The 72,089-nt window shown below is 37.4% G+C and overlaps 8 protein-coding genes across 16 annotated transcripts; 5 read left to right on the top strand and 3 right to left on the bottom strand.

The window, feature by feature from the left end:
* Positions 1-12,592: 12,592 nt before the first annotated feature.
* On the top strand, positions 12,593-13,660 carry LOC121757157 (DELLA protein RGL2-like). Its single transcript, XM_042152671.1, has one exon. The coding sequence runs from the start codon at positions 12,593-12,595 to the stop codon at positions 13,658-13,660; it is 1,068 nt and encodes a 355-aa protein (XP_042008605.1).
* A 390-nt stretch (positions 13,661-14,050) lies between these two features.
* LOC121764335 (DELLA protein RGL2-like) lies at positions 14,051-15,240 on the top strand. Its single transcript, XM_042160396.1, has 2 exons — positions 14,051-14,141; positions 14,225-15,240. The coding sequence occupies exons 1-2, from the start codon at positions 14,051-14,053 to the stop codon at positions 15,238-15,240; spliced, it is 1,107 nt and encodes a 368-aa protein (XP_042016330.1).
* A 4,752-nt stretch (positions 15,241-19,992) lies between these two features.
* LOC121746470 (pentatricopeptide repeat-containing protein At1g06140, mitochondrial-like) lies at positions 19,993-23,674 on the top strand. The gene is made up of 2 exons (XM_042140312.1): positions 19,993-22,011; positions 22,173-23,674. The coding sequence occupies exon 1, from the start codon at positions 20,064-20,066 to the stop codon at positions 21,960-21,962; it is 1,899 nt and encodes a 632-aa protein (XP_041996246.1). The 5' UTR covers positions 19,993-20,063; the 3' UTR covers positions 21,963-22,011; positions 22,173-23,674.
* On the bottom strand, positions 22,149-22,745 carry LOC121764267 (scarecrow-like protein 18). The gene has a single exon (XM_042160336.1). It carries the CDS (start codon positions 22,743-22,745, stop codon positions 22,149-22,151), a length of 597 nt encoding a protein of 198 aa, XP_042016270.1.
* On the bottom strand, positions 22,861-23,765 carry LOC121764213. The gene is made up of 3 exons (XM_042160287.1): positions 23,738-23,765; positions 23,561-23,628; positions 22,861-23,475 (listed from the first exon to the last, which is right to left on the bottom strand). The coding sequence occupies exons 1-3, from the start codon at positions 23,763-23,765 to the stop codon at positions 22,861-22,863; spliced, it is 711 nt and encodes a 236-aa protein (XP_042016221.1).
* On the top strand, positions 23,449-25,989 carry LOC121746477 (GRAS family protein RAM1-like). Its single transcript, XM_042140326.1, has 3 exons — positions 23,449-23,585; positions 24,068-24,184; positions 24,271-25,989. Exons 2-3 carry the CDS (start codon positions 24,152-24,154, stop codon positions 25,768-25,770), a joined length of 1,533 nt encoding a protein of 510 aa, XP_041996260.1. The 5' UTR covers positions 23,449-23,585; positions 24,068-24,151; the 3' UTR covers positions 25,771-25,989.
* A 1,678-nt stretch (positions 25,990-27,667) lies between these two features.
* Positions 27,668-32,466, top strand: LOC121746429 (transcription factor SRM1-like). 7 transcript variants are annotated; one of them, XM_042140302.1, is made up of 4 exons: positions 27,668-27,997; positions 29,567-29,604; positions 31,301-31,699; positions 32,053-32,466. In XM_042140302.1, the coding sequence occupies exons 3-4, from the start codon at positions 31,347-31,349 to the stop codon at positions 32,168-32,170; spliced, it is 471 nt and encodes a 156-aa protein (XP_041996236.1). In that variant the 5' UTR covers positions 27,668-27,997; positions 29,567-29,604; positions 31,301-31,346; the 3' UTR covers positions 32,171-32,466. The 7 variants fall into 7 exon arrangements, with proteins under 7 accessions (XP_041996236.1, XP_041996210.1, XP_041996202.1 ...); XM_042140276.1 differs by lacking the exon at positions 29,567-29,604; XM_042140268.1 differs by having other exon boundaries at positions 29,567-31,699.
* A 4,480-nt stretch (positions 32,467-36,946) lies between these two features.
* LOC121746415 lies at positions 36,947-48,094 on the bottom strand. 3 transcript variants are annotated; one of them, XM_042140241.1, is made up of 5 exons: positions 47,996-48,094; positions 47,852-47,914; positions 46,998-47,077; positions 46,814-46,890; positions 39,536-41,542 (listed from the first exon to the last, which is right to left on the bottom strand). In XM_042140241.1, exon 5 carries the CDS (start codon positions 41,416-41,418, stop codon positions 39,694-39,696), a length of 1,725 nt encoding a protein of 574 aa, XP_041996175.1. In that variant the 5' UTR covers positions 41,419-41,542; positions 46,814-46,890; positions 46,998-47,077; positions 47,852-47,914; positions 47,996-48,094; the 3' UTR covers positions 39,536-39,693. The 3 variants fall into 3 exon arrangements, 1 of the variants encoding a protein (XP_041996175.1); XR_006039027.1 differs by lacking the exons at positions 39,536-41,542; positions 47,852-47,914; positions 47,996-48,094 and adding exons at positions 36,947-37,184; positions 39,014-39,092 and having other exon boundaries at positions 46,998-47,139; XR_006039026.1 differs by lacking the exons at positions 39,536-41,542; positions 47,852-47,914; positions 47,996-48,094 and adding exons at positions 43,824-44,168; positions 44,301-44,471 and having other exon boundaries at positions 46,998-47,139.
* Between the last annotated feature and the right edge of the window lie 23,995 nt (positions 48,095-72,089).

Here is a 72,089-nt window from a genome sequence, read left to right as displayed (position 1 = left end):
CTCTCTTACTTTACCAATCATACTTTAAACTCGTATCGAACCAAATGTTCATACTTTTCTTTTCAGGGGAGTACAATTTACTGGTCACAAAAACAAATTTTCGAAAATTTTAACATTTTGTAACAACACTAGCAACTCTATCTTAAAAACCCATTTGCACAAGTGATGAATTCATTCATTCTAACTCAACTTCATTCTAACCAAAAAGGTGTTTGCTAACTTAAAGTAAAAAGAAACTAATGTTAAACTAAAACAAAAATTACCCAAAAACAAAACAACGATAAAATACTCAAAAACATAAAAAAAAAGAACAAATGGAGTAATAAAAAAGGAGAACAAAGGAGTCCGAATCCACAAGACACCCCAAACTTAAGAGTGTCCATTTCCTACATCAATTATCTATCTATGTCTTAGGGCATCCACAGTGGGGCGGACGATAGTCCGTCCGATGCATCGGGTGAACTATCGTCCGCCACTGTAGCCATGCGGACGATGGCACATCCATTGTCCGCGCCCTATGCTTCGTCCGCGAAATTTTCTCATATTTTGAATAATGATTCTGTCTCTTTTATTCTCCTATTTATATTAAGTTCATATTGGGCCCAGTCAGGGATCTATGGAAGGTTTTGGATATGGCTCTCCCAATTAGCTTTTTACTAATTAAATTGAACCCACAATTTAATACAAGCTTATATTGGAATATTACGAGCAGCCACTACAGACGTAATATTGACCTCCCCATCCAAATCTGAAATTACAAGTAATCCGGGTTTCCATTTTGTTTATTATTATTTATTTCTCGCGCTTAAGATAGAAATGTCCATTAATTAATTAAAGTCTGCTATGGACTTAATTAATTAACATCTTATTAATTCCAAGAGTGGACTTAGCAAGAAACACTTATTTATTATTCATAGAGTAATAAAACTCCAACTGGCCAGTTTTTTCGAATAATAAAACCTTGTTCAAGTTCCTCTTGAGGACATTATCAAACGAGACTCTCCTCGCGCACGATTCAACATAACAGCAATCATAGCACCGTTAGATAATGATCACCACTACCCAATATACCTGGATCGTTGGCTGACGAAAAACTCGCACCTTTGGTAAGTCAAAGTAGTAGATACTCAATGTCGTATGCTCAATGCTAACGTATGTAGATTAAGAAATAGATATTTATCAAGACCTCGTCTTTCAGTAGATAGCATAAAGACTCGTCTTGCAGTTAGATCCTTTCAGTGCTATACCACACCAACGTCATTTTATTTCAATAAGGCTTAGAAATAATCGGTCTGACATTGCAACCTTTCACGATAGGTAGCCATAGCCTATCTAGGTTGTGAAATTCTTCTTCTCTTTTGCAAAGCATTGCTTAGAACCGACTGTAGTACCTTAAAGTGAGCGCAGCCCACGACCAGTCTACTAAGCAAAAGATGTAGGCTTTGTTTACTTCTTATGCATTTAAATGTTTATAAACATCTTATAAACGCACAAGCAAACACAATGTAATAATATATTGATTTTATTCATGCAAACTGCTCGAATGATACTGAATCGGGTCAAAAGTGGATTGTAGAGTTTTTCCGTACACAAGCAAGATTCTATTCGTGCGAAGTCGCTCGAAACATGCTTTTCAGTATACTAACCCTAACATCATCTTGTCATTATACACTTACAAGTAGATAATGTACTTATGTTGTATATCTCTCACTCAAGTATATAAAGCAAAGGGTATACATTCAAATCAAAGTCATATGCAATATTTATTATAGACTTTCTCAAAATGTATATTTCTTCCTCTAAAGTATAAATATAATCCTAAAATCAGAAGATCATTATAAAAAATTAGTATAATGTAGGCACTTTAGAAGATAGGGAAATATAGGTTATAGTAGCTAAATTTATAAAAAAGTATAAGTGCTCGACTTTCATTTAAACATCCAAAAATAAACCATATCAAAACAAATTTCAGAGAAATATTAGATTTTGTTTAATTTCTTCCTTTTTCTTCCAATACCTTTTCATTATTTTTCTTTTCCATTCCTTTCTTTTTCTTTTTAACATTTTTCAACACCCTCAAATTTTTTTTTATAATTTCCTTTTCACTTTAAGCTCATCACTTAAAGGTGGGTAGTGTATATACTTGGCTTAACAATAAAAATAGGGTTTTAGGCTATTTAGGGAACTTATGTGTGAGGGACATGTATGGAATACGATGGGTTATTAAAAGATGACACCACTTCATCCTATAGATTCATATTCACTATGTAGAGTACTAAGAAAGCAAGTTTTATAGGTTGGGTTATCAAAAGATGACATAACTTCATCTCCTAGACTCACGTTCAATATGTAGATTTAATAAAAAAAAGTAAGTTCTAGAAACAAAGACACATGCTTATTCAATCACACATGAATCAATAAAGGCTCAAAATATCACTAGGAAATACGCATGTGACAACGCAAAAGGGAAATTCACTCATCGAATAAGTTATAATCCAATATACTTTATCCATGGACAGTATTTTCTAATTAGTCCGTCTATATGAACTTTCTAACTTTGTAATAGTTAAATACTCTCTCCGTCCGCGAATATGAGTATCGTTTTTCAATTTTAGTCTGTCCGCAAATAGGAGTCCCGATTCACTTTTACTATAAATGCTAATAGGGTCCCACATTCCACTAACTCATTTCACTCACATTTCATTTAAAACTAATATATACAAGTGAGACTATATTCCACTAACTTTTTTCCACCCACTTTTCTTAACATTTCTTGAAACTTGTACCGCCAAGAAGTGGGACTCCTAATGGCCGGACGGAGGGAGTAACACATTACCCCCACACTTCATTTTATATACTAGTACAACTTATATATGCTACACTACTAATGACGTGGAGTCCACTCTGCACTAACACTACTTACACTACCATTTTTTCTCTCTCTCTCTTACTTTACCAATCATACTTTAAACTCGTATCGAACCAAATGTTCATACTTTTCTTTTCAGGGGAGTACAATTTACTGGTCACAAAAACAAATTTTCGAAAATTTTAACATTTTGTAACAACACTAGCAACTCTATCTTAAAAACCCATTTGCACAAGTGATGAATTCATTCATTCTAACTCAACTTCATTCTAACCAAAAAGGTGTTTGCTAACTTAAAGTAAAAAGAAACTAATGTTAAACTAAAACAAAAATTATCCAAAAACAAAACAACGATAAAATACTAAAAAACATAAAAAAAAGAACAAATGGAGTAATAAAAAAGGAGAACAAAGGAGTCCGAATCCACAAGACACCCCAAACTTAAGAGTGTCCATTTCCTACATCAATTATCTATCTATGTCTTAGGGCATCCACAGTGGGGCGGACGATAGTCCGTCCGATGCATCGGGTGAACTATCGTCCGCCACTGTAGCCATGCGGACGATGGCACATCCATTGTCCGCGCCCTATGCTTCGTCCGCGAAATTTTCTCATATTTTGAATAATGATTCTGTCTCTTTTATTCTCCTATTTATATTAAGTTCATATTGGGCCCAGTCAGGGATCTATGGAAGGTTTTGGATATGGCTCTCCCAATTAGCTTTTTACTAATTAAATTGAACCCACAATTTAATACAAGCTTATATTGGAATATTACGAGCAGCCACTACAGACGTAATATTGACCTCCCCATCCAAATCTGAAATTACAAGTAATCCGGGTTTCCATTTTGTTTATTATTATTTATTTCTCGCGCTTAAGATAGAAATGTCCATTAATTAATTAAAGTCTGCTATGGACTTAATTAATTAACATCTTATTAATTCCAAGAGTGGACTTAGCAGGAAACATTTATTTATTATTCATGGAATAATTAAATTCCAACTGACCAGTTTCCGAATAATAAAACCTTGTTCAAGCTCCTCTTGAGGACATTATCAAACGAGACTCACCTCGCGCACGATTCAACATAATAGCAATCCTAGCACCGCTAGATAATGATCACCACTACCCAATATACCTGGATTGTTGGGTGACGAAAAACCCACACCTTTGGTAAGTCAAAGTAGTAGATACTCAATATCGTATGCTCAATGCTAACGTACATTGATTAAGAAATAGATATTTATCAAGACCTCGTCTTTCAGTAGATAGCATAAAGACACGTCTTGCTGTTAGATCCATTCAGTGCTATATCACACCAACGTCATCTTATTTCAATAAGGCTTAGAAATAATCGGACTGACATTGCAACCTTTCACAATAGGTAGCCAAAGCCTATCTAGGTTGTGAAATTCTTCTTTTCCTTTTGCAAAGCATTGCTTCGAACCGACTGTAGTACCTTAAAGTGAGCGCAGCCCACGACCAGTCTACTAAGCAAAAGACTTAGGCTTTGTTTACTTCTTATGCATTTAAATGTTTATAAAACATCTTATAAACGCACAAGTAAACACAATGTAATAATATACTGATTCTATTCGTGCAAACTGCTCGAATAATACTGAATCGGGTTAAAAGTGGATTGTAGAGTTTTTCCGTATACAATCAAGATTCCTATTCGTGCAAATTTGCTCGAAACATGCTTTTCAGTATACTAAACCTAACATACCCAAGTCCGAATAGTTCGATGTTTAGTGGTGGTGCACAGTGGCTGGGTACAGACCCTGATGAATACCGACCCTTTGACTCCAACACCCAGTACGGTCCCGATTTCAGTACGGATTCGTAAGGGCTGTCAGACATGGAGCTGTCTCCCACCCGTGCCCACGCCCACGCCCCACCCCGCCGCGATCCCCCCACCGCCACCAAGAAGAAGCGGAACAGGCAAAGGGCCCAGAAGTTGCCGCCTCCGGAGAAGAATGAAGAGTTCTCCCCAGGGAGGACGAACTACAACCCGGATGAAACTATCATAATGGAGGGATTTGGAGAAGAGAAGATATTAGGAGGAAGGTTTCATTCTTTATTTCTGTGTGTATTTTGTACAGAACGTTCATCCTCTTAAAAGTAGAGAGAGTATGTAAATATGGTAGAGAATTAATCTATTCCTAGTAGAATCAATCACATATCAATTACATGCTAATTGTGCTACTTTCCCGGAGTAGATGATTCTCTGTAATCTTTCCTTGTTGACACTCTCCCTCAAGTTGAGCAACGGCATCTCCGATGTTCAACTTGCCTAGAACTTTCTTGAAGAATTTGGTGTTGACTGCCTTGGTCAAGATGTCTGCTAGCTGATGTTCTGACTTTACAAACGGGAGCTCAATAACTCCCTCATCGAGCTTCTCCTTGATGAAGTGACGATCGATCACTATATGTTTGGTTCGATCGTGTTGAACTGGATTTTCGGAGATACTGATTGCCGCCTTGTTGTCGCAGTATAGTCGGCTGCTTTGTACAGGTGGAAAATTCATTTCTGACAGTAGTCTTCACAGCCATAGGATTTCCGTTATGCCGCTCTTTACTCCACAAAATTCGGCCTCCGCACCTGACAAAGCTACCACTTTCTGCTTTTTACTTCTCCATGTCACCAAGTTTTCTCCAAGGAAGGTGAAGTACCAGGCTTTGGACCTTCTATCATTTGGGTTGCTTGCCCAATTGGCATCTGTGTATCCGTCGATCTCCAAATGTTCTTTTTTTTCAAGTAGGATCCCATATCCCGTCGTACCCTTCAAATAGCGCATAACCCTCAATGCTGCCTCCATGTGACTTTCTTGGGGTTGATGCATGAACTGACTTACTACCCCAACAGCATAGGCTATGTCTGGCCTAGTATGCGCAAGATAGATCAATTTTCCGACCAGGCGCTGATATCTCCCCCTGTCAGCCAATTTGCCTCCTTCCCCAACTTCAATCCATGATTTAGTATGATTGGGGTTTCTGCCGGTTTACACTCAAGTAGGCCAGTCTCTGCCAACAGGTCTAGAATGTACTTCTTCTGACGAAGGAAAATGCCATACTTTGATCTCAAAACTTCGATCCCTAGGAAGTATTTCATTGCTCCTAGATCCTTCATCTCAAATTCTTGAAACAGGCTTCTCTTCAGGTTCTCGATTTCTTCCTTATCATCTCCGGTGATAATCATATCATCAACATAGATTAAGCACGTGATCTTATCCCCCCTCTTCTTTAAGAACAATGTGTGGTCAGAGTTGCTCTGTTTGAATCCAGCGGAAGTCATAGTCTGACAGAACCTCCCAAACCATAATCTAGGAGATTGCTTGAGACCGTTGAGAGTTTTCTTCAATTTGCAGACTTCTCCATTCTTGAACTCTCCAGAGTAGCCCGGAGGAGCTTCCATGTATACTTCTTCATTTTTTTTTCAGTTCTCCATGTAGGAAAGCGTTGGTCACATCAAATTGATGCAGTGGCCAGTCCTTGCATGCGGCTACGGAAAGCAGCACCCTTACAGTACTCATCTTGGCGACCAGAGAGAAGGTCTCATCATAGTCTATCTCATACGTTTGAGTGTATCCCTTAGCCACTAATCTGGCTTTGTATCTTTCGATCGATCCGTCTGCCATCCGCTTGATGGTGAACACACATCGACATCCTACCGGTTTCTTCCCTTCAGACAAGACGTGTTTCTCCCATGTCTGATTCTTTATCAAGGCTTCCATTTCCTTCTCCATTGCTGCTCTCCAGTGTTTGTGTCTCATAGCTTCTTCAACCGAACGCGGTATGTCCTCATCTTCATACATGGCTGCCTCAAAGGCCTTGGCCATCTCAGTCAGCGGCCCAATCACAGTATAGGCTGCAGGATATCTGGGCTTTCGATGACCCTGCCATTCTGGAGAGTACCGTTTGGGTGGGACTCCCCTCGTCTGTCTGTAGGGCAGCTTGTATAATCCTGTGTCTGCATCCACCGCTTGATCCTCATCTGTACTTCCTCCACTGGTCTCCCCTCACTTTCAGTTCCACCATCTTCCTGTCTCACATTGTTAGTCTCGTTAACTTGAGAATTATTACTGGGGCTTACCTCATGAGTGGAAGACGGTGAGGATAGATTGGGCTGTTAACTATGAGACGTCGCAGATGGCTCGATGGTGTTGCTGTCCTCCTCAGTGGGGCCGCTATCAGGGTGGGGGCTCATTAGTGGATTGATTAAGGGAACAACGGAGGATGGAGATGGCTTTGGAGTAGTAGTGGGATTAAGGCAACTTGGAGAGTCGCTAGTATCTGTCTCCCCCTGACTCTCAAGTTGGTGATAAAAGTATTCCCCCCCCAACAAAGTCACAGTTCATGGTGGTGTACAGGTGGCGTTTTTTTTTTGTCATAACACTTGTACCCTTTTTGGTTGACCCCTTACCCGGCGAACACACATTTGACTACACATGGGGAAAACTTTGATCGGTCGTGTTTGGGAATGTGGACAAAGACTGTGCATCCAAAGACTTTGGGTTCGAGGGATAATGAGGATGGTATTTCTGTGGAGGTGGATAGGGTGTCGAGAGGAGTTTTGAAGTTCAGGATGTATGTGGGAAGTCGGTTTTGTAGATAGACTGAGGTGGCTATTGCTTCTGGCCAAAAGGATTTTGGTGTACGTGACTCAATAAGGAGGGCCCTAGTCATTTCAAGTAGAGTCCTATTTTTCCGTTCTGCTACCCCATTCTGCTCGGGAGTATAGGCACATGTGGTTTGGTGAACGAGACCATTATCAGAAAAGAAGGTTTGCACATTGGTGTTAATGTACTCCCTTCCATTGTCGGATCTAAGGATTTGGATACGTTGCTTATATTGTGTTTGGATAAGGTTGTAAAAAATCACAAATTTCTCAAAAACATCGGATTTGCTTTTCAAGAAATATACCCAAGACATTCTAATACAGTCATCCACAAATAATAAGAAGTATCTAAATCCATTCCCACCAGTGACCGGTGTAGGCCCCCAAATATCAGAGTGTATCAAAGAGAAAGAGTTGTTCACACGAGTATTGTTTAACTTAAATGAGTGTCAGTGACTCTTGGCCAAAAAACAAGTCTTACAATTTAAACTATCTGAAGCAGAAATTTTTGGAAAAAGTAGGCGTAAATATCCTAGAGATGGATGCCCTAACCGACGATGCCACAGCCAGGTTTGCTTGTCTGTCAGTCTGTGAGTCAACATTCCAGCCCCGGGTTGAGCCATCCTGTCTACATAGTATAGTCCTTTGTGTTCAGTGTCACGCTCAATTATCCCCCCGTCTTCGTATCCTGTAAAATTCAAAATTGTGGTTGCATTAGTAAGTTGCAGTTAAGTTCTTTTGTTACTTGACTAACAAATATCAGTTTGTGAGACAACGAAGGAACATATAGGCAGTTAGACAGCTTTAAATCCGGTGAAATAGTAATTGAGCCAGCCCCTTGGACGTGTGCTAAATCTCCACTTGCAGTCTGTATATAGGTTTTTTTGTGGTGGAGATATTGGCGAAATCAGAGGCATCATAGGACGTGGTATCGGTGGCTCCACAATCAAATATCCAATGATTAATTTTTCCTTGAATTTCGGGAATATTTTGGATAGTTAGCAAGTTGGCTAATGCTTGGAAGGCATTTCTACACTCAATATTAGGCTCGGTATAGGGACTTTTTATTACTTGGGGCTAAAAAACACGGTTTTAATTGTTTATGGGGTCCCTTTTGCAAATTTTTAGGAATTCCGGGGGCAGATCGACACATAAATGACATGTGGGGTCGGAAACCTAATTCTGCACAGATTTGGGGTCGGTTTTCAATTAAAGGGAAGTTTTGTGATGGATAATGGGCGTTAAGAAAATTTGAGGGGTTTTGATAACAAAACCCCCATTTACCTCCTGGAATCCTAGCCGCCATCAGTCCCGATCCGACCTCCCCTTGCTGCGCTCCATTTCCGATTGTCACTCCCGACGAGACCGTTGGTGTGGTGCTGCTGCCCGCCGGTACTCCGCTATTTTGGTGTTTTCCGGTGATGGTAGCATCCGGCCAGCCTCCTTCTGTCACCGCCATCGCTGCTCTTCCGCCACCGCCTCGATTTTGGTTTCGGTTGGCCGCCCTTGTTGCTCTGGCCTTCTTCATCTCGTCCCACCATTCGGGGTACCCGATTAGGAGAAAACACCCCTCATTGGTGTGTTTCTTCCCTCCACAGTGGGAGCAAACGTGCCGGCTTTTGTCCCCGTCTCCTGCTCGGTTGCGGCTTGCAATGTTTGAGGAGTAGCCTGGCAGCGGTGGCCGGTTTATGGCGGCTAATCCAGCGCCGATGCCTCCCGTCGTTGATTCCTTTGTTTCAGGTTTGAGGACTCCCGAATTGATAGCTTCCCTTTGAATTATTCCATATGCTTGTTTTACTGTGGGGAGATGATCCTTGTTGATTATTTCCTTTTTTACCGCATCATACCTGTGATCTAGGGCTCGCAAGAATTGGTACACCCGAAACCTTTGCTCTCTTTGGTTGTATTTTTCGATCTCTGTCGGATAACTCATTGGATTTGGGTCTCGGGTGTCAATCATGATCCATAATTCCTGGAATTTGTTCCATAATTCTTCCAATGTCATTGTACCTTGTCTCATGTCATATGCTTGTTGGTGCAGATCCCATATATGGACGGGGTCTGAGCCGCTCCCGTATGTGATGGCAAGTCCGTCCCATAAGTCTCTTGTCGTTTCATACCGGGACACCTCATTGACCAGGCTTGTCTCGAGGTTGTTGATAATCCAATTGAATATCGTATCATTCCGTTGTTGCCATTTTGCATAACTGGGATCTTCGACCGGGGGGGTTTGAAACTCCGATTATGTGAGAAGTCAAACATTTTCCCCCGATCGCTCGCTTCATGAGGGTCACCCACAGGGGATAATTATCTCCGTTCAGTTTGGTTTTCACAGAGACCTCCCCGAAATTCTCAGGATGGTCTGGTTGAACTGGCTGGGTCATTTTTGGTGGCTTGGTTTCTGGTGGCATACTGAAATTTTGTTTCATGAACGCCGCAAGTTGTGCAGTAAATTCGGGTGGAAAGGCGGCAGATTGGCTGCCCTCGGTTTGGGGTTTTTTTGGAGTGTTTGGTTCTGAGTCCGACATGGTTTGGGTTGCTGATTTGCAGGTTTTGGTTTGGAAGAGATTAGGCTAAAGGCGGAGAATGGTTAGGGGCGATGATGACTTTGTTTCTGAGTCCCATGGAGTATGGAACCCGCTCTGATGCCATATCAGAGTGGAGGGATTTAGAGAAGAGAAGATATTAGGAGGAAGGTTTCATTCTTTATTTCTATGTGTATTTTGTACAGAACGTTCATCCTCTTAAAGGTAGAGAGAGGATGTAAATATGGTAGAGAATTAATCTATTCCTAGTAGAATCAATCATATATCAATTACATGTTAATTGTGCTACTTTTCCGGAGTAGATAATTCTCTGTAATCTTTCCTTGTTGACAGAAACCATCGTCTTGGTTAGGTGTTGGATTGATATTTCGGAGTACCCGGTGTTTGCCAACAACCAAAAGCAAATCGCGTACTGGGAGTGCATCGCTGACTGCTACAACGAGGCCAAGCCGGCAGTTGCCTACAAGCGCCATAGGGAGCAGCTCCACAAGCACTGGGATCAGGTGAAGAAGCAGGTCAATTTGTTCTCGGTGGAGTACGAAAAGTGCTTGAGAGAGCAAGGCAGCGGCGAGAGTTTGACTGATGTGTGCGATAAAGCGCTTGCGTCGTACATTTCATTGTACGGCGATTTCAAGCATTACAACTCCTGGCTCCTCTTGAAGGATAAGCAGAAGTTCCAAGGAGGGATTAAGCCCCTATTGGTTGCGGCGAAGAGGACGAAGACCGCCGCCGATGATTATACGAGCAGCGACAGCGGGGCACCTCGGATGGAACTCAACCAGCCGATGTACGAGGATGAGAGTTACGGCACACCGATGTCCTCCCGGGGTCCCATTGGCGTCAAGGCTGCCAAGAACAAGGGCAAGGCGAAGGCGACATCCTCACAGGCCGCGGCCCCGGACCCGACCCGGACCCCGGTCCCGACTTCGGCTGCGGGACATGCCTATGCGGAGTTGGTGGCGGCCGCCAACCGGAGGACGTTGTTGGACACGCACCACGCCCTCATACAGTGCGAGGACCCGAGCAAAGCCGAATACATCAAGTGGATGATCGATGATCTGCGCCGCAAGCTGGGAATGAAGGATTAGTAATGTAGGATTTAGTGAACTTGTTTTTTATTTCTAACTCTTGTAAAAAAATTTAATTAGTAATGTAGGATTTGCCTTTAATCGTAGTGTTTTTTTTTTAATTTTGCATGACATATTTGAAAACATAAAAAATTAATTAACAAAATAGTAGTGAAAACTATAGGGCGGACTTTAGGGCGTCCCACTGCAGGTGGAAGGGTATGAGGATAGAATACTGATGTGGCGGAGCATAGGGTGCCCTATAGGGCGGACTTTAGGGCGCCCATTGTGGATGCTTTTAGTAGTCATACATTTTTTAAAAATCCGATATCAGGAAGTTTAATTAATTATGTTTGATTTTACTAATATTTCTGATAGTCCTATGTTGTTTCAATTCTTAGTTTATTAGAAGAGCTTTTGGCAGTAGCTTAATTTAATGTTAGTTTAACTATTGATGTCAAGTCCAAGATTGGCTTCATTATATCAAATTTGAGCAAAAGATGTGGATTAATTAAAAACAAAACAACATGCCTATGAATCTTGTAAAGGAGTAGACATTTTTTTATCCGAGCTGGACCAGACACATGTCTTTGGAAATTCAGAATCTCATTGGTGATATCAATGATTTTTTTCAACTCCATTGTTTTTGTCATCATTGTGTTATGCTTGTTTTTTTTTTAATGTTTAACTTGCATAATGTAACTAGAAAAACATCCTATGATTTGCTGAAAAGTACAGTTGGATGTCTCAGTTTTAATTATTTCTTCACATATTTTGCTTTCCACAAGAAATTAATTTGCTTGAACTGTCACATAGCCTTGTTTTCATTTTACTATGTTGAATATAAATATGTTAAACTTTGTTGGATTTTAATCAGTTTATTACTAGGGAAGTGGACAAAGCAGAATGTTTCATGCTGAGAAATTTGATAGTTAGCAAAGTTTCTAACAAATCTAGAATGGATAACAAGAAAGCATCACAAGAGAATGAAACTGATGGAGTTGAAGAATGGATGAACACCTTTGATCTTGCAGAGGATGAGATTTACGAGCATCGACAAAATCTGCAAGAGTTCGTCCAGTTGGATGATCTGTACCTTGATGTTCAGTCTCCTCCATTCCCACATTCGTGCGAGGAGGAGATACTGAGGCTCGTTGGCATCAAGTCCGACAACATGGAGGTGACCGATCCTAGCAAGAGCCGAGCAGGTGCTTCTTCCTTTTCTGAACCATTTCATATTTTGAGGAAATACAGTAGGTGGAGGCACCTGAGAGATTACAAGGATGAAAACTCAGACGAGCCTCGTGCCTCGTGTTCCATTGCAAAGACCATCAAACTGGCTGCAGGAAAGTTTGTCGACTCCCTTTCTGAGCTCAGCAATCAGGATTCTAGTGACGTTCGTCTCGTCCAAAATCTTCTGTCTTGTGCAATGAGCGTAGCAGAGAAGCAGCACGGACGTGCAAAAATATTCCTCAAGGCATGTGGTGAGATGAGCTCTCCCACAGGCTCTCCTCTTCAGAGACTGGCTTTCTATGTCTCTGAAGCCCTCAGTGTGAAGATTGACAAGGAAAATATGAAACACGAAACAAACGAGAAGAAGAAGAAGAAGAAGAAGAAGCATAAAAATGTGGTGTTCAGGCATCTGGAGCCTACAAAGTGTGTGAACTCGATCCCTACTTATTACAAGGAGTTCCCGGTCACTCAGATCACCAATCTAGTCGGAAGCCACACCATTCTGTGGTATCTTGACAAGGCGAGGAGGATCCACGTCATTGATCTTGAGATCAGAAGTGGCGTGCAGTGGGTGCAGTTCATGCAGGATGTCGCTGCAGGGCGAACTGAGAATCCCGTCCATCATATCAGGATCACTGCTGTCGCGTCTGCCTCAAAAAGGTTGATTCTTGAGGAGACAGGTCGGGAGCTAGCGAGGTTTGCTGACTCTGTGAACTTGAAGTTCACTTTTGGAGTAGTTCTGGTGGAAGATGTTCTTGAGCTGGATCGAGACCTCTTTGATCTCAATGCGGATGAATCTGTTGTCGTATACGCGTCCTACACTCTGGTGACGTTGATCGGGAGGGCTGAAAGGCTTGACCATGTGATGGAGGTGATCAGAAGCCTGAGCCCTTGCATCATGTTAGTCACTGAAATGGAGGCCAATTGTAACTCTCCGAGTTTCATTGAGCGCTTTGTTGAGAGTTTGTTTCTGTTTGGGGCGCTTTTCGACTCTCTGTCAGACTGTCTGAAGGGTCAAGAGACGAGTAGGGTGGATATCGAGTCCACATTGTTTAGGTCTTCCATAAACAATGTGTTGGCAGCTGAGGAAGAGGAGAGGATGCTAAGGCATGTCCCTGTACATGTTTGGAGGGCTTGTTTTGATAGTTTTGGGATGTTGGAGACTGAACTGAGCTTCTCGTCTCTTGATCAGGCGAACTGGCTCCTCCGGGAATGCTCCAATGGGAGCTCCATCACTATGTGCAGGAACGGTGGATGCCTAATCGTTGGTTGGAAGGGAACCGCGCTCACTTCACTGTCTGCTTGGAAAGTTAGGCATCATTGAGGTTTCATCGTTTTTTTAACTTTTTTCGCTGGCCGAGCCTGTTGTACTTTATCAGGGAGCGTTACAGGTTATTTTATAGTTGTTTTGTGTTTCTGTAATAATTTGAAATTGCTGCTAAACAATAGTTTTATAGATTACATATGTGAAAATTGGCATACTTACTATGAATAGTATTGAGATTTGAGGGTCACTTTGATTTCATCACTCCATCTGACTGCATAGTTTTCATTAACTCTTGCCTTCATTTAATTTGGTTTTTTTATCAGTCTGTCATAATCTTTCCATCTCTTAGAACATTGTGCATTGTTATAAATCACATGATAAAAACAAAAGTTGCTATGTAGTAGCATATATTTTTAGTTCCCACAGTTTAGAGAATAGAAGAGCACAATGTTGTTTCCTGCTGAGGAATCTGCTGAAGCAACTATCAGAGTGGCTGCAGAGAGGTTCATCAACTCGATGCGTGGGCTCAAGAATCCCGGTCCAACCACTCGACTTTAGCCCATTGTGGCGAGGATTCTGAAGGAGGGGTTCCCCTGATCCAAAGCCTCCTCTCGTGTGCAGAGAAAGTGTCCGACAATCAGTATGAACTCGCGCTCAAGTTCTTGAAGGAGTGCGACTCAGAGAGTTCCTCCACTGGCACTCCTATACAACGACTGGCTTTCTACTTCTCAAGAGCCCTATTTGAGAAGATTGCTAATGAGACTGGGAGAGTCATAGTTAAAAGTTTCGACGGTGCAGATCCTGTGGAATCTGTGATGTTTTGGAAATCCATTTTAGATCATGTAGAAATCAACGGCATGATGCATATAATCGACCTTGAGATCAGGACCGGGATCCAGTGGATCATCTTAATGCAGGATCTCGCCTCCCGGCCTGTCCAGCGCCTCAGGGTCACGGCTGTGGGGACGAGATGTAGGCCAATCATAGAGGAGACGGGCTCCCAGTTGGCGTGTTTCGTTCGCTCGTTAAATATAGACTTTGCCTTCAATGTGGTGATGGTGGCTGCTGATTTCTCTGACCTTAGTACATCTTTGTTTGATGCTTCTTCTTCTAATGAGACTGTGGTTGTGTACTCGGCCTACGCTCTTGCGAATCTCGTTGGGAGGGTGGAGCAGTTGGATCATCTGATGATGGTGTTGAGGGGTTTAAAACTTTGTGTTATGATCCTCACTGAGCTTGAGGCAAACTGCAACTCTCCGGCCTTTGTGGAGCGTTTTGTAGAGAGTTTGTTCTTCTTTGGTGTTTTTTTCGACTCGCTGGAGTGCTGTTTCAGGCATGACGAGACGAGCAGGGTGGAGGCAGAGTCGTGCTGGTTCGGGTCGTGCATTAGGAACGTCCTCGTGGCTGATGGGGACGAGAGGAAGTTTAGGCATATGGGTATAAGTGTGTGGAGGGCGTTTTTTGCTCGGTACGAGTTGGCGGAGATGGAGCTGAGCGCGTTGGCAGTGAACAAGGCGTACCTTGGGCTGCAGAGGGTGGTGTGCGGGAGGTCGTGCACGTTGTATAGGGATGGGAAGTGCTCGAGTGTTGGTTGGAAGGGCACACCTCTTAGCTCTGTCTCAACTTGGAGATTTTGATGAGTGAAAAATTAATTGAAGATTGCCTTTTTAGTTGTAGTATTAAATTTTAAGAGTGCATCACTCTAGAACTAGGCATGGACAAACCGAACCGGACCGTCGGTTAACCAGCGGTTCAGAACCGTCGGTTCACAAACCGGAACCGGCGCGGCAGTTCCAAACCGACAGACTGTTCGGCGGTTAATGCGGGCCGGTTCAGGTTCAAGAATTTCAGAAACCGAAACCGGCGGTTCGCCTATTCGAACCGCCGGTTCAAATAACATTTTAAAAAAATATATTTATTATTTATAAAAATCAATTTTCACATATAAATCAATACAATAATTTCATAATAGCCCATATTTATTTGTTGGGCCTATGATTCTAAGAACCATTCTTTGTTGTTTCTTTCCTTGAATATTTTGTGTTTCACTTTCAATGTGGGACAAAATATGTTGAAATATTTTCTCTTATAACTACATGTTTAGATCATTCATTCATCTTTTTTCAACGTGAGATACAAAACTTTCTTTTGTTTTCTACTTTTCTTTATTTTTTACTACATTTTATTATTCACTAACTTTATCTTTATTTTTGTTATGATTCTTTTTCTAAGACAAATTTATAGATAATAATAGCATCAACTATAATAGTTTAATTAAATTTGAATGTTACATGTTGCTAATAATTTGTATATTTATAGAATGTGGACGTGTTCAAATAATTGGATTTAAATGTAAGTATGTTGCTAGTTTTTCTCAATATATTGATTAAAATGTGAAAAAACAACAATTAATATAATTGGCATAATAATGATAAAAATAGATAACTAAAGAATGATTTGTTTAGTGGTATAATATAGTTTATATATTTATATATTAGTAGTAGACTAATAGTATGATTTTGTATAATAGTTGTTATTCTAATAGATGTAGTATAATTTATATAAATAAAATTATTATTTGTGAATATATTCTTGATAGATAAGAATAAACAATTATTGAGTAATATGATTTGTATATAGATAAATAATTATTCATATTATAGTTATCGCTAGATTAATACAATTTGTATAATAATTATTCTCTTAATGTGTATAATGGTATTTATTAGTTAACATACACATAAACTTATACACAAACAAATCGATAATGATAAAGAATTAAAGAATAATACAATTATAGTTTTTGTTAAGTTATAATAATAGAAGATAGTCAAGATATAAACTAATATAAACAAAGATGATGGAGATGTATCATGAAGTTATAAATAAGGAGTTTTATCTCACATTGAAAGAAAGAGCAACACATCCAAGAACATGTAGCTATAAAAGAGAATCATCCAATACACTCTCTTTCAACCCAAAGACTCAAGTTCAACATTAAGTGTAAATTGTAACTTATAAGTTGTGACTTGTGACTTATAGTCTCGTTGAAATAAATACTAAAACGAGAAGAAGAAAAAAAAACTGAACCGGCGGTTTCGGCCAAAAACTGGCGGTTTTGAACCGCCGGTTTTTTGAATCGGAACCGGAACCGTCGGAACCCTTGGCGGGCCGGTTCAGGTTCATGAAAATGTTGAACCGTGAACCGCCGGTTCCAGGTTCGGAACCAGCAGTTTTTGAACCGTGTGCATGCCTAACACTAGAACCTTGTTTTTGAGGTAACTACATGAGTATAATGCTTAACAGACTTGTTTAGTTTTCGCATATGGGCAGATTTGAGGGTCATTTTCATGCATTTATGAGTAGTCTCTAGACTAAGGTATAATCACTAGTAATTTTTCACTATTCATCACAATTTTACTTAACAAAATTACCCCCAAGGCATGAAGAATATTTTTGAACTTTCATAAAGATGAGATATTGGATTTGGATCCCCTGCTGTGGCTGATAGCACAGCAGGGTGTTGTTCCACCCATGTTAATATTTTATTTGAAAATAATAATATTAAAATATTAATATCTTTTATTATAAGAAAATTTGATGGGTGTGTGCTTGATAGCACAGCCCCTCCTGTGCACAGCAGGGGATCCCAACCCTAAGATATTTAGATAATGATATTTTCTTATAGTTTAAATACCTGAAATAATATTTTTCAATTCATTTTGTCATTCACTTTATATCAAATCGTTCTTTCTCTCTTTCTCTTAAACTTTTAGAAAATAAAATATTAAAATAAAAAACACTATAAAACTATTAAATATGTTAATTATAAAAATAAAAAATTATAAAAATAACTTGTAGATAAATTTAATTTTGATTGTGATTCAATTATTTTTAAATTTTAAATTTTAATAGTATTAAAAAAATTATCGAATCACAATCAGAATTAAATTTGGCTACAAGTTATTTTGCTAATTAAATTTACAATTTTAATTTTTATAATTTATATAGTGTTTAAGAGTTTTATAGAATTTTTATTTTAATTTTTTAATTTCTAAAGTTTAAGAGAGAGAAAGAGGATTTGACATATAGTGATTGAAAAAAGTGAATTGAAATGTATCATTTCATGTGCTCTAACTATAGAAAATAACATATCCTATATAGAGAGAGAGATAAAGAAAAGAGTGAACTACAAAAATGGTCTCTGGACTATGGGTTTATCTCGCCCATAGTCCCTGAACATTAAAAATATCGCTAGACATCCCTGGACTAAGGGTTTATCTTAAATTTGGTCCTTTTGTCATTTTTTGATACGAAAATACCTTTTTGAGCATTTGGGCAATTTGGTCTTTTTACACTTTTAACATTTTAAAAATGATATTATTTCAGTGATGTACTAAATCTGATATTATTTCAAAATTATCATTCTTCTTCCCTTTTGTCATCCTTCACTTTGTTTCTTTATTTCGATGTTAGATTTAATTTTATAAAATTAAATGTTAAATTTTGAATTTTAAGTATCAATAAATTTTTATTAATTATTAAAATTATTAAATAACAGAAACTAATAGTTTTATCAATATTTGATAGTGTCTAATTTTTAATCTATAAGGTATGTCGACGACAACTTAGTTTTAATTAATATTTAATAGTTTTAATCATAAATAGATCATATAACACGATTTATTTTGAAATAAATATGCATCTAATGTAAGACTAATACACTTTTCGTTTATTTATTTGAAAACAATCCAAACTAACTAGAAAATTTCAACAAAAATACTCTTATATAAAATTTTTAGTAGTATCAAATTTTTAGTCAACTTCATAATATATAATCACAAGCAATTATAACAACCGAACGAATGCTAAATAGAATAACTCTTATTTTTCCATCATGATTAATATTATTTTTCTGTACTTCTTCAATTCAGCTGAATAATATATTAAATAACAAAAGTTAATAGTTTTAATCAATATTTATAGTTTCTATGAACTAATAGTTTTAATTAAAAAAAATTATTGATATTTAAAAATCTAAATTTAAAAATTTATTTTATAAAATTAAATCTAATATTGAAATGAAGAAACAAAGTGAAGGATGACAAAAGGGAAGAAAAATGATAATTTTGAAATAATATCAAATTTAGTACATTACTGAAATAATATCAGATTTAAAATGTTAAAAGTGTAAAAAGACCAAATTACCCAAATGCTCAAATGGGTATTTTCGTATAAAAAATGGCAAAAGGACCAAATTTGAGATAAACTCTTAGTCCAGGGATGTCTGACGATATTTTTAAAGTACATGGACTATAGGCGAGATAAACCCATAGTCTAGGGACCATTTTTGTAGTTCACTCTAAAGAAAATATTATATCCAATATTTGGATATTCCATTTTTGGGAAAGTCCAAAAATATCCTTCATGCCTTGGGGGCATTTGGTGCAAAATCGTGATGAATTGTGAAAAGTACCATGAATGATTACATCTTAATTCATGGACTACCCATGATATTTTTAAAGTCCATGGATTATTGGTTTACAAAAAGCAAAGTTCAAGGATCATTTGCGTGGTTCACTCTTATGTTTATTCAAACTTGAAATTGAAGTAGAAGTGCTAGTATTTAGGGATGTCAATCTAACCCGAAACTTATGGATCGGGCCGAATGCCCTGATAAAATTAGTGGGATAGTCCCTAATTTCATACCCCGAATACAAAAAATGGGCTAAATGGGTTAGCACATTAGGGTTGGCAGGTTGGCCTAGCTGGGCTGCGGGTTTGTAATTTTTATTTTAAAATACTAAATTTTAGAAATTTTCTTGTATTTTTGGATTTCATGTGCCACATTTCACTTGTCTTTTCCAATCTTCATTCCACACCTTTCTATGTGGTTCCACACTATCAACTTCTATGTTTCACCTTTGACTCATTCTTCCATTATCCCATCATCACTGGCGTACCTCCGCTAAAGCCAATCAAGATAAAACCAAGAATTAATCCATCAAAATTCCAATATATTTATTGTTATAATAATGATTACCAACAATGTCAAAATAATGACACGGATATAAGCTTTAATTCAAATTGATTATTCTAATTTTAATCTATCTTTATTTAGATTAAGATGAAACACTCATCTCCAACTATTATTGGTGAAAATCATGAAAATTTAAAGATATTATGTGATTTAAAACTGAAGAAAATTTTGCTTAAATGAGTTTGTTTTTAAAAGTTTTAGTTGAAAATTTATACTACTTAACTCAAAAAATTTATAACGCAAATAGCCCGATAATCCGAGTGGATTAAACACGCCCGATTGACATGTGTGCAGCCCTAGATTTGAATCAAGTACAATCCGTAGGATTGATTCAAGGAATTTGTCGTGTCCGCCGCCTGCAACTTTTAAATAACAGAGAAAACATTCTTCTTTGCTCCAATTCATATCATCAATAGCTCTATGATGCCAGCGCTGAGAGCTTGTTTCAGATCGTCTCATAGCAATTCACTCTTTCACACCACCTCCGCCCAAATTGACCCCTCACTCTCTCTCCTTAAACTGCTTGACCTCTCAATCGACACCCAATCGCACAATCTCACCTCTCAGTCCCACGCCAGAGCTCACCGATTGGGCCTTACGCAGCATTCCCTCATTGCTCAGAAGCTCATCTTCTCCTACTGCCAATTCCGCTGCCCGTTTGAGGGCCAGTCGGTTTTTGACTCGCTCTTCTTCAAGAACACGCATCTCTGCAACACTCTGCTCAGCGGGTATGGGAAAAACCGGATGTTTGAAGAAAGTTTGTGTCTTTTCAGGGAAATGTGCCGGGGCTCTGATTTCGGCGCGGTGGATGACTTCACTTTCTCTGTTATTTTCAAAATTGCTGGGGAATTTGGGGATGTTTTGGTGGGGAAAATGGTGCATTCGAGGAGCTTGAAGAGTGCCTTGGTTTTTGATACTGTGGTAGGGAATTCATTGATGTCTATGTATGAGAAATTTGGTTGTTTTGGTGATGCCTTTAAAGTGTTCGACGAAATGCCTCTAAGGAATGTGTCTTCATGGAATGCGTTGATTTCGAGTTATTCCAAGGGTGGTTGGAGTAGCTCTGTATGTGGATTGGGAATTTGGGATATTGTGAGGGAAATGCAGAGCCAGGGGTTTAAATTTGATGCGTTTACAGTCTCCATGCTTCTTTCGTTGTGTGGTGAAGAAGGTGGTCATGGAAGGGAGCTGCATTGCTACATTGTTCGGAACGGGTTGAATTCGAGTTGCGTTCATATTGGGTGTGGTTTGATTGCTATGTACTCAAAGAATGGTGGGGTTGATTTGGGAAGAAGAGTTTTTGATAGAATGGAGTGTAGGAACGTCTATGCTTGGACTGCAATAATTAATGGCTATGCAAATTGTGGGAAATTCGATGATGCTTTGTTTCTTTTCCGCGGAATGCAGTGCGGAGAGGATGACAATGGGCCAAACAAGGTGTCGCTTGTTGCTATATTGCCAGCTTGTAGCTCGATTGCTGGTTTGATTGGAGGGAAGCAAATCCATGGCTTTGCAGTTAGGAGGGGTGTGAATCACGACCTCTCTCTCTGCAACACCTTGATCGACATGTATTCCAAATGTGGGAGTTTGAGCTATGCAAGTAAAGTATTCGAACACGAATGCACTCAAAAGGATGCAATTTCTTGGTGCTCAATGATTTGTGGATACGGCTTACACTGCCAAGGTGAAAACTCTGTCACTTTGTTTGATAGGATGCTTCAAAATGGATTAATAAAGCCTGACACATCACTGGTTGTTGGAGTTCTTTCTGCTTGCTCAAAGTCGGGTTTGATACGTGACGGGCTAAGAATATATGATTATGTTGTGGCTAAATGCAAGATCATACCTTCAGTTGAAATCTGTGCTTGTATGGTTGATATGCTTGGTAAATCGGGGCAGCTTGATGAAGCACTAGATTTCATCAAGAACATGAATGTTGATCCGAGCCCTAGCATTTGGGGCGCTCTTTTGAGTGCTTCTGCACTCCATGGAAACTCTGAGATGCAGGAATTGGCATACAAGTCTCTCATCATGATGGAGCCGGACAATTCCTCGAATTATATCTCACTTTCCAATTTATATGCTTCTTCAAAGAGGTGGGACGTTGTGGCAGAAGTTAGGCAAGTTATGAGGAAAAGAGGGTTGAGAAAAGTTCCCGGATGTAGCTGGATAAGCATGAATGGAGCAGCTCATAGCTTTGTCGTTGCTGACAAGTCGCATCCGTGCTCGACCTCACTTTATGCGATGTTAGATGAACTAGTTTCGTCTATGAAGCTAAGTTGTTATAATCTTGATTTTCTGCATTTGACGGAGGTATAATAGCTTGGATGATGCTAACTCTTATGCTAACGCCTCAGAAATCTTTCAGGTTCCGATTCTGATTCTTCTAAACGACTACTAGTTTTTTAAATATTTGCATTTTGTAATTAACTATTATCTATAAACTCAAAAGTGAGAAAATGATGATAGAAACATAAGCCAAATAATTGAACTTTCACATTGATACTATCTTCTGAAACTTCCATGCAGATAGTGAAAATATTGGTGTATCCTCCATCCAACAATGAGGCTGTTTCCATCTAGTACAAGTCTGCAAGAACCACGGCAGTCGAACATGTTGAGAACGGAATTAGCGTGATTGAGCACTAGTTTGCTCAGCTCCGTCTCCGCCATAACAAACCTAACAAAACCCCCCCTCCAGAAATTGATGCCTACAATTCTGAACTTCCTCTCCTCTTCCTCGGCCGCAACAATGTGTCTTATCGAAGGGCTAAAGAGCACGAATTCGGCATAGTTTCTCGCTGCAAGATCATCCTTAAGACACTGCTCCAAGTAGTCAAAACCGGCCCCAAAGAAAAGGAGAGCCTCAGCGAAGCGGTTGACAAAAACCTTAGAATCAACATTGGCTTCGACTTCAATGATGATCATCACATGTGGGTTGAGGCTTCGTACGGCTAACATCAAGATTTCAGGCTCCGGAATCATGAACCTCAAGATGTGCGCTGCTTGGACGACGACTGTTTCTTCAGGATCTGGGCGAAGAATGCTCTGATTAAGATCCAGGATGTCCTCGGATGTTATGACATGGAAAGAAAAGCTCATATTCAAGGAGTTGGCCAAGTTTTGGAGGCGAACTCCCACTACCTCCTACTCGACCTGAACATGCGACTGAGCTGCTACAGCAGTAATCTTGAGATGTTGGACGGGACATCCAGACCTAGTAGTTAAAGCTTGCATTAAAACAGCATGTCTGAGGCCGCCATAGAGGCCAAGATGATGATATGTGATCTAACATTGTCTGAACACCGGCGAACTGCATAACCTGGTTGAAAGGTAATTTTTCGATCAAGGAAGCTGTGTCCGAGATCGGAGGTATTAATTCTAATGGCCTTGTATTCACTGGTAATATCCTGTCACATAGAGATTCAGAGAAATAGTAGACCAGACGCTGCATCACATTGGTCGAGCCGGAGCTCAGCTTGCTGAACTCTTTTAGAAACTCACTAGCACAATCGTTGTTATGATTGGACACTGCCTGAGCACACGACAGGAGGTCCTGCACGAGCCGAATATCCTCAGACTTGCTTCTGGAGAAGGTGGCTCTATTCGGATAAATGACAGCAGAGTGATGGAAATCCTTTCCTGTTTTGGAATCGGAATGGGTGAAACTTCTCATTGCCAGCTCAATCAGCTGAATGACCGACAACGTTGGAGGGGGTGCCCGTTGGCTGTTGCCCTTCGCCTTGTCTCTCTGTAATCTCCATGGCTGCAGAGGGAAATGCATATGGCCTTTTCTCCTTGTGGGCTTGGCTGCCAATCTCGAGGCTCGTTGCTGGAACAAGCTTTATCAAGATACAGATCATCAAGAGCAGCAAAATGAGTCGGTAGCTCTTCGTAAAAGAGCAGGTCAGACTCACAAATGCTCTCGTCTCCTTGAAATGAGTAAGTTTGCACATGATTTTCTCTCTCCAAAGCCTTGCTAGAACTGTACATTTTTGTTACTTGAAGAAAGTCAGAATTTGTTTGAGATATTTGAACTGTTTTGGGGATTGCACAGTATTGTCTTTTATAAGACAACAGTATGTTCCAATTACCTTCCAGCTGTGTTAATAGAATAGTCATTTTGTCCAACTTGAGACACTAACAAGATGGAAGTACGTTCACTAACAATGCAATAATTTATTTTTATTATTGTTTTGGACTGATCTTCTTGTCATACAAGCCGACTAACATGTCTTTTCTTGTATATGTTTATGGTAACATCCATTTATAGCGCTAAATCAAATCTATATAGTCTTAGGTTGGCCAAATGAGACAAGATTAAACTGTTTAAACTTTTCTTGATGTTTGCTCATTGTCTTAGTAGTTATCTACCACCTGTATCCTTTGTAAACATCAACCTTTTTTTTCACTTCTGTTTTCAGAGACTGTGCTTTCGTCACTTCTGTTGATGTAAAACACTATACATAAAAATAAACCAAGAACTTCTCAATACATCATTTGCAGCAATGTCAACCGGAGATCAGTTTTGCACCTTTCAGGTAATAAACAACCAAATTTCATTTTCTTTTATTTTGTGAGGACTCTTGAAGCCATTTCATGTTGTCCTGACCTTGGAGTTCCTCAGGCATACAAGGCTTCTCCAGACTACGAAGAAGTTACATTTCTATCAAACGGGGGCGGCCTAAATGATCTACCTCTTGACATTGTTTCTCCTCCAAAGTCACAACAACATGAAGAAAAATCATATGCTTTTTTCCCCTCTGCATCTCTCGAGATTCTGAGGAACAACTACACTAGCAAGATGAGCAAACCGGGTGGCAAAAGTCTTCATTGCTTGGGGGCACAAAACTTGCCTTCTCCCACACCATTGTCAACCAATGACATAATCGAGCTGGCTGCAATAAACTTCATCAAGTCCAACACAAATGCCAGAGGTGAGCTCTCTGCCCTCAGCCACCCCTATGCCAGTGCCTTCATAGGCATCACCTCAGACCACGTTGCAGACCTCCAACTGCTGCAGGATCTTCTCTCCTCTGCTGAGAAAGTGAGCAATCAGCAATATGTTGCAGCAGGGAAGCTTCTTTCACTCTGCCATAACTTTAGTTTTAGCCAATCAAATGTGATAAGGCGACTTGTTTACTATTTCTCCGAGGCTCTCCTTGACAAGATTGCTCGAGAAACAGGACGATTCAACGAAGAAACCAAGACCAGGGAAATGAATCCCGTGGTCTCAGCGTCAGGATTAGCAGCGTTTCACCAGAAAGTGCCTCCAATTCAAGTAACTCAATTTGCTGGGGTTCAAGAGCTCATCGGTCATGTCTCCTCTTCCAAAAAAGTCCACATCATTGATCTTGACATGCGTTGTGAGCTCCACCACGTGATCCTGATGCAAGCTCTAGCATCTAAAAATGAATCCTCTTTGAAGCATTACAAGATAACCGCTGTGGTGCTGAGCTCTGGCCTCATGCTCGCGGAGGCTGCAGGCGTTAATCTCAAAAATCTGGCTAACTCCTTGAACTTGAGCTTCTCCTTCCACTTGATCAAGCTTGACGACATGTTAAAACTCCAAAAAAGGTGTGATTCTGACGAGAAAACAGTGGTGTATGCATCAAACGCGTTGAAGTTCATGATTGTGAGGCCAAACCAGCTGGAATCTCTCATCAGATTCATCAAGAACACAAATCCATGTGTAATGATAGTGTGTGAACCCGAGGGGAATGTGAACTCACCAGTGTTTGTGAACCGGTTTGTTGAGGCCCTTTTCTACTATGGCGCCTACTTTGATTGTGTGGAGGATTGTTTGAAGAATGTTGCTGTGGATAGAGAGTTTGTAGAGTCAAATCTGTTTGGCCCCTCGTTGAGAACAACCGTGGGAGCTGAGGGGGAGGAGAGGAGGTCTAGGATAGTGGGGATTGATGTTTGGAGGGCTTTTTTTACGAAGTTTGGGATGATGGAGAAGGAGTTGAGCTCATCGGCACTTGATCATGCGAGATTGAGCCTTAAAATGTTCGATTGTGGCGATTCTTGCACACTTGAGTTGAATGGGAAGAGCCTTATTGTTCAGTGGAAAGGGACTGCTATATGTTCTCTGTCTGCGTGGATATTTCATAAGTATAGAATTTAGTTTGGTTTATTTCTGTGGTTTGATTTGAATCTGTATAGGGTTGTTCTTGGTGCATAAATGGGAGGTGTTATATGTGTTATTATGAAATCTACTACTGCAAAATATTTGATCATAGAGATTGACTGTGAATAACTAGACTAGATCAAAGATGTATTTGAATATATTATGTTGGTCTAAATCTCTTGTTAAGTTATTGGTGATGGTGTAACATTTTTCTCAGCTTTCTATTTCCTTGAAGTTTGCCCTTATTACACTACTGTCACACCTGTGCGACACAGATATTTAATTTAAATTATAATAATTTAATCTTATAAAGATAAAATACACAAAACCGAAATAATTAATTTGTTATTTACATGTGACAGTAATGGAATATACACGATTTAAACAGTAGATACAAAAGAAATTTTTATAGATAAATACTACTCTCTTCCTACCTGAAAATTTGTCACTTTCCATTTTCGTCCATACCTAAAATTTTGTCACCTTTCACTTTTACTACCATTTTTTGTAGTGGATCTCATATTTCACTAACTTATTATCACTCACATTTTAATTTTTAGAAGGTTGTGATCAATTGCTAACTACTCCCCCCGTCTCATAAAAGATGTCACACTTGTGGGACGACACGAGATTTTAGGAAATTTTGTTTTGTGTGTTAAATGAAGAGAAAAATATAATTTTTATATTAATGTGAGAGAGAATTTTTTCTTAAAATAGAAATATAACATCTTTTGTGAGACAAACTAAAAAGGAAAGTGTGATTTCTATTATGAGATGAAAGGAGTAATTAGCAATTCCAAATTAAGATCAAATCTTAGTCATTAGATTATGAGATCTAGTTATTGGAATAATGCCTTGTATTTTAAATTAAAAAAATTATGAAATAAACTTAAAATGTATTAATGTCAATTCTTATATGTGGTTATTAAAACTAACACTTTCTCTATGATCAATATTTTGCTGTAAATTTACGTTACTGCCTCAATTTCATTGTTTTTTTTTGTAAAAAAATATATCAAATTAAAGGTAATTTCATAAGGATTTTAACCAGATCTCAATTACATATGTTCCGACGAATGATCGGATGATGAAATTTTATAATTTTTATTTCAATTTTCGTATGTGTTGATAAATAGATTTTATATCAATAAATGCATCGAAAAATTTCAATATAATGCATGTACAATATCAATAAAATTGTGTTGATATTTTTGGGTATTTGTGTTGAAATTCACATCCTACAGTCTTGATATTTGTAATACTTTATGTTGATATAAAAAAATCGTTAAAATTATTATGTAATAACAGATTACTTATTTTCCCTTTTATTGATATTTAATCTACTAATCCCTCCGTCCCAAGGAAGATGATCACTTTCTTGGACGACACGGGATTTTATGCAACTTAGATTTTGTGTGTTAAGTGTAGAGAGTAAAGTAAGAGAGAGGAAATAAAGTAGAGATAAAAGTGTTTCCATTTTTAATAATGAGTCATTTTGATTGGGACAAACCAAAAAAGGAAAGTGGGTCATCTTCAATGAGAAATTCATAAGCTTTAATGTCGTCCACTCATTTTAAGATCTAATGGTGTAGGATTGGTCGATATTAGTACTCCATCCATCCCAACTAAGTTGAGTCAACTTTTAGACACAAAGATTAAAAATTGTGTTGAAAAGTAGAAGAGAGAAATAAAGTACTCCCTCTGTCCCTAGTAGATGTCACACTTGGAGATTGACACGAGATTTTAGGAGGTGTTTTTGTATGTTAAGTGGAAAGAGAAAATAATATATTTATATTAATGTGAGAGATAAATTTTTTCAAAAAAGGAAATGTGACATTTTTTATGGGAAAACTAAAAAGGAAAGTGTGACATCTATTATGGGACGAAAGGAGTAGTAAAGTAGGTGATAATAATGTTTCGTGTTTTTAAAAAAAAATGAACTGGAAAATATTGACATACTGTTTCAAAGTTTAAAATAAAATTGATAAAATCAGTAAAGATCTGGAAAAGGAAAATCACCACAAGCTCAAAGTTGGATTCATTGCAAATATTAAGCTCCATTGTTTGATTGAAAACCCAGTTAGTGTTGTTAGTGATTCCAATGCCTATCCTTTTCCATCGAACGGCGGGAAACACGTCCGATTTCCGGCGGTATTTTCGCCGGGGGAAGATACAGAAGCCCCTCCGTCTCCGGAAATTGGATGGCTACATCTATTGCATACAGGTGAATAAATTCCGTTAATTTTTTTTCAGCCCTTTAATGCTGCTTCTCCATGCTCTCTATCTGTTCGGCGGAATGCCTGAGTGACGTTTGTGTTAATAATGCCTATGTCCTGATCTTGATTTCTCCTCATGCTTTGTGCAATGAGCTCTTATAAATGTCGATTTTAACTTGGATTGTGTTAAATTCTTATGTTGAATTGCTATTTTAATACTATCTCGTAGGTTTTTGGAATGTGGATGAGTTTGACATGTAGGGAGTGTGTTAGTGCCTATTTTCAGCTGCTAAGGAACACATAATTACTGCTGTTTATGTCGGATATTTTTGTGTGGAAGTCGTACTTTTAGCAGTAGAAGAGTTTGGCGTAAAATAATAAAACAAATATGCTGCAGGTAACTTTTAAACAAGATGATTAAGATGCTTGTGAGGATTGTTACTCGAACAAATATAAAACATCCAAGTGTAGATAGAAAACCAGAACAATCATCGATTCTTATCACGATCTTTGGGGAACATAATGTGAAATCTTTTTCTTGGTCTAGTGTATTCTAAAAGTAACGAACACAAACAAACTCATTTGGGGGGATATTGTTCAAAGTTCATATATAGGTGTAGATATATTTTTCTTGATTAAATATAGATTTTTTGAAATTATGGATTCCATCCCATACCTTGTGTTTTTGGAGAACATATAATCTGTACCTCTGTTTTAATTGGGAACCACACTCAAGAATATAAATTTTACAAACAGTTGAGAATGAAAATCTAATTGTAATAATCAACTATAACTCACATTTTACTAACTAAATTTGAAACTAATATTTTTCTGGAAATATTGATTTTGAAATAATTAACACCAATTATAGATGATTATCTAGAAAATGAAAATATAAAAATAAAAAATATTTATAAAACACTAATTATGATATATAATAAACCCTAATTATAAATTATTTATAAAACCAAAAAACAAAATACTTATCATATGAAATATTGAAGAAAAGATTAAAAAAGTTAGTAGTGGTAGAGAAATGGTACACCACAACTTGGTATATAAAATAAAAGATATGAAAAGAAAAAAAAATGAACCAGCACACAGTTTCTGTTTTGTCAAAATATGTGATTTCTTTTCACATTTACAAAAATTACTTCCATATTGGCCCATGTTGCCATGAAAAAAGTGTTCGGATGGAACTGAGAATATAAATCTGTTGGGTTAGAATACTGTGCGCTCAACAATCTTAATCTGTTTTGTAGTTAATGATAGTGTCATAGAAAATGTAATGGGATACAACAATGGGCTGAAGCTGGCCCAAATCATTGTTTATCAAAGCAATCAAATACATGTATATTTTCATAAGCTACATAATAAATTTGTGATGTATGTTGTTGCCTAATCTAATATGTTTAGAATTAGTAAGGTGACTTCTTCTCCATTGTTCAAGATTGCTATGACTTATAATTGTTTCGTGTGAAAGTACTCTGCCTCATTCATGAGTAGTCCTATTAGTCGACTCTAAAATAATGTAATCCGTATTATTTCTAATATTTTCTCTGACGTTCTGCTTGCAGTAGATTATCCAACTAATAAGTGGTATTTGGTATCAAAGGTAATTTTTATGTTCTTTAATCAAATACACGTATGCGATAAGTTAATTACACGAATACAATAATAAGAAAATAGTAGATTACAAAGGTGGCCAAGTGGCTTCTGAGCAGCTACACATGTAAACTTATTCCGAAATAGAATAGTGGAAAATCGCATTAATCACACCTTACTTATAACGCTTGCTCAGATGCTTGCATATGTAACACCTATCCTCACACGTCACAAGACCTTTATGGCACCTACACTCACAATCACTGACCTTACAATCATATACGTGTGAACAAGTGTGTATCTTTTAGTGAATCAATTGTAATTGTAAATGATTATTACAAAACAAAAAGATTAAGAAAGCCAGGTGGGATCATTCCAATCAACTTTACTCCATATAACAAAAAGATTAAGAGAGCCAGGTTGGCTGCTAAGCAATACACACAGGACAAAAATGACAGTGGGATCTTTTCATTTTGTAATGCACGCGCACTAGCTTGTATGCCCAGCGCCTTATAAGAAGCACAGGTTAGTCCATTGTCTATTAATCTTCAGAGTAAAAATTTTACTATAAACTAGAGGGAGGAAATTTCACAGAGAATAAGCATAATTTCAAAGGATTTGGAGGCCACAGTTTTTCTTTTTTGTGCAGTCTTCGCCAAGAATTATTCCCTTGAAGGTAGATCTGTCGTTTAAAGAATTTTAATCACATAGCTATACACAAATGAAGAAAAATTGCATCTTTTTTTATATATTTTCATGAAGGTATAAACTTAATTAATGGTTTAGTTTCTCCGTTGTGTAGTTAATGATAGCTTATATGTTATGTTTGAAATGACTGTATGTTGAATTCCATAGAAGGGAAAGAAGATCTGGTATGTTGATTTTTATTTTTATTTTGATTTTTATTTTTTTTAATCATCTGATATGTTGATATGTTTGTGAAATAATTGTCTGAATCAATGGAGTTCACATTAATGCTTTAGCAAATAAAGTAAGAGAGAAAACACAAATAACTACAGAAAAGTAAATGTGGAGCAATCGCTGAAATTGAGATTCTTGATTTTATTTTGGACAACATTTCTGAGTATTTTACGTTCATACTTTTGGTGATAATTCCGTAGTCATGTTTTCTATTGACAAATTTATTTTAAAAATAATGTTGCAAGGATTAAGTTCATGAAGCAGTGTTTTTTTTACTGCATATTACACAAAATGTCGATTTTTAGTTGTAGTGCTTGGATGTAATGATGTCGCAGATGCGAGTGTGGGACTGTTTTCTTTTCACCAAATTATTTTTTTGGATTCTTCAATTGTATGCATGTTTTATACTCTCCTGCTTGTATATTTCTGAATAAAAAATTAAGGGATAAGTCTTGTAATGGTAATATTGGATGCAAAATTCCTATATTTTTACTTATTTTCACAATTAGTTTTGATGAGTAAGAGTTGAATTTTTTTTATGTTTTACCCTGTTTGAGTAATCACTTATGTCATTCTAAGTACTATTTCTAAGTATTTTTATTTTACAAGTTGTCATATTTTCACATCTGTACATATTTTGTTTTGCATGTATGTGTATATAAAACAAAGCCATACATCTATAGTGCACACATATTTTAGTTCTTGAATATTTGAGGTACTAAGCAAGATGAGATGGATTTGAAGCTAGTTTTCTCAATAAAATTTGATGTGTTCAAAACTTACAGGTCATCATTCTCTGTTCTCAGTCAAGCTTTCCCAGTTGTCTCGAAAATGGATTCAGATCGGACATCTGACAACTGCTTCTGGACGATGAGGGTGGATGATGCTGCATCAAAGGATGCCCGCACATCTTTGGATTGGACAAGGGAGGAGGACAAGGCATTCGTGATTGCTCTCACAACCCACTATAATGATGCTGATATGTGGGGTAAGATCGCATTGGCAGTTCCTGGGAAAACAGTTCAAGATCTAAAACTTCACTATGAAGCCTTAAGTGTGATGGCTGTTGAGTCTGGTAAGATGCCTCTGTTCATTTATATGACCAAAGGCGATGTTCTGGAAGAGAAGAAGCTGGAGTCAGAGCAAGTGCAACGAGAGGCTCATTGGACAGAAGAGGAGCACAGGTAAAAAGCGTTCAGCACATCTTACTTGCATGAAGAAATATTTTATTTTTGCAAAGATCGCTAAATGCTTTATACTGTTGATGTGCCTAATATCCACTATATATAATTTTTCTCAATGTCACGCCTGTTGAAACTTGAATGGCATTGCCTGTCGAAAGGGATTTTATCATAGCCAAGTCATGGCTTCATATAATCATGTTCTGCATCTTCACTTATAAAGTTACAATTTGCTTCTGATAAAAACTGAAATGCCAATGCATATTTGAGAAGCATCATTTTTTGGAACAGGTTCACACTAATGAACTAACTGACCACAAATTCTGTGTTTGTTCATATGGAATTGTTGGGAATAGCAAAGGTGCAGCAGGGCAAGATATTGACCTATTTGTTGATGGTCAATATGATATCGGTGCTACCACCGATATTTTGGATGATGTGGATCTCTCCATGTTCCCTCATTTTCTGGATTAAAATGCTTGTCAGGAAGTGTGAGAGTGTATAGGTGAGGGAATGGGGAAGTAGTTTGGCCAAGCAATTTGGAGGAAATGGAGGAAGATACGCTGGGATGAGGCAGTTGTGCAGACATGAAGATCTCGGCAGTATTAGGTTTTATTCATTGTCGTCTATAAATAGGGAGTCTCTCATTAGGTTTCGGTATCTTGGAGAGATCAAGTATTTTGACGATTAAGTTCGTTGGCCTCCTACGTGGGGTTTTCCTTTTTGATTGTTCAACAATTACATAAATAACAAAGGATTAATATCTCAAATACTTGCATTAACTACAATATAAATCTATACATGCTTATAGGCTGGTGTGCACTATGGGGTGCACTATGATCAACAAGTGAAATCCTGTCAAAAATCAAAGCAAATCTCATCTCAGCCCTTGGATCTTTAGATTGGATGGTTGTGATAATAATATTTGAGCTACATTATTACACTAAAAGCGTTACATTATTAGTCGAGCTACATTATTAGACTAAAACGCGTTACATTATTAGACGAGCTACATTTTTAGACTACACAATCTACATTATTAGATGACACGTGACATTAATTTAACGGTCACATCACAAGATCCAATGACTGTGATTTGCTTTGATATTTGACATAATTTCAGTTATGGATATGAACGCTCCCCCAAGCTTATATACGGTAAATAAAACGCAAAAAAACTGTCGATAGTCATTATCAAATTGCACCAAAGATGTATGTGTATGAAACACATGACTTTTCAATTGCAAAAATAGTTTTAGATGGTGTATTTAACCATACATGATGTCATCTACTCTTGACTCTTCCGCTGCAATGTAAAAGTCGAGTTTACATTCTTTGTATCAAACACTCTGATTTATATATATTCCAAGTTATTTCAGTTCAAGTACAGTTTTCCCATTTCTCCTCTAGTCGCGATCAACCGGGCATTTTATCCTTAATAAGTGCGATCGTGACACTAACAAACCTCATTAAAAGAACCATGGGATAATGAATGTCATCTCCATATTAACAAACCTCACCAAAAAACAAATGAGATAATGAATGTCATCTATAGATTCATATTGTAGCTAATGCAAATATTTGAGTTATTGCAAAAAAAATCCTTTGTTATTTATGTAATTATTGATAAGAAAATGACAACAGACCTTGACAAAGATGATGTTGGAGGAAGAATCGATTTCTAGAGGAACCACCGACTCATCTATACATATATAAATAGGGAGTTTTTTATATATTTACATGAATGCCATTATAAATTATTTTCATTTATATAATAATTGCAACTCTAATTTGAAAATTCATCCGGTAGTTTATTAGTATAACCGGCTCAAATTCCATTAATTACATATTGAAAATATGTTTCCAAATTATTGTACATCCAAGTACTATTCTATCGAAGGATCTTCACTTGTCTGTGCTCAACAGTCAACACCACCCGCCGTCATCACTGCTCAACCTGCACATTTTTAAAACATATGCAGAGCTGAGTACTTGGTGGACTCAGTGGACACGAGCCGAAATATATTTTCATAAAAACTAGTTTTGTCAAGCCACTCCTGAGTGAACCCGGTGTTTTACTTAAAATATCCAAGAACACTAAAACGTTTTTCTTTTCCTTTGTCAAAAGCGATCTGTCGATCTATTTTCTTGGAACATATGCCGTATCTGAACTAACTCTTGGTGAACCGCGATTTCACTAACTTCTGGTGAACCGGAATGCATGGGCTCATCCCACTTACAAACCCGAATTCACTAACTCCTGGTGAACCGCAAATTCACTAACTAAAACTGAAACTCCTGGTCTAGTACAGATAGACATTGTTCAAAACAAAACATGCTTAACATAACCTTTGCAACTTTATTTTTCTCATAAAACATTCTTGAAACATAAACTCATTTTTCTATCGGTCAAAGCCGAACACAATATCAACAAAGGCTGACAGTTCGCGAGCACTCGTAAAGCAACACATAACATCATATAAATCACATTACTTTCACTTTATGAAAATAACTGTAAGCATACTTGCAAGATATTTTCTCACGGGAACATAAATAACTGAAATCATACTTCAAAGCTATTTTCTGAATTCTAAAAGAAAGCCCACAATCATATATCACTATAGAAAGCTCGTAAAATACTTAGTTACGAAAGCCCACAAAATACTTCTTGCAAAAACTGTATAGTAAACAGAAAGCCCATCTCGTTTACTTAAAACTCCTTAACTTGGATTTTCCTAACTCCACCCTTAACTCGCAGAGATAGCCTCTTGAAAACAAACAACGTACTAATAAGACTCAAGAAGTTCTTAAACTTTAATTAGAATGCATGCCCCTAATTAATCATGTATAAAACTATATGCTTTCATGTGTTATAGATTGTTTTGTATTGATATTTGTATGATTTTTTTTATCTAGGTTGAGGGTTATCAGGAGATTTGGCATATGACTACTGAACAAGAAATGGACCCAAGAATGCGACGAGTTCGAGAAATCCCTAGGCATGTCCTTCAGTCTACGAATTACGCCGATGTCATGGAGTACCCGACTTCCCAACACCAAGATGTGCTCAGGCCTGATGAACCACAAGACATTCCACCACATCGATGTCATGGAGTGAGGGGTGTTCGAACTGGTGGACACGGTTTCACTAAACAGATAAGGATGTCGCAGCCGCATCCTGATTATGTGCAACCAGAGCCTATGAATCCAGAGTATGACCCACCTCAGTGGTCTTTCTATCCAAGCCAGGAGTCTCAATCACAGTGGGGTCGTCCCCTCTATTCCCCAAGCCAACCTGAGCCTGATTGGAGTCATCGCCCCTATTCACAAAGCCAAAATGAGCCATAATGGAGTGGAGCCCGAGCATCAGTCGATTCATACTTCCAAAATTATCAGTTTGTGGCTCCTGTATGAGTTGAAGAAGAAGATGATGATGAAGGAGAAGAAGAAAATTAAAGAGAAGAAGAAAATGATGAAAGAGAAGAGGAAAATGAGGAAGAAGAGGTTGTTCAGAATACCCATGTCCAACCTCGACCAGTTGCGGAGGGTTCATCACGCACCGGGGTTGGGAAGTACATGAGCAAAGTGATGAAGAGATTTTCAACCAGAAAGAATAAGGGGATTGAACCGTCGAAATACACCCCATCGTCGTATAAGTAGCTCATTTTGAAAGAATGTAATGTTATGTATCTTTTGTGAACTTGTGTCTTTTTTTTTAAACTTTGTATTGATTTTTTTGAACTTGTTTTTCATTATATATTGATGTTTTGTTACATGATTAACAGGTTTATGGTAACATATTTTAAGATGAATTCTTGCCAAATTTTTTAAAAATAATCTACCACGGTTGATTATATGGTGTAATTCTTATTTTATTATATAATTTCAGTTTAATTATATAAATTTATTATTAATATCTACAGTTATATTATAACATAATATATAATAACATATGATTAATGTGTAACTATAAAATAAAATCAGAATTGCGCTATGTAATCATTCACATAGAAAATTTAATTTAAATTTAACAAAATCCAAGTTATGATCATTTTTTTGTTCATGTATATTATATTATAAGAAAAAAAAACAACCTCATCAAATTTGAAATTTGTAACACAGTATGATCATTTTTTTATTGTTCACGTGTATATATATATATACCCTTAACATAATATATTATCATGCATATGATGAATGTGCAATTATAAAATAAAATAAGAATTACACTATATAATTATTCATATACTAGTAAATAAATTTAAATTTAAACAAAATAAGTTATGATCATATTTTTTTTGTTCGTGTTCATGTTGATTATATTATATTGTATTAAGAAAGAAAGCAACCCCATTAAATTTGAAATGTGTAACATAATATGATCACTTTAGCTGTTATTCACGTGTATGCATATACCAATATTTTGGTATAGTTTCCGTATTTAACTATAATGCCTCTTTTAAGAAAAAATAATTATGTTTCTATAATTAATATATCTAGTTGGAGGTGGGTGATCAAATACTAACTAATTTATAGTAATAACTAATAACTAATATCAAGTTTGTATTTTAAAAGTATCAACAGAAAGACATAAATTTATCAATATTCTTGTGTTGATAAACTTATGTCTTTGTGTTGATATTTAAACTACATGTTGTATTGATATAATTATGTCTTTATGTTGATAATTTTAATATCCAAAATTGAAAGTTATTAATTATTACTGTAAATTAGTTAGCACACTAACGCAACCCTCTAGTTGGAAGTGTAACTCTATTTATTTTCACTTGTCAATGATGTATTGATAGGACATACCAAATCACATTTCCACCTTGGTATGTCATGACCACAGAATATTTTCTCCTATTTTCATACGTTTCTTTTGACCCTGTTTTTCTGGGATTCGTCTCCAAAAAACTTTGTCTTTTGCACCTTTTTATTAATTCCAGAAGTATTATACTTGCAGTTTTGGAATTTATATTTTTAATAGATTTACTGTTTGTAACAGAGCTACTGTTTGTAAATATTTTTTTGTGCGAATCCAATCATAATCATTTAATTAGTGACTGTACATGAAAACAGTCACGAGAGACAAATTAATTGAAACAGATTTCTTAGTGAGAGAATAATTATATATTTTTTTGCCAACAACATATATATAAAACAACAAAATCATGAGGGCCTTAATTCCACAGCATGTCGAAGATAGCATATGAACGATTGCAACTTTTGATCATACAAGAATGAAAATAATTATGTAGAGCAAAACTCACTAATTGTTTATACTAGACTAAATTAATAAAGATAGCATATCCACTTTGTAAATAGTACACATATTGCAACTTTCACAAGTCTTATACAGCTTTGCAACTTCCATGTTTTTGGTCATTTGAGTTCTACACACTAAACAACTTTTCAAAGCAGCAAATAGTTTCTTGTAAAGCCGAAGTGCTTGCTACTATGATTTTATCTCTTCCTGTATCACAAGCTGTTGGACCAACTCATCAACAACAATAACAACAGAAAACTCGTGCATATCTATATGAAAATCCCTATATCTTTATTAATTAGTTAATTAGTGATTTGTCATATCTTTTCCATATATGTTTAGGATATTTTCTTGTTCCTTAAGTTAGGGTATTTAGTATTATAAATATGTGTCATTGATATTCCTTTCAAAGAACGAATGAATGAATTTATGAATTTACGTTTCTTTCTGTTTTATTTTACGCACTTTGTTTAAGCTTGAGTTGTCGACGGGATTCCGCCTCCCGGGACTTCTCTTTTATCTCTTTTATCGTCTCTGGCATCTTGATAAGGGAATTACCCTTATCAAATTGGTGCTTTCATTTCGTGCTCATCCTCCACAATCGACGCATCTTGACGAAGGAGATCTCCACGACGGAAGTCACCATTTTCACTCTCCATCTATGTATCCAACGGGGACCTTTGAACAGCCGCGATATACAACAACCGGGTACCCGTACCACCCATGGCAGCCCGTATATCAATCCCCAAGTCCGTTTCCGTTGTCCGAGGAGCAGCCGCTATTAGATCATCAATCATCCGATTGGCGATGCCACCTACAACCGCTACCATACCAGTCGGACGGGCACCAACAGCGTCACCCCTACCACGCCCGACAGCCCACTAGCTGGGACCCACCATGGATGCGCCAGACCGCCACATATCAACAACCGCCATCCTATGAGCCAGATATGTACTCGCCACCACCGCCCGGACGTCGTCCTAGTTGCTGGGACCCACCTGCCTACTGGGAGATACCGGGACAATGCCCCTTCCACGAGGTCTCGACATACGATCAGCCACTGCCCCCCAACCATAACTCAGGATGGAATCAGCCCGCGCCGCAGCCACCTCGTCTAGCCACCACAGCGCCAAACCCAGTTGAAGCGATGCTTGATCAATTATTGGAGGCGTGCAAAAGGATGGAGTCTCGCCTTGATGAAATCTACCGCCGCATCGAAAACGATGCAGTTTATGGCAGTTTGGAATCAATGAATGAGTTCATTCCTGATGAAGTTGCTGTCACTTGCCCTCTGAATTTTGATATGGTGATGCTTGAGGACAATAAAACCAATGATGGTGGTGACCAGCCCATGGATTCTGGTGATCATCCAATGGAATCTGGAGTAGACGCTCCTCAAGTACCAGTAGAGGAGAAAAGGACCGATGCATTGCTTGATGTTGATATTATTGTGAAACCTATCTATACAATGCTTGAGGTCATGGAAAGGGTAGATGAAGACTCTCTTGTGTTTCATGCGAATGGTTCTCATTTGGGGACCATGTTGCCACTGTCACGGTGGCTTTTTATGAAGCCAAATGAAGTATATAATTGGACTGGTCAGTCTTGTATATTTGACCCAAGAGGATTCCTCGACGCTCATCGTTGCTTCATGGTTCCCACCTTGAGGACAAGGTAGATTTTAACCGCGGGGGAGTTGATACGTGCATATCTATATGAAAATCTCCATATCTTTATTAATTAGTTAATTAGTGATTTGTCATATCTTTTCCATATATGTTAAGGATATTTTCTTTTCCTTAAGTTAGGGTATTTAGTATTATAAATAGGTGTCATTGTTATTCCTTTCAAAGAACGAACGAATGAATTTATGAATTTACGTTTCTTTCTGTTTTATTTTACGCACTTTGTTTAAGCTTGAGTTGTCGACGGGATTCCGCCTCCCGGGACTTCTCTTTTATCGTCTCCGGCATCTTGATAAGGGAATTTCCCTTATCAAACTCATCCCAAACAAAAGAACATAAATGAAAAGGCTTATACGAACTTACTTGTATAGATAGGCTGCTATTCCAAGGATTATACACATAGCAAAATGACGTCGCTGCAGAAGTTTCGACTAGACCTTAGCTGCAACAAGACCAAAAGCACATCAAGAATAGAAATTGCAAAGTCAATCCCAAATGCCAACAACATTTAACACAAATATAAAAAAAACATAGCAAATATCTACCATGAAACTACATAACACAACCGACTGAGCAATTTCTTCGGTCGTGTCCCTCTTGTCACAATTCTTGCAATGGCGGGGAGCTTTCGGTTCATCTTCCTCTCGGACATCCATTTGATTAGGTATCCTCTTTGTTCTACCACGGCCATGCCTTCGAGGAAGCAACTTGTTAAGGGCTCTCTCCCTTAACTAGATTCTGTCGATGATTGTTGCGATAAACGGAATGATAAAACGGACGTCTCGAGCTCTCCCCGAGATCAGCTCCAACTAGGGTTTATGCGGAAAGTAAAGAACAATAAAGATGAGGAAAATAATATGTTATTTCTTCATTGATTGAATAGAGAGAAGAACAATAGTCCTATATATAATACTAATACTAACTTAACGAGCAAGAAATAGATATCCTAAAGATACGATAAATCAAACTAATTAATAAAGATATGGGGATCTCATGTGGATATGCACGTATCAACTCCCCCGCGGTTAAAATCCACCTTGTCCTCAAGGTGGGAACCACGACACAACGAAGAGAGTCCGAAACAACAGCTTTGGCGAGATAACTCCCCCTGGATCAAATGCCCACCGAATAATTGAACGACTTCCTTCAATATTCCCATAAACATTCACCGAGTGAGGCTCGATGCGTGCCGTGGATGACATATCGATGAATGGCACAAAAACCTTCTTCCCTTCGAGGAATGGCACAAAAACCGAAGCTGGAAACCTCGATAAAGTTGCAGTCGTTACCTTGAGATGCATTGCAATAGGAGCATACGACTTCTTTGGTGCTTCGTCAATTATGGTGGGGTTTTCAATCACCGGCTCTACCTCATCCCGAGCCTCAACGACATTCTTCGACACATGAACATTTTCGTCTTGAATTGCTGGCAAGTCCCCATTCTCTGGGAGGTTGTACAGTTCTCCAGAAACAACTTCTTCTGCAGATGACGTGCTCCGCTCCGAAACAATATTCTCCTGAACTTGGATGAGAGCGGGCTCTTTAGGAACATGAACTACAACATTATGGACCACCGCTGGGCTAACACCAATATTATTCTCATAATAGGGATCAGTGTAGGGATCGGTGTAGTACTGCGGTTGACTATAGGGATCAATGTAGGACGGCGTAGCATAGCTAATCGCCGAGAACGGAGGGATGTGAGGCACGTTGACATCCATCGGTCGGTGGTTCGCGAGAGTATAGGGAGGGTCAGGCTCCGGCAGATTCGGCAGTCGCGACGACGATGGACGCCGATCGTATTCATCCATGCGCGCCGGCTGCCGCTGCCCCGGGGGATCCCACGACGACCCGCCGCTGTAAATGTGGGGCTCGCTTAAACGACTCCCCCAATTATCCCATGCCGAGTGTGGACGCGACGCTGGGGGAAGATCCCACGTCGATTGAAGCTCCTGTTGGATCAGGCGCTCGGCTGGTCCAGTGCGACGCGACCCCGACGCACCGCGAGGATTTGGCCGAAACCCTTCGTTGATGTCCATGAATGGGGCAGTTGCGACGGATACCGCAGTGAACGGTGGTGACGGTTGGTCGAGCACGGGCAGCAGTGGCGACTGCTGGTGGACCCATGAATGGTATTCCACGGCCGGAAGAGAAGCCTGATGTCGATGACCCGCGGGCTCCCATGACGGATGTCCGGTGGGAACACGAAGGTCGGGGAATCGGTTGCCCCATGGTTCCAACGCCGTGGGGTTATGTGACGAGGGGGGCTGGCCCCATTGTGAAGTGTGTTGCTGACGCGAGGCAGGCGGCAGATCCCAGGATGTGGGCTGAGGTCGCGAGGAGGGTGGGAGGTCCCACGATGATAGCTGATTTCCGAACCTAGGCTGAGGATCGTCTGATGCATAATTAGGGTTTGGATGAAACCCGTCAGGGCGGCTCGTACATGCTCCGCTCGACGACTGCTGCGGTACGGTGATGGACACCGCGGAGAGCGGCTGAGCGAACGCGGCTGCGTCCAGAGGGTGCGATCGTGGGCGATCGTCCAGCGGCTTCGGCTCCGGTCTAGGCGTGTGACACGCGGGCAGTCGGCGATCATACTCGTCCATGCGAGTCTCCAAGCGCGCCATACCCGCCAACATATGCTCGAACATGACTCTGATCGGGTCGACAGAGGTCGAATCCACAGCCGGCGACCACACCGGATCAGTAATCGCCGGGAGGGAACACAAGGGCTCCGTGCGACCTATGATCAATTGAAAATCCGACATGAGTTCAACAATGAAAGCACCAATTGTTAAGGGCTCTCTCCCTTAACTAGATTCTGTCGATGATTGTTGCGATAAATGGAATGATAAAACGGACGTCTCGAGCTCTCCCCGAGATCAGCTCCAACTAGGGTTTATGCGGAAAGTAAAGAACAATAAAGATGAGGAAAGTAATATGTTATTTCTTCATTGATTGAATAGAGAGAAGAACAATAGTCCTATATATAATACTAATACTAACTTAACGAGCAAGAAATAGATATCCTAAAGATACGATAAATCAAACTAATTAATAAAGATATGGGGATCTCATGTGGATATGCACGTATCACAACTGCTCAGGGGTGATACACAATTTCCATCCGCGTTTAGCCCAATAATCTTCGTGTCTTGATGCATCCCATGGATGACCACCAGAATACTGTGCTTCCCATGTAGATTTGTGGTATTGTGTAGATATGAGCTCAAACATAGCGATACCTCTATCTCTAGCAACCGCACAAGCATGTGAACAAGGTACTCTCCACATCTGCCACTTCCCACAGTGCACTTAGAATCATCAAACTCCACCTTTTGTACATTGTTGCCCTTTGGCTTCCCATCTTCTAGCCGTGCCCGACTTCGAATTTGGTAATGTCCTAATCCTCGGTTAAGTACAGAAATGTGATGTTTTTGCCCCTTGGCATCATTCTCAGCAAGTTTTTCCCTCGCCCATGGTGTTAACCGACCTTCGATGTGTTGTATTTTTGTTTTCTTTTGTGACCACCATTTCACTATTCTCCAAAATGTGAGATCATTCAAAGCTATAATTGACAACTCTCTTACACCCCTCAAAACCTTGTTGTAACACTCCGACATGTTTGTTGAGGTCACCCCCGATCTAAGTCCATCATCGTAACAAAGAGACCAACTTTCTTTTTTGGCCATATTGAGCTGTCGTATTGCTTCAAGGCTTTCCTCCTATAGTGCACGCAACCTTCTCTTATATTTACGCTCTTGAGTTGTAGCACCCAATGCCCACACCATGCTTTTCACAATAGGACCCTTGCACTTCTTTAAGATATTTTTCCTCACATGGATCAAACAAAATTTGTGGTCACATTTCGGCTCCTTTTTCCATTCATCAGAATCCATAGCCTTGAAGATTCCTTTACGCCTATCTGATATGATGCACACCTCCCTCTGGTATTTCACCACATGAATTCTTACATGATTCAAGAACCATGTCCAACTGTCGCCAGTTTCCTCATCAAAAACAGCATATGCAATAGGCAAGCATTTCTTGTTAACATCAAAACCACAAGTAACAAGCAATTTACCTTTAAATCTTCCTCGGAGGTGAGTCCCGTCAATTGTTAAAACCGGTTGGGCCAGCTGAAAAGCATGTATAGCAGCCCCAAATGCCCAGAAAACATAACTGAACACCTTTTTACGTCCGTGACACAACAGCTCGTTGTGCTTCAACTCAACAATTGTGCCTGGACTCTGTGACTGCAGTTCAAGCATGTAGCTTGGTAACTGTCTGATTGATTCCTCCACTCCACCAAAGACAATCTCTAAAGCCTTTCTCCGCGCATACCATGCCTTCTTGTAGCTGATTACCACATTGAATCTTTCATGAATATAGGTTTTTATGTTCGAGGCCTTGAAAGCAACATCTTCTTGCAGTTGATGTCGAATACACAGAGCAATCATTGATGATGAAAAGTTAGCATGTCTTCTATTCACACGATGTCCTTCACAAGTATGTCGTTTCATCCACTTCCTAATTTCCCACATATCATCATGGGCTCTTTGTGTAACAGAAACTTCCCACGAACATTCATTCACTTTTTCAGCGTCGGTCTTGCTGATAATAGCTACCCCATCTTCTGTCGTTCCTGCTGGAAATTTGCATACGGCATGCCACCTTCTTAGTTTGCTCTCGATGACCTTAAACTGTCTTTGACGCCACAAACTCTACATAGTCATAACCGTGTTCACATGCAGCTTGAAATCAAATTTTGTTCCCATAGCAATCCGATATGGATGTCGCTCATCCCAGTACATGTTGTTGTGTTCATTGCCAACTTCATTAGGTACCTCAGAAGGACCACTTGGTAATCCGCGAAAGAATTTTATCCCCCTGGGAATGTATTTTGGAAGTGGTTGTTCACCTTGCACAACGGATTTACATACTACTATCTCATCATCAGAAGCATCACCAGGAGAATCGTCACTTAGACTGGCATCTGCCTCAGATGTTGTTGGCAACAATGGTTCATCATTATCTCGTACAATGTGAGTATTATCATCACAGGATCTGCAACAGCTAACTCATCATTCATTCCAACACCAACATTAACAGCGCCATAATCAACAACGGGTGTGATTTCTGAACTTCTCACAGGTGAATATTCAACAAACAATTCAATACAACAAGTAGAATTTTGAGCCTCGTTGAACATACACTTTACACTTTGATCAGTGTAAATATCAGTACATATATAAATCATACTGGATCTATTGTAAATATCAGTACATATATAAATCATACTGGATGTAAAGACTAGACAATGTCTCCATGATATTTGAATGACGTGCTGATTCATATCTATTCTCATCGCACCACATATCATTGCAACTAATTCAGAATACGAAATGCGCGAATTCAATATAATGGAGCCTCTCGCCCGAGGTGGATCATAACAAATACCCAACTGTGGAAGTTGAACTATTACCCCAATACAAACTCATAAATATTTGCATGATTTCTGCATACGAAAATATAACAAATACAAAAATTAGGGACAATTTTTTCCTATAAACCCTACTTTAGTAAATCAGGGAAAACCAACATAATCTAACAATATTATGCATTAATTAATAATAAGAGATAAACTTACCGAAATATAACCACAAAATAGAAGAAATCGCCGGAAAATGGAAGAAATCGCCGGAAATCGGAAGAAAATTGCCGCTGCCCCTTTCTCTCTTCTTTCGCGCAGAATGGTATTCTGCTTCTGAAATTCGTCATTTTGTTTGAAGGAGAGACGCATGACACTCATGCGTTTTACCTAGAGACGCATGATGGTCATGGGTCTTTTAATAAAAAATTTAAAAAATTAAAAAAAAGACGCACGTCTTTCATGCGTTTTTCATTAAAATGCATGATTCTTATGCGTTTCATTAAAGGACGACGCATGACGATCATGCGTTTCTCACAAACTGGGGAAGCTAAAAAAAGTCCAGTATTAAGATGGAATGGTTAATGTGGTCTAGAACCCAAAAAGAATTACCCCTAAGGTACATAAATTGCGGGGAGCCTGAGGATGAGTTTGAAAAAATCTGTCACCAATAAACAACACAGAATATGAGCCGGAAGGGAAGTAGGGGAAAATCAATCAATGTTTCATACAAATCAAAGAGAACTCTTGTAGTTGGAACATAGTATGGCACAAGTGTCTCCCAACCACCTCGTTTATACATTGTTTTTCTCAGCCCACATAGCACTCGCGAGATCATCTCTTTTTTTTATTCCACCTGAAGGTTCAACGCTACTGATATGATCACCACCCACGTGTTCGTGGTCACTGTCATCCTTATTGTCGACTTCATTGAGTAACTCTAACTCCGCCTCAACCGTATCAACCGCCATCTCACTACGCATGAAATTGTGTAGCAGGAAACATGCGATAATCAGACTGGTTTTAACATCAATCGGGTAGAAGCTTGCAGAGCGGAGTATACCCCATCGCATCTTCAACACGGCAAAAGAGCGTTCGATGACATTCTTGGCCTTAGTGTGTCTCAAGTTGAACAACTCTTCCGGGGTTTGAGGTGATTGCCTTCCAGGGCCCCATTCTTGTAGATGATAACGAACACCTTTATATGGCGTCACGAACCCTTCAGCATTAGCGTAAGCATTGTCACAAAGGTAGTAGCAACTTGTAAATTGATAAACCAATTGATGCACTACACCAGCATGATATGAGAGTAGATGATTCAAGCGTGGTAGAACAAGTGAGTTGAACCTTTAGGCATTTTGAGCCCTAATGTCCTACTTATTGCATCGCGTAAAATCCATGAATCGCCTGCAGATCATTCCCATCGAGGGAGAATGTATATGAAACGAAGCTGTGGATCACATACGGCTAGTGTGGTTGTTGTGATGTGACCTTTCCTGTTCCGATATCGTGGTACGTCAGCAATAGGTACTCGTACATTGATATAGGTTCCATCTAAGGCTCCAAGACACCCCTGCATTGTTAAACATTTCAGTACCAATCACACGCTTTACAAACGGAGGTGTGCAGATGCAAACGAACATACCTTAAACCACTTCCATCGCCGGTCAGAGCACTCCTCATCTATAGGGTAGGGCTTAACCAAAAACAAACTGTGGAGCGTGAGCACACCACGTAGCACAGTGTGTATGTATTTTGACACAGTTTGAGAGGACTGTATGAAATCGAAACCAACTATACGAGCTTTCTTGTGGTGTGATAGAACACATAAGAACATGGCAACTTGTTCTTCAAGAGTCACGAATTTCTGGTTAATTAATCCTACACGATCACGGAGAATACGACAGAGGCGACCGAAAGTGTTTCTATCCATCCTTAAATTATCCACACATGACCTATCTATGAGACGCACAAGCCTATCCAAATGCTTGACATTAGCAGGAATTGAATCTAGCATTTGTGAATGGCCAAGTTTGTCCCAACGTTTGCGCTTGTGCTTTCACGGGCCAATTAGCATGATTATGAAAGATACTAGCATCATGTTTATTTGATGATTCCGTATTATCTCCTCTAGCAAAAGTAACAATGTTGTCACTTCATTAAACCTACCTTCACTCTGATCAACCAATACATACATTTAATAGTCATTGAAAGTGCAGAAGCTTGACAAAGTCCTAGATGCCAATTCAATCACTTACAAACACAACAACCAACTGAACATTAAGTAAACTCATTATCTTGGTCCACAGAATACGAACAAAGCTTATTGACAATAACCAAATCTTCATTAAATTTCAGTAAACTCGTAAAGTCATGAACTTCTTCTACAGGTTTTGGAAAAAAGAAAATTGAGAATAAGGTGTCAATACCCAAGTCGTTGTACTCTCAAATGAATTCAGCAAAAGAACAACAACAACATCCAAGCAACAACAAGGCAACGAATGGAATGAAACAATGGTACAGACAAATGGGGAACTAGGCCCGAACAACTGCAGATCCACCAATATACAAATGCAATTCTCATGAAATTCAAATTTCAACCACCCAACGAATTTCAAAAAAGTGTATTCAAATCACTTCGTCACTTGACGTCACTTCGATTATCCAGATCCGCCACAACGCGACCAAATTTATCCCAAATTCATTGTGGGTAAGTGGTGAAATTTGCGTACCTTAAGATTATCCTCCTCGCTAGCCATACAGGACCGTGTGACTCTCGACCTTCCCCGCTGGATTGGAATCACTAGTCCTACATTTTACAACCAAGCTGTGTCAATGATTTGAATTCATAAAGATTGCGTGGTTCAGGAAATTAGCATATTAAGGAATAGTGACCTAAGATTGTGCGTTACTTACAGCCGTCGGCAGCGGTTACATACAATTTTCGCCGCCAGTGGAGGTCGGAGTTGAAGGCGGTCTGTAGTCTCGCCCAAAATCTGGTTGAACTAGATGGAGTGAGGAAGAGGGGGAGGGGTGTTTAAGACAATGCTGCATTAATTCCACAAACTAGATCGGTCATATAGTGTGTTATCAGAGCCGAAAGCCTGGTTAGGCTTCTATCGGTTTGGCAGGTAGGTACCGGGTCGTTGAGGTGCAGTATCATACCAAACAAAGTGCAGAAAGAACCTAGATAGGAGGCCATCATACCAAACAAACAAACCCTTAACATAAAAATAAAACAAGTCTACTCCCATATGCACCCTACTGTCTCAACATTCTAATCTCTCTCTTCCGTCTCAAATTCTCACGCCCTCCCTCTGCTTAATTCAAATTGACAGCAAGAACACCCAGCAACAAACTCTCCCTCAACTCTCGTCTCTATTTCCAAGTTAACACAAAATCCCCAAAACAAATTCTCTCTCCCTCAACATTTGCTGTTTTCTGTTCACCACTGCCGAGTTGGAGCCGCCTCACCTTCACCGCCGTTCCAGACGGCCAGCACTCCGTCGGGCAGCGCTGCTGCCTCTGTCAGCCCATTCCCGCAGGTAAGTTTTCTCTCCCCTTTTCCCCTCTGTCAGCCAATTTGTTTCTACAAGGTTTTAAATTTAATTTGGTTCAAAGGAGCTCAAACAATTCAACAACAGGAGATAAAGATTTAGACTTTGACATTCCGGTGTTATCAGAAGAATTTCTAATCGGGTCAGCTATTGAATGGTATGCTTTGAGATATTCAGAATGTAGAGAGTTCATATGATTTTTGAGAATTATACCTTCCGGAGGAAAAGTAGCCAACAAATAGGATAAACTGAGATCACGATCCTCTCGGGTTCAAGCTGTGATATGACGAAGAAATTGACCATGGAATCAACAAATATGCAGATTTTCGTATTCAATGGATCGAGGAGAAAAGTTACCTTTACGGAAGAGAAGAAAAACAACACACGACGACCGGTGTTGATAGTTACTTAGGGACAAAAGGTGATTCGCTCACCCCAGGTGCCCCCATAACCCGGCCCGACATCGCTATGGAGGGGTTCAAAAGGTGTTGATAGTTACTGATATTGTGCGAAGGGTATATATATATATATATATATATATATATACATCCCTATATATATATATATATATATATAGGAGCGTTATTCTCCTTTTCACATCTTAGATCCTTTTTCCTTCTTAATATTACGCGTTAGATTTAAGGCATCAACGGATCAGATTGATTCTATAAAACTAGTTCCGTGTTGCATTATAGAAGGTGGTTGTATGCATTACAGGGTCATTATTGACATTTGACGGAAAAGTAACTGCCACATTTTGGTATCTGCGAATAATGCACCACATGGTCACGAGTAATGCATATAATTGACTATATAATGCACAATATGTGAACTGCAATGCATACGAATAAGATGTACCATGTTATGATGTTTGGACACACGTTTCTTGTTTCCCCTAAGGGTTTAATAAGCTTAGGGGCTAGGGTATAGTACGTAGACACGTATGTAATCTTCACATGGTAACGAGTAATAGATATAATTGACTATATAATGCACAATTTGTGAACTGCAATGCATACGAACAAGATGTGCTGTGTTATGATGTTTGACACACGTTTCTTGTTTCCCCTAAGGGTTTAATAAGCTTAGGGGCTAGGGTATAGTACGTACGCATTAATAACAAATTATAAAACGATACGAATAATTCACCAAATTGTCACGAGTAATAGATGTTATTAACTATATAATGCACAATATGTGAACTGCAATGCATACGAATAAGATGTACCATGTTAACACACGTTTCTTGTTTCCCCTAAGGGTTTAATAAGCTTAGGGGCTAGGGTATAGTACGTAGACATTACTAACAAATTGTTGTTATTGGAATATACGTATGTGCATTATTTGGTTTAGGTAGTGCATTATGTAGCTGTTAATTGTCATTATCTCAGTATATTATGCATTATTAGAGGTATTGTATATATGGGTTAATCAACGGATTGAAGATTACATACGTGCATTTAGTAATGTTTACGTACTATACCCTAGCCCCTAAGCTTATTAAACCCTTAGGGGAAACAAGAAACGTGTGTCAAACATCATAACATGGTACATCTTATTCGTATGCATTGCAGTTCACATATTGTGCATTATATAGTTAATAACATCCATTACTCGTGACAATTTGGTGAATTATTCGTATCGTTTTATAATTTGTTATTAATGCGTACGTACTATACCCTAGCCTTAGGGGAAACAAGAAACGTGTGTCAAACATCATAACACCGCACATCTTGTTCGTATGCATTGCAGTTCACAAATTGTGCATTATATAGTCAATTATATCCATTACCCGTTACCATGTGAAGATTACATACATGTCTACGTACTATACCCTAGCCCCTAAGCTTATTATACCCTTAGGGGAAACAAGAAACGTGTGTCCAACATCATAACACAACACATCTTGTTCGTATGCATTGCAGTTCACATATTGTGCATTATATAGGCAATTATATGCATTACTCGTGACCATGTGGTGCATTATTCGTAGCGGTTTCCAGCCATTATTAGATTACTATTGTACCCTCATAATGCACAAAATAGGACAAATAATGCAACACGGGATTAATTACCCAATGTTGATCTTGACCGTCCATTTCTCTAATCTAATGGCTGATATTAAGAAGGAAAAAAGAGGAAATATAGGAAAAGTAAATGAATACATCCCTATATATATATATATATATATATATATATATATATATATATAGTAGTGATCAAAGTATAACTAATTTTAAGTGTATAACTAGAGAACAAATCTCAGCCACATATTATCTTAATCCAATGATTAATAAAAGTATACATTATTAGTTAATAAAAATAGCATAGGGGTATTTTTGGAAACAAACTTTATTCCCATATTCTCACATACACATTCCATTAAAATAATTATCTCTCTTTATTTCTATTATCATTCTCTCTCTCTCTCCCTGTGTGCCGATCTCTGGTCGCCACCGTGATGCGTCGGAGGCGCTTCGGCAGAGAAACGTGGAGCTAGAGAGGGAGCTCCGGAGCAGCCTGGAGGAGGAGTTGCGGATTTTGATGCATCATCAGCAGCAGTGCCGTCACCAGTTCCACGATCGTCGTGGCACTCGCCGGTGCCCGATAACTGCGATGCCTTGCAGCGGTAGGGTGGAAATTGGCGCAGCTAGCTATACAATAGGCGTGGAGTTCGAATTCTGTGGATTTGTGACGAATTTGCTGGCCGATCCCGATGCAGAGATGCTGGAAATTATGGCGGGCGATAATGAGGAGATGATGGTTTTTTTTGCTTAGTTTAAAGTTGATTCATAAAATTCACAAAAAGACAGTGAGTTTTGATTGCCCTGAGTTTTTGGCATTCAGATTTTTTGCATTAGTTTTGATTATGTATGAAATGAAGGCAATCAATTATTATATGTGAATTGTGATTACTTCAATTGAGATTAAATGATTTCTACAGATTTATTAATATAATATAAAAGAATTGTTATTTAAAAGAAAGAAAGAAAAACCAAGCTTCACTCTTGTTGTCAAAACACATCACTTTTATTCTAATATTACTTCACTCTTGTTCACAAAATACATCACTCATATTCTGTTCTTACTTCACTCTTGTTTAGAAAACACATCACTCTTATTCTGATATTACTTCACTCTTGTTCACAAAACACATCACTCTTACTCTGATTTTACTTCACTCTTGTTCACAAAACACATCATTTTTATTCTGATTTTACTTCACTATTGTTCACAAAACACATCACTCTTATTCTGATCTTACTTCACTCTTGTTCACAAAAAACATCACTCTTATTCTGATTTTACTTCACTCTTGTTTCGAAAACACATCACTCTTATTCTGATCGTACTTCACTCTTGTTCACAAAACACATCACTCTTACTCTGATTTTACTTCACTCTTGTTCACAAAACACATCACTCTTATTCTGATTTTACTCTACTCTTGTTCACAAAACACATCACTCTTACTCTGATTTTACTTCACTCTTGTTTACAAAACGCATCACTCTTACTCTGATTTTACTTCACTCTTTCTCACAAAACACATCACTCTTATTCTGATTTTACTTCACTCTTGTTCACAAAACACATCACTCTTATTCTGATTTTACTTCACTCTTGTTCACAGAACACATCATTCTTATTCTGATTTTACTTCACTCTTGTTCACAAAACAGATCACTCTTATTCTAATTTTACTTCACTCTTGTTTAGAAAACACATCACTCTTATTCTGATCTTACTTCACTCTTGTTCACAAAACACATCACTCTTACTCTGATCTTACTTCACTCTTGTTCACAAAACACATCACTCTTACTCTGATTTTACTTCACTCTTGTTCACAAAACACATCACTCTTATTCTGATTTTATCTACTCTTGTTCACAAAACACATCACTCTTATTCTGATTTTACTTCACTCTTGTTTACAAAACGCATCACTCTTACTTTGATTTTACTTCACTCTTGTTCACAAAACACATCACTCTTATTCTGATTTTACTTCACTCTCGTTCACAAAATACAACACTCTTATTCTTATTTTACTTCACTCTTGTTTACAAAACACATCACTTTTATTCTGATATTACTTCACTCTTGTTCACAAAACACATCACTCTTACTCTGATTTTACTCCACTCTTGTTCACAAAACACATCACTCTTATTCTGATTTTACTTCACTCTTGTTTACAAAACACACCACTCTTACTCTGATTTTACTTCACTCTTGTTTACAAAACGCATCACTCCTAAGTTATCACACTTCTGCAGCTTGAATGACTTTGAAATGAGAAAATATGCAAACTGAACTATACAAGTTATAAAACATCTAAAAGCAAAACATAATCCAGTAGCAAGTAACGATAAATTCTATTAAGCAAAAACAAATATTCACATGTTAGCTCCACAAAAGTGATGCTATCTATTAAATGATAATATTATGGAACGTAAATACATTCAAAACTCAATCCAGACACAGCGACTTCGATTCCCCGCTTCGCCACCCCTCTCTCGCCGCCGGCCACTCCTCCGGCACGGCCTTCTCCGTCTCAATCCTCACCCTGCCGTCCAATCTGGAATAGATTTGCACCAGCAGCGGCGCCTGCTTTAGGTTCCTAACAATGTCCGGCACCAAATCCTGCAGCCACAAATCGATTTTCTCCAGAGGATCGCAGCCTCTGGTGCGCGAATTGATCGATTCCTCACTTCAGTGATTCCGCGGGCGTTGCGGCGGCGGAAAAGAAGACGCGGTTTCAAATGAATTCAATTTTTGCAGCCTAATATGATTTTGGGGTTAATTCAATAGGCTATGCAATGACCAGAATACCCCTGCCTTGTTATTATGGAGTAAATTTGTGATTGAGGGAACTAATATATCATTAAATTCAAAAATTAATACCAGCCCTTGATTTTTTTGATCTTGTGACTATGATTTGTTCTCTAGTTATTTGGTTAAGAGGCATTTGCCTTAGATCACTACTCTATATATATATTGGTGGTTGTTGATCTAAATCCTATTTCTCGGGGTATAGATTTGAACGTGAAGATTTGAGCAGATTTGAGAAAGTATATCTGCATTTGGTCCCATATTGGGCTTCTCCAAAGTAGTTTCGCAAAAAAGGAAATTGGGCTAAGGGAATTAGGGAATAATAAATTAAACAAAGATAGGCCGTAAATGTATACTATTATTTTCCTACAATTATTGAAGGTAAAAAAATTTGACTCGCTTTTGAGAACCGCTATAAAAAGATTGGAAAAGTCGGGGTGTTACACCAGTACCCGAAAATATCAACATAGTTTTATTGATATTGTGCATGCATTATATTGATACTTTATTATATTGTAAAATTACATCATCCGATCATCGTCGGAACATATGCAATTGAGATCTCATTTAAGTTTGATAGAATCCTGATGAAATTACCTTTACTTTGATATATTTTTTACGAAAAATAGTTTAAATCTAGAGAATTATGTAAAGTTTAAGTTTTAAGATGATTTTGAGGAGAGAGAAAGCAGTTAGTTTTAACTTTTATGTATAACAATTGAAATTAATACCCTTTAAATTTATTTAATAAATGTTAAAATTTAAAATATAATCTATTTGACATTATTTCAACCACTAGAGCTTCTAATCTAATGGCTAAGATTTGATATTAATTTGTAAATGCTAATTAATTAGCAATTAATCACAACCTTATACTTAAATAAACAATGGTTGTTATACTTAAATAAACAATGGTTGTTATAGAGTCTATTCAAATTCCTTTTTAAATCTTATAATCCTTACAATAATAAAATAAAAATTTCATGTAAAAAATATAATTGTTTGATTAATTTTATGTAAAAAAAATAAAGCGTCTTAGTTTTGTCAAATTTTCATACCTAGAGCTCATTGTGATATTTTGTTTTTATTTTTATGTTATACAATAATTCATTTAATGTATAAATAGATTTTCATTAATCATTATTACAGTCTGATCCGTATTTTAGAGTATCTAATCCAGTGAACTAATTTTCAAAAATATTCAATTCCTGCGGAAGCGCGGGAATAAAAGATCATCTACTATAAAATCTTACTTATTCTGTTGTCAAATTATCTTCTGAACAATTCAAATTCAACAACACATCAATTGATTAATCTATCCAAGTCTATGTTAAAGAGACGATACACAAGGATTAAACGTTTATAACGATAGAGGCCTCTAAAGTGATAGAATCTAACATTAAACACATCAACGATGTCAAAACGTGAATTCAAAGGTGTAGATACATTCAAACAAGCCTAAATCACAACTTAGAGCAAGATTGAGAGTTTAGCCTAAGCACATGGTAAAAATCACAAAGAAAACCGTAGGAAGCATGCTCTCGTTGAGTGGAATTGAGATTTGGAGACAGATCATCGGAATTTTGTCCGGAATTTCTTCCTTCTCTTCTTCCTCTCTCTTTCTCTCTTTTTCCTCTCTATTTTCGTGTATGAGAATCTCTGAATCTCCCCAAATCTGCCTTCCAATTATTTGAAAACTGAAAATCAGCGTTACTGCGTCGACGCACCAGGCCGTGTGAATTATTGGGCATGAAATTGACCCGGCCGCGTGGCTAATTTTTGGAGCTCGCTGGATTGTGTGTTCATTGGGCGTGTCACCCGGCGGAGTGAATTATTGGGCATGAAAATCACCCGGCCGCGTGGCTCATTTTCAGCCTCTTCTGTTTCTTAGTCATCCGGCCGAGTGAATTATAGGGCATGAAAATCACCCGGCCACGTGGAGGCCTCTGGAAATGTAGAAACGCCTCAAAGTGAGTTTTCATGTCCATTTTCACCATCCATTCCGCTTCCTATACCAAAAACACACTTTTTGCAAGTATCACTTCACATAATTCAAGTAAAGCTATGGGAATAAAGATAAACATTTGATTCACATCACAATAAGATCCATAATTTTGTTCTTATTAAATATTTCTCGTATAAAGAAATATGAATAAAATCCAACACAATTTTAGTGCTCGTACAAAGAAATTTAATAATAGTATTTAGTTATCTGAACACTAAAATTGTAAAAATGTTAAACAATACATATTTTTATTAATGCAATAAGAGGAAATGAAACAAAATGATGATGAAACAGTGCAGTCATCGGGCAATATTGGTGCATGCAGAAATAAGTTTAATAAAAAATAATAATAAAATGTGGCAGTTTTGTGCACATCACACCTGTTGTCCACAAAACTGCACAATAGAAAATATTTTCTTTCCCATAAACCTCATTAAAAAACAAATGGGATAATGAATATCATCTATACATTACATTTAAACTAACAACCCTCATTGAAAAAACAAATGGGGTAATAAATGTTACTAAAACTCCATGGCATTTAAGAATGTGGATATCTTGAGTGCGACGAAGGGAGTAGTATAGTGTAGGTGAAATAGAACGATTAATAGGGATGGAACAATGTCCCAACTCGTACAAGTACATCATGACAATTATTAGTTACTCCCAAAGTCCCACAATAAGAGTTCTATTTTGCCATTTCAGTCCGCTCCACAATAAGAGTACTATCATAATTGCCTTTCGACAGGAATTTCAACAGTGAGCCCCTCGTTGCACTTGCTCTGACTCCAGCTTCTTCTCTTTTAGAACATCGCCTTTGGTCGGATAAATGGACAGAGGCATCTTACCAGACTCAAAAGGCTTCATAGTGAAGTTTTAGATCTTGAACTGTTTTCCCAGGAATTGCCAATGCGACATATCAGCATCATTATAGTGGGTTGTGAGAGCAATCACGAATGCCTTGTCCAATCTTTTTGTTAGTGTAAATGTAATGTATAAATGATACTCATTATCTCATTTGTCTTTTAATGAGGTTTGTGGGAAAAAAAGGATTTTCTATTGTGCAGTTTTGTGCGCAGCAGGTGATGTGCACAAAACTGCACGGTTTTATTATTATGTAATTAACCTTATTTCTACATGCACCAATATTGTGCGATTACTGCACTATTTCATCATCATTTTTTTTATTTCCTCTTGTTGCATTAATACAAATAGTTGTTCTAGTTTGTGTATTGTTTAACATTTTCACAATTTTTGTGTTCAAATAACTAAAGATTATTATTAAAGTTATTTGTATGTGCACTCAAATTGTGTTGGATTTTATTCATATTCCTTTATATGAGAAAGATTTAGTAAGAACAAAATCATGGATCTAACTACAATAATGATTAATGAAACTCTATTTATAAATTAAATGAATTATTGTATAAAATAAAAATAAAAAACAAAATATCACAATGAGCTCTAGATATAAAAATTTGAACAAACTAAGATGTTTATTTGTTTACATAAATTAAATCAAACAATTATATTCTTTACATGAAATTTTTATTTTATTATTGTAAGTATTATAGAATTTAAAAAGGAATTTGAATAGAACACGTTATGATTTTGGTGAACATAAAATAAGTTAATAAGAAAGTGGTTATGGATAATGATAACATTAAAATAATTAATAGTATAATGGATTGTACATAAACTCTATAACAACTATTGTTTATTTAATTATGTACCCAAAAGTAGAAGGGAATTGAAAAAAATATGAAACGATGTTATTTTGTGCACAATAGTAGGTGTGGTGGAGGTCTCCACATTCCCTCATTATTAAAAGAGAAATGGGATAATGAATATCATCTACACATTATATTTATTCTAACTATAACATCCCGAATTTCCGTGCACTAGTTTTAGAGTATAAAAAAAATTTTGGACGACGAGACGATTGGATTAAGGTGCAAGGAATTTCAAATTTAAGAACTACAATCGTTGGAAAATAGAAATTTCCATGTAATCAAATGGAGTGCTTTTTGTTCATGATACAAAGGAGATATGTTACGGCTTGACAAATCTAAGGAGTACATAATCTAGGATTTGACTCTAGTTAGAAATGGTAATGAGATCTAGGAATGCCTTGGAGCATGATCTCTTCCCCTCTTCTCTTCTCGGTTGGGCAACAACAGCAGCGGCAGGAATCATCTCCAAACCTGGAAGGAAAATTCACACACCACAAATAGGGAGGAAATATGAGTAGCAAATTTCAAGAAGAAAAAGTAAAGTGATTAGTAGTAAGGAAAAGAGAGGGTGGCAGTAAGTCCCTGACAAAGAAATCCTCCCAAATCCTTCTAAATCCAAATAAGAACAAAGTGGCATAAGATAATGAGGTGATTGGATATCCCAAATCTCCTAAAGAAGTAATAGAAACAAATGAGCAAGAGGCTGAGCTCATCCTCAAGCCCAAAAGAGGACTCTTTGTAGGAAACATATCAAAATGAGTCATTCAAGGGTTACACAAATTTGGCAAGAAGGCTTTTTAGCTCAATTCAAAAAGAGAGATGATTTGTTAGCTCAAAATAGAAATTGGAGCTCTCCAATGCCTTACACCAATTTAGTAGTGAAGCTTTAAGCCTAAAACAAAAAAGAAGAGAGAATCTTTATTCCAAATTAGCCGTAAAATGCCAAGGAGTTTGGCTATAAATACCAGCCCACCACCACCTCCTTCCTCACACCTCTCAACATTCACAAATCACAAGAAGTGCAGCAAGAGAGGAAGGAGTGGTGGTGAGCTTAAGGGCAGTCTGGTGTTTGAAGGAGTCATCGAGAAAGAGGTAAAACACTAGCACACCCTCTGCTTTTGTTTCGGACATCATGCTAGGCTCAAGAACATATAATTATGGCTTTAGGAACCTCATAACAGTAGCAAGCTTTAATAATTAAATGATCAACACTTTAGCCCCAAATACCAAGCTCGTTCCAGTGAGTGAACAGTTCAGTTTCAAACTCAAATTAACTAAGTAAAAAGGGGTGATAGAACTTATGTAACGCCAGCCTTTTTCATTCTTTTTTGGGGTATTTTTTTTAATTTTATTTTATCGCCCTTGTTTTGTTTCGATAATCAATGGGTATGTTTTATCGAAGGATAGACGAATGTTTTGAATCGTGTTTTTGGAGTCTCGATGAATGCTATAGATTATGTCGTAGATAAATTAGAAGTTACTTTCGCGAGTACTTGGAATAACACCAAACTACTAAGAACAAAATACTACGAAACTCAATTGTTTTGGCCTATCACTTTTTGTCTATCCTGTTATAGCCATTTTATTTCTTTTAGTTGGGACCAATTTTGAGAAGCCCAAAAATCAATTATTTATTTCAATTTTGCAGTTAACTTTTTGGTCAAATATCTCTCAACTTCTCCGCACGGTTTCCCCGTATTTCCATTTTCCCTTAAAAGTCTCCAACCAGATATCATTAACTTCGTGTATATATATATAGAGAAATATTCTGCTGAGCGCCCGCGTGAGGGACAAAAACAAATTCTCTCTCTCTTTTTCCTTTCTGTAGATCTACCCGCTCCATGAATTTTTTCTCTAAATTGAAATTCCACATACTTCCAATTTCTTAGTTCTCCTAAATTTGAAGAAATCTCAAAATTGCAGAGATCCCAAAATCGCATAGATGTAAAACCCACAACAAATTTCTTATTCCCACTCTCGTCTATTGCCATTGATATTGCTGCAAATAAAATTTGTAGACCAAGCGTCGTCGACAATTGATTAGAGAGAGAGAAAAACAAATTGGCTTCATTGGCAGAATATAAATTTCACCGGAAATCATTTGAATCCAAGTTCTTTTCGTCAGCAACAATGAAGATAAATTTCGTCAGAATTCATTTGAATCCAAGTTCTTTTCGTCAAGTGAATTCAATGAAGACAAATTTGTGAATTCAATGAAGACAAAAACTGAAAACAATAAAAAAAGAAATTATTCGCCTCTTATTTGGGGATATCAATTTCACCAAAATTCAATTAAATCTAAGTTTCGTCTTCCGCTGTGTTGAATCAAATGAATGAGAAAGTCGGTGAGGATTTCTTCTTCTTTCTGCTGAGAGCATCCGCAATGGCGGACTTCCGCGCGGATGTCAGAAGTCGGGACGTCCGCCATTGTGCAACTGTTCAACGGATATGGACGTCCGATACGGACACCGCATGTCCGCTCCTTTTTGCTGATGTCCGTCGGGACGTCCGCCATTGCGTTGACTCCCACGGACGTCGACGCGGAATTCCCGATTTGCATTAATTTTTTTTAATTCTATAAATACGCCTCGTTGCACTTCATTTCAATCGCACCACTTATTTTAACAAGTTTCTCTCTCTAACACACTTTTCTTTCGAAATACAATGGAGCACCACGATAGCGATTCCCGTCGCCTTTTTTTCCCGTCGGCGGAACGGCGCCGATGTCTGCCGCGATGCCCCAACTGCCGGGGATGATGCCCCAACCTCAAATGCCGGCGGGGATGAAGCCCGGGTACTACAACATGCACCCGCAGTGGTATGGGATGATGAGCTAAATGTCCCAGATGCCCGGGGAGAGTTCCAGAACGACCCAAATGCCGGGTATGATGCCTGGAATGCCGAGGATGATGACCCAGATGCCCGGTATGATGATGCAGGGGTCACCGGCGGGAGCGGGAGGAGTAGGCAGGGGGTCCCCCAATCACTGATGGACAACGTCTACCGGCCCTACATGGATTTAGTGTCGCCGGACAACCCGGTGAGTACTCCTGTCGAGACCCAGTTCACTGGCCTTGACACGTTCTCGCTGGAGGAGTTGGGGCTGTCTCCGATCCGGGATTTTCCTACCAACGCGCCGACGCCCACGGGGAGAAGGGGAAAGGGGACGGGACACTACATCGTCTGCGGTGGTGTACGATGGTGGGTCGGGGGCTGCTGAGGTGGGGGAGGGGTCCAGCGGGAACAAGAGGACCATCTGGAGCATGGAGGAGTGCATTGTGCTGGCGAAGGCGTGGATCAGTGTAGTGGAGGATCCATACGTCGGGGCGAACCAGCATATCGACATGATGTGGTGGTGCATTAGCCAAAGCTACCTCCAGTTCAAACCGGCAGGGGGGAAGCCTCACAACGTCGAACAATGCCGCAAAAAGTGGGAGCGGCTGATGAGGCAGCTCAACCGCTTTGCCGGTCTTTACATGAACTGTCTCCGTATGGCGTCCAGCGGCATGTCCGCCGAGGACGTGAAGCTTGCCGCGCACCAGCAGTACATCGATCCTTCAAAGGGGTTCGGTTAATTAAAGTATTGGGATGTCTATCTCGTGGTGTAGGATTCGGCTAAGTTCACTGCGGGCGTTGAAACTGGCTGGCCGAAGCGAACGAGGATCAGCGCCTCCGGGGAGTATAGTAGCAGTGCTGGTTCCTACGAGCTCCCCCCTCCCACCGAGGCAGGGTTCCCCACACCCACATCGTCTAACCGTCGTCGTCGCCCGGTTGGGCATAAGGCCGCGGCGGGGACTCCGGGGGGAAGCGGCAGCGGATCCGCCAAGGCCCAATCGGCAGCACCCACCCAAAACGATCCCGAGAACCCCTCATTCGCCCGCATCGCGGCACATGAAACCTTGTTACGTGTGATGGTTGAATGGCGCCAAGCGACCGACCCCCATTGCAAGCGGAAGCTTAAACCCCTCCTCAACAGTATGAGGCACGATTTGGGGTTCGACGAGATGTCGGATAGCGACGGCGAGGGGGGTGGTGACTACAAGGGTACCGGCGGTGGGGAATCCGAGGAGTGAGAAGGCGGTTTTTTTTTATATTTATGTAATTTTTTAATGTATTTTTTTAATTAAGTATGTATTTTTTAAATATAGTGTTCCCATTTTCTCCATATTTGTGTCGAAATTTTACTTCCGTAAATTGCTTAATTCCGTAAATTGTTAAATTGGTGAATTTTTTTAATATGGGAAGTTCGTCGGGATGTCCATGGGGATGTCTGCCACTGTGCAGTGGGATGTCCGTATGACGTGGCATCCGCAGTGGGAAGTCCATATGACGTGGCAGAAGGTGTTTTTGGGATGTTCGCAGGGATGTCCACCGGGACATTCGCACCACTACGGATGCCCGAGTTGAAGCGAAAAGATGAGAAATTGGGTGAGGATATTTTCTTTCTACTAGGTTGAATCGAAAGGGTTTAGGAATTGGGTGAGAAATTGATGATGATGGTGCAGAATTGGGGTCACCGGAGATAGGAACGGTAATCAGAATCGCACCTACACGAATAGAACTACTCAACGGAGAAGACAGAGTGGAGGAAGAGGAACTTTGCATTAATTCATAAGTCTTGTTTACAACTGAAATGGAAACAGCTTATATAGCTGCATTTACAACTAACTAACTCCAATCATAGATCTCAATCTAACAAACTCTATGCTATGTGTTGATATCCATCTCACAACATGCTCCTCTCGTGTGCATACACCCCATGCACACGCTTATTTCATTTAACACCTCAGTATTTATTTCTCTAGTTTATTTCATGCACCAGATGAAAATGAAAAAGAAACGTGGAAGAAAGGAGAAAGAAAATATATTGACGCTCAAATAACCACGCTCAGCATATCATTTATATATATAGGGGAGCGTTATTCTCCTATTCATCCATTAGATCCTTTATTCTTCTTAATATGGGCCGTTAGATCTCATTCATCAACGGTCCAGATGATCTACATTATTACACTATAATGGTGCATTATTAATCGGTGTGCATTATTCAACTGAAAATCTGCATTATTACACTGTAATGGTGCATTATTAGTCGGTGTGCATTATTCAACTGAAAATCTGCATTATTAAATGACACGTGGCACCAATCTAACCGTCGGATGACAAAATCGTAGGGCTGAGATCAAGAAGGAAAAAGGAGGAAATATGCAAAAAGGAAACGAATACATCCCTATATATATATATATATATATATGGATGTATTTATAGTGTAATAATGCAGATCATCACAACCATCCAATTAAAGGATCCAAGGGCTGTGATTAAAAAGAAGCTTGGACTGAAAAGCTGCGAATGACCTTAACACACCCTTATATATATATATATATATATATATATATATATATATATAGAGTTGTGATCATATGATAACCCCTAAATATCGTAATAACCCTATAACCAAATCTGAACCACACATATTTTCTAATCTTGTGGTTGAGATTCAAACTTAGATTTATTTCATAAAAAAAGGCGCGGGGTAAATATGGCATTTCCCTCATTTAAATTTCTGAATTTCGCTCCATTCTTTCTCTCTTTCTCAGTTCACTTCTTTCCTATTCTCCGCGATTTGGTTTCAGATTTCCATAATCTCCAGATTTCCTTCCGATTATTTCCATAGACTCCATATTTCCTTCCGATTATTTCTATAGAGATTTCCTTTCGATTATTTCAATAGACTCCAGATTTCCTTCCGATTATTTTAATAGACTCCAGATTTCCTTCCGATTTGGTTCATTATTCCATAATCTCCAGATTTTCATTGATTATATGTTCAATAGCTGTCAGAATTTGCTTCGATGGAGAACGTAGCAAATAACGAAGGTAACAATCATTATCTATTATTTAGCTTATTGATTGTGTTCATATTTTAATTTATTGATTGTTTTGATTCATGTATTGAATTTGATTTTTGATGAATATTAGCTGTCGATTGGTTTATGTTTCTGATGTACTGAAATTCTTATTTAATTAAATTATGTATTGCCGTTTTTTTGTGTTAAGATGATAGTTTTGGCTTATAAATTTTAGGTTTGCAGCATAAAATGATAGTTTTGCCGGATACAATGATATTCTGAGTTGATAAAATGATACTTTTTCTGATGGTAGTTTTGCCGGATACAATGATATTCTGAGTTGATAGTTTTGCAACCTATGCTGTTAACAAAATGTTACTTTCAGCACATAAAATGATACTTTTGTTAATAAAATGATACATTTGTCATAAAATGACACTTTTACCTGATAAAATGATAATCTAAGCGGATAAAATGACAGTAACCTTATAAAAATGATAGTTTAGCTGAAGAAATGGCATATAAGCTGATAAAATGATACTTTAACGTGACAAAATGACATAAAACTGATAAAATGATAGTTTTGCCGGATAGAATGATACTCAGAGTTGATAAAATGATACTTTTGGCTTATAAATTTTAGGTTTAATGCATAAAATGATAGTTTTGCCGGATAGAATGATACTTTCAGCAGATAGAATGATAGATATTTTTGGTGTATAAAATGACATTTTTGGTTAATAAAATGATACTTTTACCTGATAAAATGATAATTTAAGCGGATAAAATGACACTTTTGTTTATAAAATGATACATTTGTCATAAAATGACACTTTTACCTGATAAAATGATAATCTAAGCGGATAAAATGACAGTAACCTTATAAAAATGATAGTTTAGCTGAAGAAATGACATATAAGCTGATAAAATGATACTTTAACGTGACAAAATGATACAAAAATGATAAAATGATAGTTTTGCCGGATAGAATGATACTCAGAGTTGATAAAATGATACTTTTGGCTTATAAATCTTAGGTTTACTGCATAAAATGATAGTTTTGCCGGATAGAATGATACTTTCAGCAGATAGAATGATAGGTATTTTTGGTGTATAAAATGACACTTTTATTTAATAAAATGATACTTTTACCTGATAAAATGATAAATTAAGCGGATAAAATGACAATAACCTTATAAAAATGATACTCTGAGTTGATAAAATGATACGTTTACTACTTTGTAGGTTTGTATATTATGTATTGTGCCAATTATGTGTTAAGATGATACTTTTGGCTTATAAATTTTAGGTTTGCAGCATAAAATGATAGTTTTGGCAGATACAATGACATTCTGAGTTTATAAAATGATACTTTTTCTGATGATAGTTTTTCCTGATAAAATGATACTCTGAGTTGATAAAATGATACTTTTACTGATTTGTAGGTTTGTACATTCCTGTTTGTGATGATGCTTTGAAGCCAGTGATTGGTATGATATTCAATACATTAGTAGAAGCATCTGGTTTCTATGAACACTATGCCCGTTCAGTTGGTTTTGGCATTCATAAGCTGGGCAACAAATCAGTTCATGGTATTATTAAGTGGCAGTATTTGGCTTGCAGCAAACAAGGCTCTAAGAGTTTTATACCTGGTCATGCATCCAAATCAACTGAAGTGTCTGTTAAGAAGCGTAGGTGTCGGTCGTTTAGGTGTGAATGTCTTGCTAAGCTCAACTTGAGATATTTTTCAGATGGTATTAGCAGCGGGTATGAGTTTTATCAGTTTGTTGAGTATCATAATCACTTAATGGTTGCGGATGAGCATAGGCATTTTATGACGGCCAATCGCAGTCTGGATCCTATCCATCGAAGTTTTATGGAGGATTGTGGCAGGTGTAATATTGGTCCCACTCAAACATTCAATCTTTTGAAGGAGATAATGGGTGGACCTGAAAATGTTGGATGTGATATTATTGATATTAGAAATGGTTATCGTGATATTATGTCCAATATTGATGGTTCAGATGCTCAAATGATTTTTGATTATATGCGTTCTCAAAAGGAATTATCTGATGCCTTCTATTATGAAATTGAGATAGGATCTCATGGAAAGTTAACTAAACTCTTCTGGACTGATGCTATTTCAAGACGAAATTATCATATGTTTGGAGATGTAATTTCATTTGATTCAACATACAACACTAACAGGTATATTACTTTTGTTGCTAAAAGACCTAAAATGATACTTTTTGCTGATACAATTATACTTTTTGCTGATACAATGATACTTTTTTGCTGATACAATTATATTTCAGTGGATACAATGATACTTTTTGCTGATAAAATGATAGTTATAGCTGATAAATTGATACTTTTCTGTATGCATAAAAATATAACTCATTTTTATGTTATGTTTTGAAGGTATTGCATGATTTTTGCTCCATTCACTGGAAAAGATAACCATTACAGAGCAGTTACATTTGGAGCTGGATTGTTATCAAGTGAAGGTAGAGACTCATATTCTTGGTTGTTTGGCTGTTTTGTTCGATGTATGGGGGTTGCACCCAAAATGATTATCACTGATCAAGATTGAGGGATGAAACTTGTTGTTCAACAAGTACTTTTACAAACAAGGCACCGATGGTGCATGTGGCATATTATGGTTAAGGTGTCAGATAAGTTGTCCAAATCCTTGCTTGGTAGTGAAGATTTCAAAAAAGAGTTTAATGCATGTGTTTGGTCTGATTTGTTAGAGCCTGATGAGTTTGATATAATATGGAATGATATTATGGAACGGTATGGATTAGAAGACGTCAACTGGTTTGGATCGATGTTTGAAGATAGAGAATTCTGGGTTCCTGCTTATTTTCGAGATTTTCCCATGGGGTCGCTTCTTAGGACTACCTCGATGTCTGAATCAGAGAATAGCTTTTTTAAAAACTACACAAAGCCTCGTGCAAATCTTGTACAGTTCATCAATTTCTTTAACTGTGTTGTGGGAGATCAAAGGAATGCCAATTCACGATTGAACTACTTGGATTACTCAACTATTCCTGATTTGTCAACCCAATTGCCTATTGAGAAGCATTCATCTACAATCTACACTGATTCTATTTTCAAACATGTACAAAAGGAAATAAGTATGGTATGTGAGATTATTTCGATAACTGTTGAGGATAACATCAAGATGCATAAGGTCAAGGACCAATATGGTAGAACATGGGATGTTAAGTATGATTGTAAGCAAGACACATTCGACTGTAGTTGTAAGAAGTTTTCCAGAATTGGTTTGTTATGCTGTCATATATTTTGTTTGTTGAAGAATAAGTCTGCTAATCTCATTCCTGAGAAATATTTTGGTCGAAGGTGGTTGAAGAGCTCTTTACTAAAGGTAGCCCATGGTCTACCATTTGAACGTGAGCTCCAATTTTAACCTTATTTGTAAAAATTCTATTTTTCAGTCATTGAAATGATAGTATTTATTGTAATAATGTTATCTTTTACCTTACAGATTTGGATGAAAAGCAGGAAGTTAAGAAAAATTTGTCCTCCAACTTTAATCGATTAGTCCAAAAGTCTGAGGGAAGTATGGATCATCTGTCTTTGTTATGTGTTGGTCTTGATGATTTGGAAGAGCATATATTTGGAAATTGTGCAACACCTTCAGTCATTGAAAAGAAAAAGATGGTTGAGAATTTTTATGGAATGGCAGTACCTGATGTAATTGATGTACATCCTCCAGATGTTGTTCGTACCAAAGGATCGGCTAGTGACAGGGTATCAAAGAGGGAGAGTGCAATAAAGAAAGCAAATAAGCCAAAACGACGATGTGGTAAATGTCATGAGATGGGTCATCATGATTCAAGAAATTGTGGTAGATTCAATGAGAAGGCAGATTGAAGCCATTTGATATAAACTGATACTTTCAGCCGATAAAATGATAGATATTTTTGGCTTATAAATGTTAGGTTTACTATATAAAATGATAGTTTTGCCGGATAGAATGATACTCTGAGTTTATAAAATGATAAATTTTACTCGTAGTAGATAAAATCATATTTCTAACCTATAAAATGATAAAATGATACTTGCAGCCGATAAAATGATATTTCTAACTGATAGAATGATACTTTGAGTTGATAAAATGATACTTTTGTTTATAAATGTTAGATTTACTGCATAAAATGATAGTTTTGACTGATAGAATGATACTTTGAGTTGATAAAATGATACTTTTGCCGATAGAATGATACTCTGAGTTGACAAAATAATAGTTTTGCCAGATAAAATGACAAAATGATACTTGCAGCCGATAAAATGATATTTCTGACTGATAGAATGATACTTTGAGTTGATAAAATGATACTTTTGTTTATAAATGTTAGATTTACTGCATAAAATGATAGTTTTGACTGATAGAATGATACTCTGAGTTGATAAAATGATACTTTTGCCGATAGAATGATACTCTGAGTTGACAAAATCATAGTTTTGCCGGATAGAATGATACTCTGAGCCGATAAAATGATATTTCTGACTGATATAATGATACTTTGAATTGATAAAATGATACTTTTGTTTATAAAATATATAAGGGCAAAATTGTCATTTCGTTTTCAAATTGGCTCGTCGATAGAAAACGTGAACTAGACGCTAAATTTAATTTCTCTGACACTCAAAACCTTCGAATCGCTTCCAAACCCTACGAATCGCTTCCAAACTCTCCGGTCGCATTCAAACCGTAGTTTCTTCAGTTTCGAAGGTAAATCCATCCAAATTCTGTAATATGACGTCGGAAAACGCTCAAGGATCATCGAAGAAAGGTTGGATGAAGTTTTTTACTTATTTCACTTTTGTTTTTGCTCGATTTTATCATTTTGCCTGCGATTATCCTTTTTTTAAGATTCTATAGTTTTTTAGTGTAGATTTATAGTTACATATGACAGCATGATGAATTTTCTTCGAATTTACTTCATACTTGGTTTTGTATCATCAATACATACCTTGTTCCATATCCTAACTCAGCGGTTTATTCGAAGAAGTTTATCTTTATTTCCAGCCTCAAAGCGTGGGAGGTCACAAACCAACGATGAAGAAGAAATGCTTGCCAGAAAGAAACAGGATAAAGGAAAGAGTGTTCAAGATATTAGTTATAAAGTTTCTTCGTGTGATGAAATTAAAAGTTCAATTAGGGAGGCTGCAGATGCTATTAGTAAAATGATGAGGTATATAAAAGATGCTCCAGCAAATACCAATGACACCAATTGCTTCAAAGTTGCAGCTATAAATGCACTAAAGATGGTTGGTGTGGAGGTTGATCAAGGGGACCAAGCTGTGTCTAAGCCAATTGAAAACATGACACATGCTATGGAAGAGGATCAAGAAGATGATCCAGAATGGATTCAGCTTATGGAAAAAATGATGGAAGCCCGTGATGAAAAATGCAAATTAGTGAATGAAGGCACATCAATTTTGCCTGATATTAACTTGGGAAAGAAACCAGTAAGTTGAAGATTTGGGAAACAATTTATTTACTTTTTTGAGTTTTTATTCTTATGTTATATCACATTTCACTATTTGCAGGAGACAAATGATTATAATCCTTCAACCGAAATAGTAGTTTACAATCCGGACATGGTAAGTGTTAAGCAATGATATATCTCATCCATTCACCAACACTTCTAACAACCATGAAGTGAACTATATGTCTTATATAGTGAAGTTTTCATATCATTCTTGCCTTGACAGGCAACTGCTAGGATTGAACAAATGGAGTGGATGGTCCAAGCCAAAACCAAGTTTACCTTGAAGGAGTCACAAATCTTTTTGTGGATTATGACAACATATGAATCAAATGAGTAAGATTTATATTATAGTTCTGATTTAGAAGAAAAATATACAAAAGATGTGCTAACACACACACATATTTGAACAGGGACGCCATAGTGTATGATGATAATGTCATAACGGTAACAAAAAGAGAATTCTGTTCACTATTGCCACGTACGCTAATAGAAGTGGGTGTGATCAGTGCATGAGCTTCTTATTTGAATAATATGGAAGGATACAGGGCTCTATCTTCATCAAGGAGCCTCTTTTTCACAACATACCCATCCGTAAGAATAATATAAATTTTGAAAAATAAATTGCATGGTATATCTTCATTATAAAGCATGATTATATATATGCTTGTCTATCATCTTCATCAGCAGCAGCATCAGGAAGTTTCTCTCCTAATACAAAAGATTTCAGTGTGTTAAACGATTTATGTCATTATATAAAGTCAAAGTATCATTTTATCCCCTAAAACTATCATTTTATCAAGTGCAACTATAATTATATCAAGTGCAACTAGTAAGTTTATCATTTTACCCACTGAAACTATTTGATAGATTCTGTGACAATTTACAAACTTAGGTTGAACAAATTCCGTATTTCAAATGGGACGATGTAGATTTGGTAAATACTGAACACAATTGATTCTTTGTTATATTACTAATTGTTTTTATTCTGAAATTATTATTATTATCTATGTAGGTGTTCTTTCCAATATGTGCTGTAGAACATTACTATACCATATGCTTCAGATTTAGTACTAAAAGTATAGTGGTGATTGACAATTCGAAGAATGCTGACGATGAGGACGTATTAATCAAATATGGTGGCATACCTGGAAATGTGGTAAGTATACATGATATATAGTGAAGTATTTTTGTGATTACAGTAAAGTATAGCACTCTTTATAGTGAACTACATCTGATATTCATAATGATATATTGCAAAGATTATTTTTTTTGTCATTTTTTGACAAAAATGGGGTATCACAACCAAAGCAAATCAATAAAGTATGCGAGCATAGTAAGGCTCAAAATGCCTTGGAGAACAACATCAAATGTAGAAGATTGTGGAGTTTTTTTGATGCGACATTTGGAATGTTATTATGGTGAGCGTGAACAAGATTGGAATTGTGGATTAACTGCAAGAAGCAAGGGAATACTCTAAAGACTGAGAGAAAAGTATTGCAGCGCATTATTATTGTCGGAAAAAAAACCATGAGGCATTGAATATCTTGTCACTAGCATCAAAGCATTATGAAGAATATAGGAAAACAAATAACACAGATGTGGAAAAAATGATTGTAAACTTCAAGCGTTCATAAGCTATTGTAGAAAACTTCATTTAAATTCAATAGCAAGTACTTAATGTACATTAATATCTTGTTTACTATTTAATTCACTGTTGTGTTATATCTATTTACTTCACTGAATAAGGAACTAGTGTTTTGTGAACAAGAGTGAAGTAAAATCCGAATAAGAGTGATGTGTTTTGCTTGATAAAATGATACTTTTACTGATTTGTAGATATGTACATTCCTGTTTGTGATGATGCTTTGAAGCCAATGATTGGTAGTTAAGATGATACTTTTGGCTTATAAATGTTAGGTTTACTGGATAAAATGATAGTTTTGCTTGATAGAATGATACTCTGAGTTGATAAAATGATACTTTTACCGATAGAATGATACTGCGAGTTGACAAAATGATAGTTTTACCGGATAGAATGATACTCTGAGTTTATAAAATGATAAATGTTACTCGCAGCAGATAAAATGATATTTCTATCCTATAAAATGACAAAATGATACTTAAGCCGATAAAATGATATTTCTGACTGATAGAATGATACTTTGAGTTGATAAAATGATACTTTTGTTTATAAAATGATACATTCGTCATAACATGACACTTTAACCTGATAACCTTATAAAATGATATATAAGCTGAAGAAATGACATATAGCTGATAAAATGATAGTTTTGCCGGATAGAATGATACTTTAAGTTGATAAAATGATACTTTTGGCTTATAAATGTTAGGTTTACTATATAAAATGATAGTTTTGCCGGATAGAATGATACTCTGAGTTTATAAAATGATAAATGTTACTCGCAGTAGATAAAATCATATTTCTAACCTATAAAATGACAAAATGATACTTGCAGCCGATAAAATGATATTTCTGACTGATAGAATGATACTTTGAGTGGATAAAATGATACTTTTGTTTATAAATGTTAGATTTACTGCATAAAATGATAGTTTTGACTGATAGAATGATACTCTGTGTTGATAAAATGATACTTTATGTTGATATGTAGGTTTAGATTCAAACTTAGATTTACTTCATAAAAAAAAGCGTGGGGGTAAATATGTCATTTCGCTCATGATAAAATTTACGTATCCAAATTTCGCTCATTTAATTTCTGAATTTCGCTCATTTTATCATTTTATCAGTCAGTCAAAAGTATCATTTTATCAACTCAGAGTATCATTCTATCCGGAAAAACTATCATTCTATGCAATAAACCTAACATATATCATTTTATTATTTTATCAGTCAGTCAAAAGTATCACTTTATTAACTTAGAGTATAATTCTATCCGGCAAAACTATCATTCTATGCAATAAACCTATCATTTTATCAGTCAGTCAAAAGTATCATTTTATCAACTCAGAGTATCATTCTATCCGGCAAAACTATCATTCTATGCAATAAACCTAACATATATCATTTTATCATTTTATCAGTCAGTCAAAAGTATCATTTTATCAACTCAGAGTATCATTCTATCCGGCAAAACTATCATTCTATGCAATAAACCTAACATATATCATTTTATCAGTCAGTTAAAAGTATCATTTTATCAACTCAGAGTATCATTCTATCCGGCAAAACTATCATTCTATGCAATAAACCTAACATATATCATTTTATCAGTCAGTCAAAAGTATCATTTTATCAACTCAGAGTATCATTCTATCCGGCAAAACTATCATTCTATGCAATAAACCTAACATATATCATTTTATCAGTCAGTTAAAAGTATCATTTTATCAACTCAGAGTATCATTCTATCCGGCAAAACTATCATTCTATGCAATAAACCTAACATATATCATTTTATCAGTCAGTCAAAAGTATCATTTTATCAACTCAGAGTATCATTCTATCCGGCAAAACTATCATTCTATGCAATACACCTAATATAATCGGCACAATACATAATATACAAACCTACAAAGCAGTAAACGTATCATTTTATCAACTCATAGTATCATTTTTATCAGGTTACTATCATTTTATCCGCTTAGATTATCATTTTATCAGGTAAAAGTATCATTTTATTAAACAAAAATGTCATTTTATACATCAAAAATACCTATCATTCTATCAGCTGAAAGTATCATTCTACCCGGCAAAACTATCATTCTATCGGCTGAAAGTATCATTCTATCCGGCAAAACTATCATTTTATCAGTTTTATGTCATTTTGTCACGTTAAAGTATCATTTTATCAGCTTATATGCAATTTCTTCAGCTAAACTATCATTTTTATAAGCTAACTGTCATTTTATCCGCTTAGATTATCATTTTATAAGGTAAAAGTATCATTTTATTAAACAAAAATGTCATTTTATACACCAAAAATACCTATCATTCTATCGGCTGAAAGTATCATTCTACCCGGCAAAACTATCATTCTATCGGTTGAAAGTATCATTCTATCCGGCAAAACTATCATATTATGCAGTAAACCTAACATTTATAAGCTAAAAGTATCATTTTATCAACTCAGAGTATCATTCTATCCGGCAAAACTATCATTCTATGCAATAAACCTAACATTTTATCATTTTATCAGTCAGTCAAAAGTATCATTTTATCAACTCAGAGTATCATTCTATCCGGCAAAACTATCATTCTATGCAATAAACCTATCATTTTATCATTTTATCAGTCAGTCAAAAGTATCATTTTATCAACTCAGAGTATCATTCTATCCGGCAAAACTATCATTCTATGCAATAAACCTATCATTTTATCAGTCAGTCAAAAGTATCATTTTATCAACTCAGAGTATCATTATATCCGGAAAAACTCTCATTCTATGCAATAAACCTATCATTTTATCATTTTACGTGATATTTAGCGAAATTCAGAAATTAAATGAGGGAAATGAT

The sequence above is a fragment of the Salvia splendens genome, chromosome 1, assembly GCF_004379255.2.
Source record: "Salvia splendens isolate huo1 chromosome 1, SspV2, whole genome shotgun sequence".
Classification (NCBI taxonomy): Eukaryota; Viridiplantae; Streptophyta; class Magnoliopsida; order Lamiales; family Lamiaceae; genus Salvia; species Salvia splendens.
The sequence above is the reverse complement of the archived record's forward strand: the minus strand, read 5'-3'. Positions and strand labels throughout refer to the sequence as shown.

Coding starts and splice junctions, on each gene's coding strand:
- LOC121757157 (XM_042152671.1), top strand. CDS start 12,593: ATGAGCTCTCCCACAGGCTCTCCTCTTCAGAGACTGGCTTTCTATGTC.
- LOC121764335 (XM_042160396.1), top strand. CDS start 14,051: ATGTTGTTTCCTGCTGAGGAATCTGCTGAAGCAACTATCAGAGTGGCT. Junction 14,142..14,224: donor GCGTGGGCTCAAGAATCCCG/GTCCAACCACTC, acceptor TCTCGTGTGCAG/AGAAAGTGTCCGACAATCAG.
- LOC121746470 (XM_042140312.1), top strand. CDS start 20,064: ATGATGCCAGCGCTGAGAGCTTGTTTCAGATCGTCTCATAGCAATTCA.
- LOC121764267 (XM_042160336.1), bottom strand. CDS start 22,745: ATGAGCTTTTCTTTCCATGTCATAACATCCGAGGACATCCTGGATCTT.
- LOC121764213 (XM_042160287.1), bottom strand. CDS start 23,765: ATGACTATTCTATTAACACAGCTGGAAG. Junction 23,629..23,737: donor TCTATTAACACAGCTGGAAG/GTAATTGGAACA, acceptor AAAAATGTACAG/TTCTAGCAAGGCTTTGGAGA. Junction 23,476..23,560: donor TCAAGGAGACGAGAGCATTT/GTGAGTCTGACC, acceptor AGCTTGTTCCAG/CAACGAGCCTCGAGATTGGC.
- LOC121746477 (XM_042140326.1), top strand. CDS start 24,152: ATGTCAACCGGAGATCAGTTTTGCACCTTTCAG. Junction 24,185..24,270: donor ATCAGTTTTGCACCTTTCAG/GTAATAAACAAC, acceptor GGAGTTCCTCAG/GCATACAAGGCTTCTCCAGA.
- LOC121746429 (XM_042140268.1), top strand. CDS start 31,248: ATGGATTTGAAGCTAGTTTTCTCAATAAAATTTGATGTGTTCAAAACT. Junction 31,700..32,052: donor TGGACAGAAGAGGAGCACAG/GTAAAAAGCGTT, acceptor TGTTGGGAATAG/CAAAGGTGCAGCAGGGCAAG.
- LOC121746415 (XM_042140241.1), bottom strand. CDS start 41,418: ATGTCGGATTTTCAATTGATCATAGGTCGCACGGAGCCCTTGTGTTCC.